The sequence below is a fragment of the Haliotis cracherodii genome, unplaced genomic scaffold (assembly GCF_022045235.1).
Source record: "Haliotis cracherodii isolate W230 unplaced genomic scaffold, xgHalCrac1.p SCAF_17, whole genome shotgun sequence".
Lineage (NCBI taxonomy): Eukaryota > Metazoa > Mollusca > Gastropoda > Lepetellida > Haliotidae > Haliotis > Haliotis cracherodii.
Genome location: NW_027266272.1, coordinates 16,669,575 through 16,739,516, shown reverse-complemented (window position 1 = coordinate 16,739,516; position 69,942 = coordinate 16,669,575). Strand labels below are relative to the sequence as shown.

Genomic DNA, 69,942 nt, shown 5'->3' with positions numbered 1-69,942 from the left:
TGACATCATGAACATCGATCCATGCAATTAGGATACGATGACATGCATCAACCTAGTCAGCGAGCCTGACCACCCGATCCCGTTAGTCACCTCTTACGACAAGCACAGTCGCCTTTTACGTCCAACATTGGTTGCTTATGTCCTATTCTACCCCGGATCTTCCACCTGACAGGCAGACAGATGTACATAGAAAACTATTTACAAAGAGTTTTAAAACATGGATATAAGTAGACAATATAACATACAAAATAACTATAACATATTCTTTAGCCATATCAAATATCACGCCTTAATTTATATATTGGAAATGGAATAACAAGTTTCAATAGTTCACTTCACGATCACAACACAGTGGCAGATCCGTATACGAATGTTGCTCGATATCTCATTGTTTGCATAATTTTTAAAACTAAAAACAAGTTTTTTTCCGTATTTGCCGATACATTGTACCATCTGTGTGTGCAGGGATCGGTCGGACGGTGGTTTACAGTGACAACATGCGTGGGACGTTCGTCCGCCGGGTCCGCCAAGCTCGGAACGGGACGCTGGTAAACCGATGACTTAAAACAAACGATCCATGGTGGCAACAAGCAAATAATCGGGCCCGAAACAGGCGCAGCACACATTCGTCACCCCTCGTTCCTTTCCGTAACCTGCAAGAAGACTCGTCCCCTTATTCATGAATGTTATGTGCGAAAATACGACAAACCAATCAGAATGCGCGTATGACTTCAAGCACTTCGGGGTTCGCCCCAATTATGTTTCTAAGTTTGTCAGCACCATATCCGTGCTCGTGGGTTTCGCCGAAGTGGTAAACGTCTGAGACCTGCATCACTTCGGGCTTTCCTCCCACACTAAGCTGACACGCCGTGATATAACTGGAATAATGTTAAAAGCGGCGTTAAACCCAACTCACTCACTCAAGCACTTCGGTCAAAGAATCCCTCAGGTATGTCTTGCATTTAAAAATATACCCAAGATACAGTTAAATGTGTTCAATCGTACTGAATGATAATGTAAGTCCCGATGTGTTTTCAAAAGCCCCTGGAATATATATGAGTTATAGGGGAAGGTACGGGAATCATTACGCAACGAGTTGACTATTCCTTTAGCGATGCCCGTTTGCTCTTAGACGGAACCAAGTCGCAAAAATGGCCACGAGAGGGACACGAGTCGCTATTCGGCTTGTCCCGGAATAACACGTATGGCGCAGTACAGACTGAAGGCCTAAGCATTGGTCCATGTCTACCATCTGCCAAGACACAGTGTCTATACGACGACGACGACGACGACAACAACTACAACGACAACAACAACAACAACAACAGCAACAACAACAACACAACAGACAGATATTTGGTTTCGTGTCACCGCTGTATACACAATAACTCATGCATGAAATTGGAGTTTATGCATAAAGATTAATAGAGCGTCTCTCCCAAAGTGTTATGAGACACATCGATGGTAAAACTAGGTGACATAAACAGATAAAATACTCATACTACAAATGCTTGTAATATTAAACATCATGTTCGGGTAACGAAAGTTACCTCATGTTTAGGGGCGGTCGGGTAGCCTAGTGGTTAAAGCGTTCACTCGTCACGCCGAAGACCCGGGTTCGATTCCCGACCTGGGTACAATGTGTGAAGCCCATTTCTGGTGTCCCCCACCGTGATATTGCTGGAATATTGCTAAAAGCGGCGTAAAACCGTACTCACTCAGTACCTCATGTTTAAAAAGAAAATACAACGTTTCGTTCTTTGACTGGTTTACGAAGTTGGACTATTTAGCCATTAAATTGTAAAAAAGGCAAATCTAAGATAATCGTTTAATGGCCATTGAGATAAATCATGTTGTTCATCGTCAATATGACCGAAAACATGTCTTCCACATTTAAGTTCTCATATTTCTCTGTTTCGAATCTTAAAGGTGCAATACCAAATCTAAACTGTGGTTTCAAATCTACCTGCCAAGGTCAAGGCCGTCAAGTGTACTTTTCACCCCTTGTGATAAATCACCAAGCTGTAAGTGAAGCTGTACTTAATGTGCCAGTTTGTCGTATTATAAACCATTGTTTCGACAGCTGTGCCAAGCGTTTTTCAAAGCAAAACATGTACCGGGTGACGTTTAAAGTGTCGCGAGACCCGGGAGTGACGTCATAGTCGTCAACGACGACTACAGTCAGGCAGCCCACGCAGTTAGTCTACAGCAACAAGGATGAGGTTGTACGGTGCTCCGATAAAGGCGTTTTGGGCCAGCTGGAAGTGGCAAAGATTAAAACGTTATAATATGACTATGAATGATAAAAAGACATTTCATTCCATACAGTCTTTTTGTATCTGTTTCTTACACGTTTTAAAATCATATATTGATTTTTTACTAAGTACTGCATACAACATTTGGCCGTCTTCTGGATAATGAAAACTACACAAGGCTTCATCTTTCATAGAATTGAGTGAGTGAGTTGGGTTTAACACCGCTTTTAACAGTATTCCAGTTATATCACGGCCGGTCAACTTAATGTGGGAGGAGAGCCCGAAGTGACGCAGGTCTCAGACGTTTACCTCTTCGGTGAAACCTACGAGCACGGATATTGTGCTTACAAACCTAGAAACATAATCGGGGCGAACCGGGATTCGAACCCACAATCATAGGTTTCTGGCGTGCCTAAGGGACGCAATCGCTGCGCCGAGGACGACACCCGTGCCCCCTCTTTCATTTAAGATAATTGTTTTTCGAAGATGTGCCCTGAAATAAGTACACCTGTATAAATAATATATAAAACCACGGAATAATTACCCCAGTGTGAACAGTGTATCCAATATGGATTGTCCCTTTCAAGGCAATATCAAATCTGCCATACAGACCCTGAAACAAATAGATCTATGCCCGTGCAAGTCTATATTATTTAGAAAGTCTAGATTACTGAAGTATATGAAGAGGGTCTCTGGGCTCGTTTTTGATATGTCATAACTATAATTTTACAACTGTTTTTATCCGTAAACTGTGTTCAATTCAGAGACTAGATGTTAGTCTAGGCAATATCTTGAGAGCTGTTGTGGAAAATTCTGCACCGAGCCCAGCGCGTCATTGCGGCCCTTACCGTGGATAGCGAATATATAACAGGTCAACCGTCAACTCCTCAAATAGATTATTTCAGTTGTGGTCATAAAAAAGAAACGTGTCCTTAAGTGGGATTCAACTTGTTATGCAGTGCGAGATTAATGATCAAGATATAAATAACCCTTTTCCTGCTAAAGGCGACTAGCTTTTCCCGCACAAGGATGTGCAGTGGTTTCATGTGGTGTTCATTCAATAAGCTTACTTTAATACATTTCATATGTCCTGCTATGCATAGTGACAAAGCAACACATATATTAACGATACGACCTAAAATGTATAAGACCCAAACACACGATTAAACAAAAGGTACATTTTAGTGTTTTAATCAACCCACAAAAGGTAGTTTCATAGACTATTATATTTACATAAAATCACTGGAATGACACACTTGTTTAAAAAAAATAATAATTTCAGTTTCCGTTAAAAAGAAATTAAAAAAATAACTGGAAGTAGGTTAGTTTATGAGATAAATATGGCTTTAGACTGTAACGCCCGTGCTACTGTAGTTTATATCCTAGTCAAAAGAAGTTAAAGATCACCCGATTCTTTCATATTACAATCGCCAATCTGCTATTACTATAGTTAATCTGTTATGGCATGAAGCCTGTGAAGATCCGGTTTAGAATAGGTCTTCAGCAGCCTAAGAGCGTAAGAGGCGACTATGCTTGTCGTAAGAGGCGACTTACGGGATCGGGTGGTCAGGCTTGCTGACTTGGTTGATGCATGTCATGGATCGCAATTGCGTGGATCGATGTTCATGATGTCAATCACTGGCTTGTCTGGACCAGACTCGATTATTTACAGACCGTCGTCTCACAGTTGGAATATTGCTGAGTGCGGCGACAAACAAACAAACAAACAAACAACTGTTATGGCATGAGAGGTGAACTGGAGTAATATGAAAGAATGGGTTACTACAGAACATGGTTGGGGTCGACGTAGATCATTGAGGAACACACAACGTGCGGTCGACGAAGAAGAGGAAGGAGCTGTATTTTTTAAATGAACGTTGTCAAAGTGTTTATTAGTAAACAAAGATCTGGATAGACGTTGACAGCGCTCCATGTCGCCCTATGGGGGGGTGGGTGGGGGGGGGGGGGGGGGGGGGTTGGTGGTGGGGGGGGGGGGTGTGTCACAGCTTGTGACGAAGCCGTACGAAGAATGGGCGGTGGGTGTGCACCTATTTGAGTGCGCAATATGAGTGAGTGAGTGAGCATGGTTTTACGCCGCTTTTAGCACTATTCCAGCAATATCACGTCGGAGGACACCAGAAATGGGCTTCACACATTGTATCTATGTCGGGAATTGAACCCAGGTCTTCGGTGAGACGAACGAACGCTTTTACCACTTGGCTACCCGACCGCCCCGTGCGCAATATGAAGATGAAAAGAAACCCACAACTATTCAACAAGAAGTGAATGAGTGAGTATGGTTTTATGCCGCTTTTAGCACTATTCCAGCAATATCACGTCGGAGGACACCAGAAATGGGCTTCACACATTGTACCCAGGTCGGGAATCGAACCCGGGTCTTCGGCGTGACGAGCGAACGCTTTTACCACTTGGCTATCTGACCGCCCCTATTCAATATTAAAACACGTCCTGACTGACATCATTCCGTAAGATTATAATGATCTGTACATGTTTTGTTTAAATGTCTTAATAAACTGAGTATCAGTAGGTGTTCTTTTTGTCAATAATTTCATGCACCATTTCTACACATGCAATTATTATTTGAAATATATTGCAGCGATTGTTTTTTTTAATTTTGTGTCCTTATTGTCAAAGCCTGACAGTGAAGTGGTACCAGATGTTTTTCATAATTGGCAGTACGCTCCCTGGTGTTGTCCCCTGAATGGATTATTGAGTTCTGTGTATTTGGTGGAACTTGAAGCGAGTGAGTATGATTTTACGCCGCTTTTAGTACTATTCTAGCAATATAACGGCGGGGGTACCAGAAATGGACTTCACACATATAACCCATGTTGGGAATCGAATCTGGGTCTTCGGCCGTAAAACAGGCATGATAGACATAATTAGTGATTGGTTGGTTGGTTTGTTGTTTAACGCCGCACTCAGCAGTATTCCAGCTATATGACGGCGGTCTGTAAATAATCGAGTCTGGACCAGACAATCCATTGATTAATATCATGAGCATCGATCCACGCAATTGGGATCAATGACATGCATCAACCAAGTCAGCGAGCCTGACCACCCGATCCCGTTAGTCGCCTTTTTACGACAAGCATAGTCGCCTTTTACGGTAAGCATGGGTTGCTGAAGACCTATTCTACCCTGGAATCTTCACGGGTCCATAATAAGTGAGGGCGCTGCATATCAATGTATAGATAACGTGTCTCTCACTTTTATACTTGTACACACTGATACAACAACAAACCACTCCTAATCAGTGTCCAAAATGCGGGTAAAGATGGCTGGTAGGCATCATGTCATCTAAATGATATGTATCCACCCCCCCCCACCCCACCCCCCACCCCCCACCCACTCAACAACAATCCTTACCCCTACCACCACCGCTACCTTACAGTATCAGAATCAGAATAAGAATGTCTCTCAGCATTAAATTTTAGTGGCGGGATATGGTAAGCATAATTTCTAAAAAACGTATTATTTTCGGTGCATCAGAACTGGTTGATGGCAACACATGGCCCATGGCTACCGAAATAATTATATAATATTGGCTTTCACAGGCGTGAAATTGTCAGCGTGTATATTTTTCAAATTTATGTATTATATATTATTTGAGATCTAAACTTATAATTACAACATAACACTGACATGGTCCCAGCTTGCAAAGGTAATAACATATACAAGTTATGCTCTTAGTTTATGGATTAGGCATAACTTTGTGTTTTTATCTGCGGTGAGGTAATGTGAAACGTGAAGTCTCACTTATATAGCGACGTGCCTGCATTGAAACACGTTTAAACATGTTTAGAATTGAAACACGTTTAAACATGATTAGAATTGAAACGCATTGAAACATGATTAGAATTGAAACACATTGAAACATGATTAGAATTGAAACACGTTTAAACATGATTAGAATTGAAACATGTTTAAACATGATTAGAATTGAAACACGTTGAAACATGATTAGAATTGAAACATGTTAAACATGATTAGAATTGAAACACGTTTAAACATGATTAGAATTGAAACATGTTTAAACATGATTAGAATTGAAACACGTTGAAACATGATTAGAATTGAAACATGTTTAAACATGATTAGAATTGAAACACGTTGAAACATGATTAGAATTGAAACACGTTGAAAATTTATTAGAATTGAAACACGTTGAAACATGTTTAGATTTTCAAATTTTCAACATGTTTCAAGTTTGAAGTTTGTTAGAATTTTATACACGTTCTATTGCTTCCACCCCCTCCCTTGACCCCTCCATAATTGATCCAGTTATACTGCCATCCGCCCCCTACACACACACTTCTGCATCCCCATTAAACGCTACAAAACCCACAGAAAACGCCTCATTTCAAATTACCTGCAACGAATTTCAAGGGCATTTTCCCGATGCAAAGGAGTTGACTGACTGTAAAAGTCCAGTTTCCACTCTTATAAATACTGTGAGCTAGCTCCCTTGACTTGGGAAGATGTTCGAGGGGACATACGGGTATTTCTTGCATTTAGACCATAAACATGCAAGCTGTTGAAAACAATTCAAAAGAATGTGTTCAGGTTTGTGTTTGGGATCTAAGCACATTTTTTACAGCGAAGATCCAGATGAAAATACAGATTCTAGATCCACAGATGCAATTTTTCTAAATAGTTTCAATTTTATTGATTTGCTGTCAAAACGCCTGTTGTTTGATACGGTGGATGTGTGTCCCGTGCACCAGATGTACATACTATTAGATAATCCACTAAAGTTATACCTAGATCGGCATGGTGGCCCAGGCTACAAATCAGGTGGAGTAAAGCAACGTCGGTGGCGGAGAGTAGTTGGATGGGTGCCCGCGTTTGGCAGCTTGACGCTTGAGATTTCCCTGTCCCACACTGAAGCACAGGTGGTGTCTCCCATGTCACTTTGTTCCAGCAGTAAAACAGGTGAGGTGGTAATGTGACGGTTAACCTCCTCGCAGCTTAGGTTATATACTCCCCAGGGAGCTGTGAAATCCAGTGCACACGGATCCATTGACGGGGGTAATAATGATAGCACTTTAAGTGAGTGAGTGAGTGAGTGAGTCGGGTTTAACACCGCCTTTAACACTATTTCAGTTATATCACAGCGTGTCAGCTTAATGTGGGGGAAAGCCCCAAGTGATGCAGGTCTTAGACGTTTACCACTTCGGTGAAACCCACGAGCACGGGTATGGTGCTGACAAACCTAGAAACATGATTGGGTTGAACCGGGATTCGAACCCACAATCATAGGTTTCTGGCGTGCCGAAGGGACGCAACTCTGCACAGCGAATCGCGGCGCCTTAGACGACTGGGCCACCCGTGCCCCCGTTAGCACTTTGAGCATGTATTGCACATGAATATAAGAGAAGTACAACAAATGCATTCTTTTTATAATTAAGATCACGATTGCTACACGGACCAGTTTCCACAAAATGTCCCCCATTTCATTTTCATTTTATTCTACCCATTCCTTATAATAGTACACAAAATAAGTGTTGTTTACAATAAGCGGTTGTCTTTAATTTTCAGGGGCGCATTGCAAGCCACGAATCACTTGGAGAAAGCAAATTAATGGCTCATCCGGGGGTCTGCATCAGTTCGAAGCTCTTGCGTACTCTTCCAAAATGGCGGCGCAACTACCGCTTGGTTGCCTTGACGTAATGAAGAACGTAATAGAAGAGGCTCGATGACGAGCTGATGAAATTTATGACTACTTTGAAGATATGGAGCAGACTGAGGATGATGGGGTGTTATCTGCCTTTGCTCATTTCCTCGTTGATCCAGTCAAGAATTTCTTGTTCCGCTGTCAAAGTCAGCCGCCATTTTGGTTTAAGAAGGAAGCGACCTCAGCCAGCGATTGTTTCGCTTGCAAGCGACTGTAGGTTAGCGCACTGTTGTAAGGCGAATCGCTGTACATCGCTTGCAAGCGATTGGCGCTTTGCAACGTTTTAAAGTTTTGTTTCACACTACGTTCCTCGCTGTCGAGTAGATCGTTATCAATGTAATAACTAGTGTGTAGCTAGGAGAAACGGTTAAATGCATGTTTTCTTAGTTTGTTTGTTAGTTTTAACGCTGCACTATATGACGACGGTATGTAAATAATCGAGTCTGGATCTGACAACCCAGTTATTGGCATCATGAGCTTCGATCTACACAGTTGGTATACGATGACATGCATCAACCAAGTCAGTGAGTCTGACCACCCGATCCCATTATTCGCCTCTTACGACAAGCATGGGTTGCTGAAGACCTATTCTAAACCGGATCTTCACGGGTATCATGCCATAACAGATTAACTATAGTAATAACACATTAACTATCTGGTGATCCTTTACTTCTTTTGAGTAGTATATAGCTACACCAGCAGTTTACTGTATCCAGGCATCGTCCTTTGCTAGCGTACCTTCGCATCCCACAAGAATGAGTCATCATGGTAGTTAGTTAACCATATCTGACCCGCTACATCATAATCAGGGAATCAGGTTGTGAAGCCAGGGGACCAATTATTTAATATTCCCCGACCCGCGTCTGTATCTTCCTGCCTCTGCGTGTACTGGGGCTACGCTTAGGTAGGGCATTGTTATCACTCCCAGGAAAGATGTTTTTTCATATAGTCCTCAGCATTGTCTTTAAGTTTCTATAATCTCGGTTTCTGTAAAACACCTCGGCAATTAGACAATGGAGATGGCAATGGCAATGGAGATAAACATACTGTGTTTTGAATGGGGAGCTAGGCTACCTGTAGATTTAACCGCGCTTAATTGAATTTGGAACCGAACGCGTCTCCATTATGACGTCACATCGCTCATTGTGTCACAGCCGTATATAGAAAAACGCCCAAATCCGAGCTCTCTTTTGTCCCCAAAACTTAAACTACATTCTCTTTGTTGATGTCTATCGTGTTTCCTGCACGAAATGTATTGCCGCGCACCTTTTGAATATTAAAGTAACAGCAACTTTGCATTTTGTAACCCGTAGGTGTAGATATGATTATTTAAATATGCCCACCGACAATGAATGAAAACAGTACTATTTTATGAATATTAGCTTCCGCGGTGATGCGGCCGTCAAACCAGCTGTTTCGATCAGTGGTTTAGAGTGTGATTTAATTGACCAGTCAGAATTGACAGAGATGGGGATATGTTGGTCGTTGACTGAGATGGGGACATGTTCGTCGTTGACTGAGAGGGGGACATGTTGGTCGTTGACAGAAATGTGACATGTTGGTAGTTGACTTGGATGTGACATGTTTGTCGTTGACAGAGATGGGGACATGTTGGTCGTTGACTGGGATGGGGACATGTTGGTCGTTGACAGAGATGGGGACATGTTGGTCGTTGACTGAGATGGGGACATGTTGGTCGTTGACTGAGATGGGGACATGTTGGTCGTTGACTGAGATGGGGACATGTTGGTCGTTGACTGAGCTGTGACATGTTGGTCGTTGACAGAGATGTGACATTTTGGTCGTTGACTGAGATGGGGACATGTTGGTCGTTGACTGGGATGGGGACATGTTGGTCGTTGACTTGGATGTGACATGTTGGTAGTTGACTGGGACGGTGACATGTTGGTCGTTGACTGGGATGGCGACATGTTGGTCGTTGACAGAGATGTGACATGTTGGTCGTTGACTGAGATGGGGACATGTTGGTCGTTGACTGAGATGGGGACATGTTGGTCGTTGACTGAGATGGGGACATGTTGGTCGTTGACTGAGATGGTGACATGTTGGTCGTTGACAGAAATGTGACCTGTTGGTCGTTGACAGAGATGTGACATGTTGGTCGTTGACTGAGCTGTGACATGTTGGTCGTTGACAGAGATGTGACATGTTGGTCGTTGACTGACATGGCGACATGTTGGTCGTTGACAGAGATGGCGACATGTTGGTCGTTGACAGGGATGGCGACATGTTGGTCGTTGACTGAGATGGCGACATGTTGGTCGTTGACAGGGATGGCGACATGTTGGTCGTTGACAGAGATGGCGACATGTTGGTCGTTGACTGAGATGTGACAAGTCTGTCGTTGACAGAGATAGCAACATGTTGGTCGTTGACAGAGATGGGGACACGTTGGTCTTTGACAGAGATGTGACAAGTTTGTCGTTGACAGAGATGTGACATGTTGGTCGTTGACAGAGATGGGGACATGTTGGTCGTTGATAGAGATGGGGACATGTTGGTCGTTGATAGAGATGGGGACATGTTGGTCGTTGACTGGAATGGCGACATGTTGGTCGTTGACAGAAATGTGACCTGTTGGTCGTTGACAGAGATGTGACATGTTGGTCGTTGACTGAGCTGTGACATGTTGGTCGTTGACAGAGATGTGACATGTTGGTCGTTGACTGACATGGCGACATGTTGGTCGTTGACAGAGATGGCGACATGTTGGTCGTTGACAGGGATGGCGACATGTTGGTCGTTGACTGAGATGGCGACATGTTGGTCGTTGACAGGGATGGCGACATGTTGGTCGTTGACAGAGATGGCGACATGTTGGTCGTTGACTGAGATGTGACAAGTCTGTCGTTGACAGAGATAGCAACATGTTGGTCGTTGACAGAGATGGGGACACGTTGGTCTTTGACAGAGATGTGACAAGTTTGTCGTTGACAGAGATGTGACATGTTGGTCGTTGACAGAGATGGGGACATGTTGGTCGTTGATAGAGATGGGGACATGTTGGTCGTTGATAGAGATGGGGACATGTTGGTCGTTGACTGGAATGGCGACATGTTGGGGTGGTAGTGGGGTGGGAGTGGGGAAGGGGAGTGTAGGTTCGGGTGCGGATGGCATTGTGTTGGGGTTGAGGAGATGAGGGTGGATTGGTGATAAGGTTAGGGTGCGGATTGGAGTGTAGCTTGGTGTGTGGTGTGGTGGAATGTAGATTGTGAGAATGTATTACATATGAACACTGTATATAGAGCGAGTTGTGATATAGGACGCAGTGAAGGGAGGTGTCGGGTGTCGGGAGGGACACACCTATATAAATCTAGTTGTTTACAAAGGCAACTGGAGCGGGTCAGAGACACAGTCATCCTGGTGTATATGTCCTGGGAAGTATCCAGGTGAAGGTCACACAATCAGCATACTTTCGGTTGGGCATGGGTGGCAATGTACTGTCACAGCCAAGTATGTTTGTGCAATGTTAATTCCGCCCTTTTTACATGGGCTCGTGTAGACTTGCACCAGTCTCTAAGGCAATAATTATTAGTTTTAATCATAATTTCTAGATTTTGTAAATGATAAGAACAAGTTGTCCACATATTTAGACTTGCCTCTCAGGAGGATACAATTACTGCACATCCATGGACTTTTTTTTCAGTACAGCCTTGGAGCAAGACCAGGGCTCGTGGTATAAAACCTAACGCGGGACACGCTCTCTTTTATATAACTAAACCGCAAGTTCTGTTCTCCTTCATCGTACTGTTAATAAAATAAAAGGTTGGTCTCTTAGATACCGTAGATCATGGGATAACCGCGTCATCAAATTATGTGAAAGTTTACAGCTCTTTAATGTAGATTTATTGTAAAGTTATAAAGGTTAAATTAATTACTTTAATTTCTCATTAATTACATGGTTAAGAGGCTAAGAGGAATAATAGGGGGTAAGTTAATGGAACAAACTAGGGCGTTTAGGCAATTAAATCTCCTCTTCAGGCCGAAGACGACGTACCATTTTACATAGAAATCAAAGACGTATTCCAGCTAAGTTAAGGTCAGAATACTCCCTCAAGAAATTGTAATGGTAGACATTCTCAACCAGTTATACCCTTACATAAGCGTATTTGTAAATGTTGTAATGAGTTAAGATAAGATAAATTTTCTTATTAATTGTGACTATTATTTAGGTTTAAGCTCAAGACTTTGGAAATTGGCCTCATTTTAAGGATTATTATTTACAAGTAACACCTAGTGATCATGACCACTTAATTTTTTTATGAGATCTGGATATCAAAAACCTTTGCTGCATCCACTTTTATAATGTATAAAAGAAAACATAATGTGAATTTCGCATTTTAATTTCATGTTATAGACTTTAAATCCAATGGCGTTTAGCTGTCATATATTACAATGTACGTGAGCATTTTTTATTATATATTTTGATTATATGTATAAAGTGGTCATTGGGTGTTACTTGTAAATAATCATCTTTAAAATCTGAGGCCGACTTCCAAAGACTGGATCTTAAATCTGAGAAAATAAGAAAATATAATTCATCTTCTATTCTACATTTTATTTTGATTACAGCATTTACAAATACACTGATATCAGGGTGGGAGTGGCATTTTGTTTACATATTTATATCTATTATTAAGTAAATGAAATGGAAATGATTTATTTATTTATTAATTAATTAATTTATTTATTTATTTATTTATTTCATTTATTTATTTTTCCAATTGTATTTAGCCATTATTATGGCGTACTATAGCCTTGTATTAATGTAATTTCATTAATTATTTTCACTTGGAAATATATACAGTATATTTTTATCATTATGACTATTTGTATGCAATTTGTGTCTCCTAGGCCTGTGCGGCCGGGTGTTATACATCATGTGCCTACCGTTCTGTGATATTTAGTGTACAACACGGGACACTTTAATCAAATCTTACTCGTAGTAAACTGACAATGAATGCATGAAGGCCGGCCATCTGCTATCACACAATTGATATCCCCAGATCAATGTATTATAAAATACGCTGACCCCCTGTTGGTTCGTGCAGCGAGCTCAGCGCCCTGCGCAACATGAGGTGGCTGAAACGTGTGGTTCAAAGTTGTATCATGTCTGGTTATAGGTGCGCATGTAAATTTATGAATTAATGAATCTAGGTAACTATGTCTGCACCTCGTAAGTTTGTTTGGGGTGATACAAATTATAATAAAATGCCTCTGCTAACCTTGATGACAGCAACCTTTCTCCCGCAATTAAAGTCCATGTTCCGTCATTTTTCCCAATGCGATACCGAGGATTCATGACTGCTAAATGTATTCCTATTTTTTAAATTGCGGCCTAAGAAAAATCTCCATTGCTTATATAAACAGGAGTACAGTCTACGAACACACCAATATGCGTGCATAAGGGGCACGAGTTGCTATTCCGATTGTTCAAGATGTTTGTTTTGTTTGTTGTTTAACGCCGCACTCAGCAATATTCCAGCTATATGACGACGCCTGTAAATAATCGAGTCTGGACCAGACAGTCCAGTGATTGATATCATGAGCATCGATCCACACAATTGGGATGCGATGACATGCATGAACCAAGTCAGCGAGCCTGACCACCCGATCCCGTTAGTCGCCTTTTACGACAAGCATAGTCACCTTTTACCTGCAAGCATTGGTTGATGAAGATCAATCCTAACCTGGATCTTCACGGGGCCTATGTGGCTATGAATATGATCGACAGTTGAGCTGTACAGAAAATATACTGCAGGGCGATAAGGGGATAAGAGCTATTTTAGCAGTATACATGGATTAATTTAGGGGTGGTGGGTTATGTTAACTTAAAAAAAGTTGAGGGTCTATATAAGTAGATAAACTAAACTTATTTTGAGTGATGACGGCAGACTGATGGCAGGCTGTAAATAATCGAGTATGGACCAAACAATCAAGTGATTAACATCATGAGCATCGATCCACGCAATTAGGATACGATGACATGCAAAACGTTGAGGGTCTGTGTAAGTAGATAAACACACATTTCTAAACTAATTTTCAGTGATGTTGATGTGAGGATCTGTTCATGAAAGATTTCTATAAAACTATTTTATATCTGTTGAACCCTAGCTGCAGTAGTATGTGCGGGAATAACATTTGAAGAGCAAAAGTTATGAAATTTTCACTCGTCGTGCAGTAAAAAGTTGATTGTATGCATCTTATTAGGTCGGGCATGCTCAGAAATGGTTCTAGAGTCAGCTAAACTGTCCTATGCGTCAAACATGTTATGCCTAAAACTCTTTTAATGAACTATTCTGATAACACACAACCATCTACGACTTAGTCTTGTCTACACCAAAATGACCCCACCGTTAAGTCGCATGGACCGAAGCAGTTACATGTTCATGGATATGAAAAAGGTTATACATGTATTAACTTTAGATTGTATTGGGACACGGTACGCTCGTCACGGCGAAAGCAAGGTTGGCTATCCCACATGAGTGGAGCCCTTGTCTGATGTCCTCGTTGTGATTTTGCTCAAAGCGGCGTAAAACAGTACTCACAAAACAGATTAATATGTCGTCTTTAACACAATATTAAGATACCACTGAAATAAAAGGTGTGAGTTTCCATACATTTTACAGTACTGGCACTGTGAATATAAAAAGAATAATTACCAATTACCAATATAGATCTTGATTATCGATCAGATCGTCTTGACTGGCGCCACCGTTTTGTTTGAAGCAAGTGATACGAGGGACGGAATCTGATTGGTCCATAGGAGAGGCATAGAAGGGACATAACTCAATAGCCACTGGTGGCGCTACGCTCCAGCCTAGTTCGGCAACGGTGGAAACTGGACTTTTAAAGTTAACTCTCTTGCCTCGGGAAGATGGGAGAAATCTTGTTGTTCCCATTGTCAGCTTTATATCTAGGTTTCTAGCTTTATATCTAGGTCGATATCCTCACACCAGCATTGTGTGAATACTCCCAGGGTGGGGGGGGGGGGGGGGGGGGGGGGGGGGGGTGAGTGTGTACTGAATGAAAAATCCATGTGTGTATAGTAATTCTATCCTCTAACAGGCAAGTCTTGGTATGTGGACTAAGCTAGGACACCGGTCTCTTATAGGGAAAACTTTATACAGTTAGGAAATTATGATTTGAACTAATAAGTATTGCTTTAGAGTCTTGTGCAAATGTAGATGGTCCCCAGCCACGCAAAGTTTCAACCGGAATTTACGTGGATCCTGGGACAGGGCGTGTTTAGGTGTTTGGGGGCGCCGCACTGGTACTTTGGAGTAAACCTCTATTCATGCTCCGAGCCATAACATTGGCCTACTTTATACTCACGTAGGAAATCGCACCCGGATATTCGACGTCACATGTACGTCTATACTTAAATCACCTGCACATACACAATGTTACCAGGGTCGGATGACTGACTGACTGACTGACTGAATGAATACCCCGCTTCGAGCAGCATTCCAGCAATACCACGGCAGGGACACCAAGGAGGTTCACAACACACACCCCCCACTCGTTCGTACCCCCACCTACTCAACTCATATATCCCATATGTCCCCTCGAATTCTCAACCTTGCAATCAGCAACCCATTCTTGCCGTAAAAGGCGACTATGCTTGTCGTAAGAGGCGACTAACGACATCGGGGGGTCAGGCTCGCTGACTTGGTTGAAACATGTCATCGTATCCCAATTGCGTAAATCGATGCTCACGATGTCAATCACTGGATTGACTGGTCCAGACTCGATTATTTACAGACCACCGTCATATAACTGAAATATTGCAACAAACAAACAAAACAAATTGCAATCCTAATTCGTTGTGGAGAGTTGTGTACCACAATCAGGGTTCTTGGCATTTCATTATCATCAACCGGGGCACCAAGGCTGTAATTCTGTAACACCTTCAAAATTTGGGCCTACCTCCTACATCAAGCTGACACGTAGGATGGAACTGATGTACCTGCAATAATGTCAGCTACAGTGGCGTTACTTTAAACCCACACCCCTCAGTTCAAAAACTAGACTAACATATTGTCCCCGAAGTAAAGTTATGTGTGGGTTTGATATTACTCGGTCTGCAAAGGAACCACAAGTCGCTTTGAAGGGGAATACGTACAGGCTGCTAGAGAATGAGAATGGAGTGGGATTAATTTATTAAATAAATGCCTTGGAGCCTGTAAGAGAGAATATCCAGAACCGTACATATCTAGTGCGTTCGTGTAAGCTCAGCTGTTCTTAAAAGAGTCCTAAGGGGGCAAATTGATTTAAAACGTTTGTGGACGTTTTGTGGTGAGGTGTGGGTGTGAATATGATTTCGGTTGTGGGTGCGGGTGTGGGTGTGGGTGTGGGTGTGGGTGTGGGTGAGGTGTGGGTCTAGGTGTTGGTTGGGTGTGGGTGTTGGAGAGGTGTGGATGTGGGTGAGGTGTGGGTGTAGGTGTAGGTTGGGTGTGGGTGTTGGAGAGGTGTGGGTGTAGGTGTGGGTTTGGTGTGGGTGTTGGAGAGGTGTGGGTGTGGGTGTGGGTGAGGTGTGGGTGAGGTGTGGGTGTAGGTGTTGGTTGGGTGTGGATGTGGGTGAGGTGTGGGTGTAGGTGTAGGTTGAGTGTGGGTGTTGGAGAGGTGTGGGTGTGGGTGTGGGTGAGGTGTGGGTGTAGGTGTTGGTTGGGTGTGGGTGTTGGAGAGGTGTGGGTGTGGGTGTGGATGTGGGTGAGGTGTGGGTGTAGGTGTAGGTTGAGTGTGGGTGTTGGAGAGGTGTGGGTGTGGGTGTGGGTGAGGTGTGGGTGTAGGTGTTGGTTGGGTGTGGGTGTTGGAGAGGTGTGGGTGTGGATGTGGGTGAGGTGTGGGTGTAGGTGTAGGTTGAGTGTGGGTGTTGGAGAGGTGTGGGTGTGGGTGTGGGTGTGGGTGAGGTGTGGGTGTAGGTGTTGGTTGGGTGTGGGTGTTGGAGAGGTGTGGGTGTAGGTGTAGGTTGGGTGTGGGTGTGGGTGTGGGTGTGGTTTGGGTGTGGTGTGGGTGTGGGTGAGGTGTGGGTGTAGGTGCGGGTTTGGTGTGGGTGTTGGAGAGATGTGGTTGTGGGAGAGGTGTGGGTGTGGGTGTGGGTGAGGTGTGGGTGTAGGTGTAGGTTGGGTGTGGGTGTGGTGTGGGTGTGGGTGTGGGTGAGGTGTGGGTGTAGGTGCGGGTTTGGTGTGGGTGTTGGAGAGATGTGGGTGTGGGAGAGGTGTGGGTGTGGGTGAGGTTGAGGGTTCGGGTGAGGTTCGGGTGAGGTGTTTGATTGGAGTGGGTGTGGGTGAGGTGTTGGATTGGAGTGGGTGTGGGTGTGGTTGCGAGTTGGGGTGGGGTGATGTAAGGGGGCAGTCACACGAGGGTGACAGGGATACTGGTGGGTTAGGCTGGGGGTGGGGCGATTAAAACCACCAATTACGAACCACTCCTGGACCTTTCACTGAGAACTTCACACGACAGATCAATGTTAATGCGGATATGTAATCATGTGTTCAGATTATTTTACAGGTGCTTCGCTGACTATTTATTGGTGATGACGAAGCGCACTGTTCACAGGAGCGTTTAACACCTACAGAAATATAAACAAACACACACTCAATATCTTTACAAATGTCCAGTAAAGAAACACTGTGAAAAAACAACATTCCATAAAATGGAAAATATTTTACCAGAAGCAATATCTTTAGAAGACTGGACAAACTATAATAGCGTGCCATTTAGGTGCGCTGTGGATACAATGGCTCCAATGGCTTTAATACAAAATTCTACACCACTTCCTACCTACAACTAGCAGATTATTCAGAATAGGATATGTAGACAGCAATACATGTAGCCTTTGTGAGGCACACATAGAAACGACTGAACATTTGTTTTGGGGTTGCAGCAAAGTAGAAACAATCTGGACAACACTGGAACTGTGGCTAAATGCCGACACTCAAATCAAAGTAAATATCACCAAACGCCTCGTTTCAAATCTTATATCTATTCTCTGCAAAAACGATATTTTCTCATACAAAGCATATTCCATCGTTCCAGGTCTTTTAGAATTTAGCAGTATTATTTCGTCTCCAAATGTAATGCACTTAGGAGTATAAATTTTGGTCATCATGTCCTTTACATTTTCTTGCCCGTGAAGATTCCGGGGTAGAATAGGTCTTCAGCAACCCATGCTTGCCGTAAAAGGTGACTATGCTTGTCGTAAAAGGCGACTAACGGGATCGGGTGGTCAGGCTCGCTGACTTGGTTGGTGCATGTCATCGATCCCAATTGCGTGGATCGATGCTGATGATATCAATCACTGGATTGTCTGGTCCAGACTCGATTATTTACAAACCGCCGTCACATCCGTTACAGAGTGTGGCGTTAAACAACAAACCAACCAACCATTTACTTTTTCTATAACATGGAAATCATTGTTCTCTGTTTGTAAAGACGATCTGAAATATGATAACCATATGAAAATGGAGCCTTGAACGTTTGCATGTGTCAAGAGTTGTCTTTTAAAGACACGGTGGTACACGGTCACACAGAGGGTACATCACACTCTATACTCAGGGTACACAAAGTGTACATCATACTCTATACTCGGGGTACACGACCACACAGAGGGTACATCACACCCTATACTCAGGGTACACAGCCACACAGAGGGTACATCACACTCTATACTCGGGGTACACGGTCACACAGTGGGTACATCACACTCTATACTCAGGGTACACAAAGTGTACATCATACTCTATACTCGGGGTACACGGTCACACAGTGGGTACATCACACTCTATACTCAGGGTACACAAAGTGTACATCACACTCTATACTCAGGGTACACAAAGTGTACATCACACTCTATACTCGGGGTACACAGCCACACAGAGGGTACATCACACTCTATGCTCAGGGTACACAAAGTGTACATCATACTCTATACTCGGGGTACACGGTCACACAGAGGGTACATCACACTCTATACTCAGGGTACACAAAGTGTACATCATACTCTATACTCGGGGTACACGACCACACAGAGGGTACATCACACTCTATACTCAGGGTACACAGCCACACAGAGGGTACATCACACTCTATACTCAGGGTACACAAAGTGTACATCACACTCTATACTCAGGGTACACAGCCACACAGAGGGTACATCACACTCTATACTCAGGGTACACAAAGTGTACATCACACTCTATACTCAGGGTACACAGCCACACAGAGGGTACATCACACTCTATACTCAGGGTACACAGCCACACAGAGGGTACATCACACTCTTTACTCGGGATACACGGTCACACAGAGGGTACATCATACTCTATACTCGGGGTACACAGCCACACAGAGGGTACATCACACTCTTTACTCGGGATACACGGTCACACAGAGGGTACATCACACTCTTTACTCGGGATACACGGTCACACAGAGGGTACATCACACTCTATACTCAGGGTACACAGCCACACAGAGGGTACATCATACTCTTTACTCGGGGTACACGGTCACACAGAGGGTACATCATACTCTATACTCGGGGTACACGGTCACACAGAGGGTACATCACACTCTTTACTCGGGGTACACGGTCACACAGGGGGTACATCATATTCTATACTCGGGGTACACGGTCACACAGTGGGTACATCACACTCTATACTCAGGGTACACAAAGTGTACATCATACTCTATACTCGGGGTACACGGTCACACAGAGGGTACATCACACTCTATACTCAGGGTACACAGCCACACAGAAGGTACATCACACTCTTTACTCGGGATACACGGTCACACAGAGGGTACATCACACTCTATACTCAGGGTACACAGCCACACAGAGGGTACATCACACTCTTTACTCGGGATACACGGTCACACAGAGGGTACATCACACTCTATACTCAGGGTACACAGCCACACAGAGGGTACATCATACTCTTTACTCGGGGTACACGGTCACACAGAGGGTACGTCATACTCTATACTCGGGGTACACAGAGGGTACATCACACTCTATACTCAGGGTACACAGCCACACAGAGGGGTACATCATACTCTTTACTCGGGGTACACGGTCACACAGAGGGTACATCATACTCTTTACTCGGGGTACACGGTCACACAGAGGGTACATCATACTCTTCACTCGGGGTACACAGAGGGTACATCACACTCTATACTCAGGGTACACAGCCACACAGAAGGTACATCATACTCTTTACTCGGGGTACACGGTCACACAAAGGGTACATCATACTCTATACTCGGGGTACACGGTCACACAGAGGGTACATCACACTCTTTACTCGGGGTACACGGTCACACAGAGGGTACATCATATTCTATACTCGGGGTACACGGTCACACAGTGGGTACATACTCTATACTCAGGGTACACCAAAGTGTACATCATACTCTATACTCGGGGTACACGGTCACACAGAGGGTACATCACACTCTATACTCAGGGTACACAAAGTGTACATCACACTCTATACTCAGGGTACACAGCCACACAGAGGGTACATCACACTCTATACTCAGGGTACACAAAGTGTACATCACACTCTATACTCAGGGTACACAGCCACACAGAGGGTACATCACACTCTATACTCAGGGTACACAGCCACACAGAGGGTACATCACACTCTTTACTCGGGGTACACGGTCACACAGAGGGTACATCACACTCTATACTCGGGGTACACGGTCACACAGTGGGTACATCACACTCTATACTCAGGGTACACAAAGTGTACATCATACTCTATACTCGGGGTACACGGTCACACAGAGGGTACATCACACTCTATACTCAGGGTACACAAAGTGTACATCATACTCTATACTCGGGGTACACGGTCACACAGAGGGTACATCACACTCTATACTCAGGGTACACAAAGTGTACATCATACTCTATACTCGGGGTACACGGTCACACAGAGGGTACATCATACTCTATACTCAGGGTACACAGCCACACAGAGGGTACATCACACTCTATACTCAGGGTACACAAAGTGTACATCATACTCTATACTCAGGGTACACAGCCACACAGAGGGTACATCACACTCTATACTCAGGGTACACAAAGTGTACATCACACTCTATACTCAGGGTACACAGCCACACAGAGGGTACATCACACTCTATACTCAGGGTACACAGCCACACAGAGGGTACATCACACTCTTTACTCGGGATACACGGTCACACAGAGGGTACATCATACTCTATACTCGGGGGTACACAGCCACACAGAGGGTACATCACACTCTTTACTCGGGGGTACACGGTCACACAGAGGGTACATCATACTCTATACTCGGGGTACACGGTCACACAGAGGGTACATCACACTCTTTACTCGGGGTACACGGTCACACAGAGGGTACATCATATTCTATACTCGGGGTACACGGTCACACAGTGGGTACATCACACTCTATACTCAGGGTACACAAAGTGTACATCATACTCTATACTCGGGGTACACGGTCACACAGAGGGTACATCACACTCTATACTCAGGGTACACAGCCACACAGAAGGTACATCACACTCTTTACTCGGGATACACGGTCACACAGAGGGTACATCACACTCTATACTCAGGGTACACAGCCACACAGAGGGTACATCACACTCTTTACTCGGGATACACGGTCACACAGAGGGTACATCACACTCTATACTCAGGGTACACAGCCACACAGAGGGTACATCATACTCTTTACTCGGGGTACACGGTCACACAGAGGGTACGTCATACTCTATACTCGGGGTACACAGAGGGTACATCACACTCTATACTCAGGGTACACAGCCACACAGAGGGTACATCATACTCTTTACTCGGGGTACACGGTCACACAGAGGGTACATCATACTCTTTACTCGGGGTACACGGTCACACAGAGGGTACATCATACTCTTCACTCGGGGTACACAGAGGGTACATCACACTCTATACTCAGGGTACACAGCCACACAGAAGGTACATCATACTCTTTACTCGGGGTACACGGTCACACAAAGGGTACATCATACTCTATACTCGGGGTACACGGTCACACAGAGGGTACATCACACTCTTTACTCGGGGTACACGGTCACACAGAGGGTACATCATATTCTATACTCGGGGTACACGGTCACACAGTGGGTACATCACACTCTATACTCAGGGTACACAAAGTGTACATCATACTCTATACTCGGGGTACACGGTCACACAGAGGGTACATCACACTCTATACTCAGGGTACACAAAGTGTACATCACACTCTATACTCAGGGTACACAGCCACACAGAGGGTACATCACACTCTATACTCAGGGTACACAAAGTGTACATCACACTCTATACTCAGGGTACACAGCCACACAGAGGGTACATCACACTCTATACTCAGGGTACACAGCCACACAGAGGGTACATCACACTCTTTACTCGGGGTACACGGTCACACAGAGGGTACATCACACTCTATACTCGGGGTACACGGTCACACAGTGGGTACATCACACTCTATACTCAGGGTACACAAAGTGTACATCATACTCTATACTCGGGGTACACGGTCACACAGAGGGTACATCAAACTCTATACTCAGGGTACACAAAGTGTACATCATACTCTATACTCGGGGTACACGGTCACACAGAGGGTACATCACACTCTATACTCTGGGTACACAAAGTGTACATCATACTCTATACTCGGGGTACACGGTCACACAGAGGGTACATCATACTCTATACTCAGGGTACACAGCCACACAGAGGGTACATCACACTCTATACTCAGGGTACACAAAGTGTACATCATACTCTATACTCGGGGTACACAGCCACACAGAGGGTACATCACACTCTATACTCAGGGTACACAAAGTGTACATCATACTCTATACTCGGGGTACACGGTCACACAGAGGGTACATCACACTCTATACTCAGGGTACACAAAGTGTACATCATACTCTATACTCGGGGTACACGGTCACACAGAGGGTACATCATACTCTATACTCAGGGTACACAGCCACACAGAGGGTACATCACACTCTATACTCAGGGTACACAAAGTGTACATCATACTCTATACTCGGGGTACACAGCCACACAGAGGGTACATCACACTCTATACTCAGGGTACACAAAGTGTACATCATACTCTATACTCAGGGTACACAGCCACACAGAGGGTACATCACACTCTATACTCAGGGTACACAGCCACACAGAGGGTACATCACACTCTATACTCAGGGTACACAAAGTGTACATCATACTCTATACTCGGGGTACACGGTCACACAGAGGGTACATCATACTCTATACTCAGGGTACACAAAGTGTACATCATACTCTATACTCGGGGTACACGGTCACACAGAGGGTACATCATACTCTATACTCAGGGTACACAGCCACACAGAGGGTACATCACACTCTATACTCAGGGTACACAAAGTGTACATCACACTCTATACTCGGGGTACACGGTCACACAAAGTGTACATCACACTCTATACTCAGGGTACACAAAGTGTACATCACACTCTATACTCGGAGTACACAGCCACACAGAGGGTACATCACACTCTATACTCAGGGTACACGGCCACACAGAGGGTACACCATACTATATACTCGGGGAACACGGTCACAGAGAGGGTACATCATACTCTATACTCAGGGTACACAGCCACACAGAGGGTACATCACACTCTATACTCAGGGTACACAAAGTGTACATCATACTCTATACTCGGGGTACACAGCCACACAGAGGGTACATCACACTCTATACTCAGGGTACACAAAGTGTACATCATACTCTATACTCGGGGTACACGGTCACACAGAGGGTACATCACACTCTATACTCAGGGTACACAAAGTGTACATCATACTCTATACTCGGGGTACACGGTCACACAGAGGGTACATCATACTCTATACTCAGGGTACACAGCCACACAGAGGGTACATCACACTCTATACTCAGGGTACACAAAGTGTACATCATACTCTATACTCGGGGTACACAGCCACACAGAGGGTACATCACACTCTATACTCAGGGTACACAAAGTGTACATCATACTCTATACTCAGGGTACACAGCCACACAGAGGGTACATCACACTCTATACTCAGGGTACACAGCCACACAGAGGGTACATCACACTCTATACTCAGGGTACACAAAGTGTACATCATACTCTATACTCGGGGTACACGGTCACACAGAGGGTACATCATACTCTATACTCAGGGTACACAAAGTGTACATCATACTCTATACTCGGGGTACACGGTCACACAGAGGGTACATCATACTCTATACTCAGGGTACACAGCCACACAGAGGGTACATCACACTCTATACTCAGGGTACACAAAGTGTACATCACACTCTATACTCGGGGTACACGGTCACACAAAGTGTACATCACACTCTATACTCAGGGTACACAAAGTGTACATCACACTCTATACTCGGAGTACACAGCCACACAGAGGGTACATCACACTCTATACTCAGGGTACACGGCCACACAGAGGGTACACCATACTATATACTCGGGGAACACGGTCACACAGAGGGTACATCATACTCTATACTCGGGGTACACGGTCACACAGAGGGTACATCACACTCTATACTCGGGGTACACGGTCACACAGAGGGTACATCACACTCTTTACTCGGGGTACACGGTCACACAGAGGGTACATCATACTCTATACTCGGGGGACACGGTCACACAGAGGGTACATCATACTCTATACTCAGGGTACACAAAGTGTACATCATACTCTATACTCGGGGTACACGGTCACACAGTGGGTACATCACACTCTATACTCAGGGTACACAAAGTGTACATCATACTCTATACTCGGGGTACACGGTCACACAGAGGGTACATCACACTCTATACTCAGGGTACACAAAGTGTACATCATACTCTATACTCGGGGTACACGGTCACACAGAGGGTACATCACACTCTATACTCAGGGTACACAAAGTGTACATCATACTCTATACTCGGGGTACACGGTCACACAGAGGGTACATCACACTCTATACTCAGGGTACACAAAGTGTACATCATACTCTATACTCGGGGTACACGGTCACACAGAGGGTACATCATATTCTATACTCGGGGTACACGGTCACACAAAGTGTACATCACACTCTATACTCAGGGTACACAAATTGTACATCACACTCTATACTCGGGGTACACGGTCACACAGAGGGTACATCACACTCTATACTCGGGGTACACGGTCACACAGAGGGTACATCACACTCTATACTCAGGGTACACAAAGTGTACATCACACTCTATACTCGGGGTACACGGCCACACAGAAGGTACATCATACTCTATTCTCGGGGTACACGGCCACACAGAAGGTACATCATACTCTATACTCGGGGTACACGGCCACACAGAAGGTACATCATACTATATACTCGGGGTACACAGCCACACAGAAGGTACATCATACTCTATTCTCGGGGTACACGGCCACACAGAAGGTACATCATACTCTATACTCGGGGAACACGGCCACACAGAGGGTACACCATACTATATACTCGGGATACACGGTCACACAGAGGGTACATCATACTCTATACTCGGGGTACACGACCACACAGAGGGTACATCATACTCTATACTCGGGGTACACGGTCACACAAAGTGTACATCACACTCTTTACTCGGGGGACACGGTCACACAGAGGGTACATCACACTCTATACTCAGGGTACACAAAGAGTACATCACACTCTATACTCGGGGTACACGGTCACACAGAGGGTACATCATAAGCTATACTCGGGGTACACGGCCACACAGAGGGTACATCACACTCTATACTCGGGGAACACGGCCACACAGAGGGTACATCACTCGGGTACGACGCGGGGTACACGGTCACACAGAGGGTACATCATACTCTATACTCGGGATACACGGCCACACAGAAGGTACATCATACTCTATACTCGGGGTACACGGCCACACAGAGTGTACATCATAAGCTATACTCGGGGTACACGGCCACACAGTGGGTACATCATACTCTATACTCGGGGTACACGGCCACACAGAGGGTACATCATACTCTATACTCGGGATACACGGTCACACAGAAGGTACATCATACTCTATTCTCGGGGTACACGGCCACACAGAAGGTACATCATACTCTATACTCGGGGAACACGGCCACACAGAGGGTACACCATACTATATACTCGGGATACACGGTCACACAGAGGGTACATCATACTCTATACTCGGGGTACACGACCACACAGAGGGTACATCATACTCTATACTCGGGGTACACAGCCACACAGAGGGTACATCACACCGTATGCTCGGGGAACACGGTCACACAGAAGGTACATCACACTCTATACTCGGGGAACACGGTCACACAGAGGGTACATCACACTCTATACTCGGGGAACACGGTCACACAGAGGGTACATCACACTCTATACTCGGGGTACACGGCCACACAGAGGGTACATCATACTCTATACTCGGGGTACACGGCCACACAGAGGGTACATCACACCGTATGCTCGGGGAACACGGTCACACAGAAGGTACATCACACTCTATACTCGGGGAACACGGTCACACAGAGGGTACATCACACTCTATACTCGGGGAACACGGTCACACAGAGGGTACATCACACTCTATACTCGGGGTACACGGCCACACAGAGGGTACATCATACTCTATACTCGGGGTACACGGCCACACAGAGGGTACATCACACCGTATGCTCGGGGAACACGACCACACAGCCAGTACCCCTTTGTTATATGCCTACAAGTCATAGTATGGTTAAATAGCCGAATTGAGTCCTATTGTAACATTGCTTAAAAATAAATTAATGTTTTTCGTTTAGTCTCTTAATTGAGGATTAGTTTTATATACTTATGGGATTGATAATCCCTTACAAATGCAAAAAACATTTTTTGTTGAATTAAGCAAACTTAAGAATGGTTGATGGGAAATATGCAGTCGTGACCAACTCGTCTCAAATGAAGCCCTGTTGTAGGCTAGCGAAACATGCGAGTGGTGACGAGTGGGGAAATATGCAGGTTAATGAGAAAGGAAAATGCTGTTTAAAAGATTTATCTTTTCAGTAAACGGTCAAAGTTGCTGTTTATATTCCGGGCTAACACCTCGTTTCACAAAGCGATCGTACCATTACGACTGTCGTCTATGTGAAACTAGGGAAGTTAGGACAGTCGTAGCGTGACGATCGCTTTGTGAAACGGGGCCCAGACGAGGAAGTTCTGAAACCTGGAGCTTCTCATGTGACGGATTTGCTATTTATAGCAAAAGTCACGTGACAGGGAATTCCCCCGTTCAACGCGGAAGTGTTTCCCTCCGATTCGGAGAACATCCAACAATTTACCCTGCTGCAGTCAGGAAATTACGCTTACAACGCCACTCGAGGAGCCGACATGTTGAAAATACGGTAAGATACAATAGAAGCTTACGTTTAAGTCCTTCCTGCAATGTCTTTTAAACAACACGTGTTGACATGACGCCCGAGCGTGTGGTAACGGTATTCCCGCATACGCTTATCTATCGTTTGTCATCAGTTTTTTATGGGGGACCCCTTTTCTATGACAAAATGTGTTCTGTATGTGATTAAGGAAGAGAGGGTTAGAGGTTTCATGAAATATGTAGACGACTTGTGGCAGACTTACATGTCGATTTGTAGGCCACAGTAGCACAGGAACTCGTTATTGGTCAGTAAATAAAAAATATATACCCCCTATATGTAAGTAGAGAGCATATAGGGGGGTATATATTTTTATTTACTGACCAATAACGAGTTCCTGTGCACAGTAGTGGCATATCTGCAACAGCTGATGTCGAAGTGTTTGTTTTGTTTGTTGTTTAACGCCGCACTCAGCAATATCACAACTATATGACGGCGGTCTGTAAATAATCGAGTCTGGACCAGACAATCCAGTGATCCACACAATTGGGATACGATGACATACATCAACCAAGTCAGCGAGCCTGACCTGCCGATCCCGTTAGTCGCCTCTTACGACAAGCATAGTCACCTTTGATGGTAAGCATGGGTTGTTGAAGACAGCATGGGTTGATCCTACCACGGATCTTCACGGGTCTAATGTCGAAGTGATGATAAACGATGAATGGATAAATGATGCGGTAACCATAGCTACACATTAGTTGTTGCAGATGTTACTCGGTGTCTTAAAATATCGACTGACCTTCCATGGTGATGCTTGACAAAACTTGACACCTCTGATTCAACATTTATTTTGCAAGGTCGTACGATTATTCCGTCACGTGATATCGTGTTGTTTGCAACTGATATTTACAACTAAGTGTCAATCATTATGTTCTACAGCATTATGACATTTATACGCGTCAAGAACTATTTTTTTTTAGGAATATCGAATATTGTACCATTTACAGTGCTGTAACATCCATGCAATGTTTGTCCAAAACTTACGTGTGATTATGCTCCCTTTTCACACAACTGAGACCGCCTCCGTGGTCTAGTGGTAGAGCGTCCTCCCGGAGAGCGAAAGGTCCGGGGTTCGATACCCGGCCGCTTCATGCCAAAAGACGTTAAAAGATGGTACTTGTTGTTACCCTGTCTGGCGCTCGGCATTAAGGGGCTAAAACAAGGGCTGGTCGGCTCGGAGTCAGTATACTGTGTCAGATATTTATGTTTAACTGCTAGCACTATAAATCGGCACCAGTCCGGACTAGTACAAGCAGCCACACCCACACGTGCATGCACGTCTCTATAATAGTGCAGTAATCTTGGACGCGACGTTAAACCCAATTTCACCTCACATTTCACACAACTGAAAGAAATTATGTTCACAGTGAAAAGTTTGTGCCCGAGTGTGGATAACATTGCACTTTCGTTTAGGGACAGGTAATTTATTATAAAGGGGGTGGTGATCGGTGAAACAATTTTACATAAAATAGAAGGGAGGGCGTGGGCGGTGTCAGCAAAATATGTCAGTCCTAAGACTAATCTCACCGCCACCGCCGACCCCTCCCCAATAATATATGACCAATCCCTTACTGTAAGGTATTTTCTTTACAGAGACCGTGGTGATGGGAACTGGAGCGGCGTATGGTTGTCAGCATGTATTGTAGCATGCTCCATTGCTACCGGTATGATTTATGAATCGTTTGATATGCATTTCATAGATGTTGACGGGTGACAAAGTGGACACAATTTATGTAAAGCAACTTCTTTATTTAGTTTCAAGGCGACGTTTCGGTATAGATCCTTATGCCGTTGTCAAGCAAGGTATAAGGCTTGCAACGGTATAAGGATCTATACTGAATATGTAGTTAATAAAACCATGAATATGTAGTTAATTAAACCATGAATATGTAGTTAATAAAACCATGAATATGTAGTTAATAAAATCATGAATATGTCATTAATATATTACTGAATATGTAGTTATTAAAACCATGAATATGTAGTTGATAAAATCATGAATATGTCATTAATATATTACTGAATATGTAGTTAATAAAATCATGAATATTTCATTAATATATTACTGAATATGTAGTTAATAAAATCACGAATATGTCATTAATATATTACTTAATATGTAGTTAATATAATAATGAATATGTAGTTAATATAATAATACATACGTAGTTATTATATTAATGAATATGTTGTTCATATAGTGAGTGAGTGAGTTTGGTTTTACGCCGCTTTTAGCAATATTCCAGCAATATCACGGCGGGGGACACCAGAAATGGGCTTCACACATTGTACCCATGTCGGGAATCGAACCCGGGTCTTCGGCGTGACGATGTTGTTCATATAATAATGAATATGTAATTAATATAATCTTGAATATGTTGTTAATAAAATAATGAATGTGTGGTTAATATATTAATGAATATGTAGTTAATATAATTTTGAATATGATATTGAATAATGAATATGATTGGTTGATTATTAATGAATGTGTGGCTGGACCGCATCATTTGATGATGGGGTATCTGAAACAAATCATGTGTCTGTCCTGCCTCGATCACGTGATTCTCATACTGTTGAAATGTTGCATGTATTCTGCGTCTTCAGTCAACCAACATATTAAAATGACTGTCTGCAGCTACGAGCGGCAAGACGTTTGTCTGCTACTACCAGCCGAGTGCACGTGTACCGATCTCCAAAATCCCCGCAAACCTCTGCACGCATGTTGTGTACGCATTCGCTGAAGCCTCGAAGACTGGCATTACTCCAGCACGCAGTTCCGACCTCGCAAGGTACGCCGAGATGGTTGCTCTGAAGCGTCTCAACCCAAGCCTGAAGGTGCTTGTATCTCTACAAAATGGATTCCCTGCCATAGTGGACGGAGGAGTCACTGCCATGCAAACGTGAGTCTAGTCGGTGAGGTGAGGTGAGGTGAGGTGAGGTGAGGTGGTGAGGTGAAGTTGGGTTCAACGTCGCGTCCATGATTATTGCACTTATAAACCAACGTGGGTGTGTGTGACTGTGTGTGTGACTACGTGTGTGGCCGTGTGTGTGGCTGTGTGTGTGACTGTGTCTGTGTGTGTGACTACGTGTGTGACTGTGTGTGTGACTACGTGTGTGGCCGTGTTTGTGGCTGTGTGTGTGACTGTGTGTGTGACTGTGTGTGTGGCTGTGTGTGTGGCTGTGTGTTTGGCTGTGGCTGCTTGGATTAGTCCGGAGTGAGGTGAGGTGAGGTGAGGTGAGGTGAGGTGAGGTGAGGTGTTATTTTCCGATTGCATGTTGCTGCATCATGGCTGCTTGTCCGGTTTGATCGAACCTGGTACAGGGAAACCAGGGTTGACAGTGCAAGAAATTTGTTTTCGCCGACAGAGCTCGAGGGCACACATGATCAAGCAAAAGCAGCCACTGGTCTATCCCACATTAGTGTACACGTATAATCACTAGTCTTGTTTGAAAAAAACCAACTAACAATGGTAAAATATATTTTTTCATTAATATAATTATTTTGAAAAACGGGGTGATGTAGTGATTAGCATGTCCGTGGTGAACTGGTGCCTTTTGATGATTTGGATTTTTATGTGTTTATTTTGTTATGTTGTCATGACGACAAGATGGACTATACAGTAAATGAGGGGAATGCTTGTTTCCGGGACAGAACTCCCAACCGCTGAATATTTCAATAGGACAATATCTATACACATCAGTCCAGTGGAGACCTGAGGCCTTTTGATAATTTAATTTTTTTTTTATTAAATTGTTTTGGTTTTTGACGACAAATTGGTTTTATACTGAAAATGAGGGTAGTGCTCGTTTCCAGGGCAGAACTGCAGAACTCAAGAATATTTCTTGTTGAAACGTGCAATACAGATCAGTCTGGTGCTGAACTGGTGCCTTTTGATCATTTGGGATTTTGAAAGATGCTGAACATCATTTTTTATAGTACCAAAAGTGGGGTATAAGTAGCCAACATATTTCCGAATTGCACCAGGTCGGAGGATATGTCATCTGTCTTGTTTTCTTCGAAATGATTCCCCCAAAGTTCGCCCTGTTTTAATCCACGATTTTTACATTCATCAAAGGCACGTCCCGTCTGGCTGAAAAGGTCATTTGGTTTTCCATTTAATCCCGCGTCAGTTTCTTTTGTATCGTTCCGTCCACGTAACTCTTAACAGGTTCCATTAAGCTAGGTACATACGATTTTTCATTCTCGATTATCGAGTGTGGTATGTATCCATTCTCGTATGATACTACCCTGGAATTCTTCGCTACCACAACTTGGCAACATGGCGCTAAACATACCCGTCCAATCAAATTATCAGGGGGCGGTCGGGTAGCCTAGTGGTTAAAGCGTTCGCTCGTCAGGCCGAAGACCCGAGCTCGATTCCCGACATGGGTACAATGTGTGAAGCCTATTTCTGATGTCCCCCGCCGTGATATTGCTGGAATATTGCTTAAAGCGGCGTAGGACCATACTCACTCACTCACCCAATCAATTTACACTAATGTGCGAGAGAAAATCTGAGGCAAATATCGTCAGTACCTCAAAGGTTTGTATACACAACGTTCCTCCATTAATCGGGGGCACGGGTGGCCCAGTCGTTTAAGGCGCCGCGATTTGCTGTGCAGAGTTGCGTCCCTTCGGCACGCCTGAAACCTATGATTGTGGGTTCGAATCCCGGTTCGCCCCGATTATGTTTCTAGGTTTTTCAGCACCTTACCCGTTCTCGTGGGTTTCACCGAAGTGGTAAACGTCTGAGACCTGCATCACTTAGGGCTTTCCTCCCACATTAAGCTGACACTCCGCGATATAACTGGAATACTGTTAAAAGCGGCGTTAAACCCATCTCACTAACTCCTTCATTATTCGTGAATTAATACGAAGCAATGATAACGAATAGGTCCAGAGTATTCATCATGAGATAAAATACACTGGATAATCGGGCATGGTATTTCCACGAGAATCTATATATTATTCTTTGACTATCATTTTTGCCTTGATTTTGCTACATCCATGTTTTGTTGGAAATTATTAGTACATAATTTATTAAAACAGTATTTTTCTTTCAGATTCGCAAATGGAGCCGTCTCATTTCTTCGGAAATTGCAACTTGACGGCGTTGATTTTGACTGGGAATTCCCGAGCAGAACACAAAAAGATGGCTATATGAAACTTATATCGGTAAACAATCGTTGGTTCACTCTTTAAAAATAATGCGTAGGTATCGAATGTTACGTTATATTTTGTCCGATTTTCCAATCAATCCTAATGAGTTCGCAATTTCACAAACATCTTATAGTCTTTACTGACATCAAAATATCCAGAAGTGGAGTGTTGGTCGCCATGACGGTTAATAACAAAAGTGCAACTACGAAATAGAAAATAACACCAACACATCTGACCCGGAACCGAATTTGGCATGCACAGTTACATAAAAAATAGCCGCGATGTTTTTTTGTATTTTTAGTTTAACGCCGCACTCAGCAATATTCCAGCTATATGAGGGCGGTCTGTAAATAATCGAGTCTGGGCCAGACAATCCAGTGATTGACATCATGACCATCGATCCACACAACTGGTATACGATGACATGCATCAACCAAGTCAGCGAGCCTGACCACCCGATCCCGTTAGTCGTCTCTTACGACAAGCATAGTCGCCTTTTACGGCAAGCATGGGTTGCTGAAGACCTATTCTACCCCGGATCTTGGGCAGGCGCCGCTTTTAGTTAAACAATGAACCAATGAGTACATGAATGACTATGAATTCGCGTGAAGGTCAATATCATTCAGACATTTCATCGTGATTTTGTTTCAGATCTTCAGAAAGACTGCCAATGTTGAGACGGCACTGAACGGGACATCACCATTGCTGTTAACCATGGCCCTGACTAACAACAACTATATTGCCGCGTGGGCTTACGATATGTCCGTCCTCACTCAGTAAGTGTTCACGAAGTTAGTGTGTCGGAGTAATCTAGTCCTTGTCCACAAACTGCAGCTTCTTATGAAGTCGCTGGAGCTGTCGGGTAGCCTAGTGGTTAAAGCGTTCTCTCGTCACATCGAAGATCCGGGTTCGAAACCCGACATGGGTGCAATGTGGGAAGCCCATTTCTGGTGTCCCCCGTCGTGATATTGCTGGAATATTGCTAAAAGCGGCGTAAAACCAAACTCACTCTCTCACTATGAAGTCCCTGGAGAAGAAGAGATAGAGTTGCTTCCCTTTAACTGCTAGAATCCCAATGGGGATTCCGGGTAAGAATGCTCCCACCAACCTGTGGTTGCCGTGCGAGGCGACCAAATTGATCGGGCGGTCAGGCTCTGTGACTTGGTTGATTTGACGTCCTCGTACTCCCATGGCGCGGGTCGGGTAGCCTAGTGGTTGAAGCGTTCGCTCGTCACGCCGAGGACCCGGGTTCGATTCCCGATATGGGTATAATGTGTGAAGACCATTTCTGGTGTCTTCCGCCATGATATTGCTGGAATATTGTTAAAAGCGGCGTAAAACCATACTCACTCACTCGTTGCTCACAATATCGATTGAATATTCCAGACTCAATTAATTACATGCTGGCGTCGTAAAGCTGCAATATTGCGGAGTGCGGTGTTAAAAAAACCCCACACGTACCTGCTAGGAACTCCTAGTCCTATAATGCCAGTTTCACCCAGATAATCATTACTGATTAGTGAGAACCATACCCGGTCTCATATCCAGGTTATATCTGGTGTTCGAACTTCCTTCACAGGATCCTGACACGGATAAGGGCTGCAATTTGACAATGCCTTGCTGCGCCGTAGACGACGAGGTCACAATTTATAGCTTTCGACAAGAAACGTATTTGGCAGCCTGTGGGGACAAGGCTCCGACAATCTTGCAATCCTTGCAAATAAATTTCCAAATTATACGCAATTTGTAGAGTGTTGCAAAATATCCTAGTTACCCCCCTTAAGAAGCTGATTACCTTCCATTATAACAAAATGCTATTTAAAAAATCTCCTAAAAGATGCGGTTGTATAATTACTGTATACGATGAAAAGCATAAGCCGATAAACAATAAGCTATTTAAAATCAAAATTAAATATTTTCCTCTTTTGTCTGTAAAATATGGATAATTTCCCTCTGTAGAAGATGTGATTTTTAAAAACCATTTTCCTGATGAATATATCTCATTTATTATTGTATAATATAACGTGGCAAGTCGACAAAATACATAATGAAATATTTTATTATTTTCATTTTTTAAAATTATGTCTAAGTATGTGCCGTGACTAATTGTATATAACAATAGGAAATATACTTTCTTTTGCCTGACAGTAGTTCTTTGTTGGTTGGGTTGCCGTGCGTATTACAAAACGTATGTACATGTTTAATGCCCATGATAGTATTTACAAGAATAAAGATTAAAACAATTTACTTCTTTTGACAAATACCCTTCGATTTCTCCAGAAATATCGACTTCGCTACTGTGATGACGTATGACTTCCACGTCTACAACGCCAAGAGAGACAACGTCACCGGTTACAACAGTCCGCTTGTGGCCCCCAAGGGAGAAAGTACCTACCTGTCAACTGTACGTGTTTAATAACATCGATATCGTCACGGAAAATATTAGTAATATGAATGTCATAAGGTTAAACAGTCCACTAGACCACGCACAGGTTTTAAGTCACAATATTCCAGTGGGAATAACGAATCCCACCCGAGTCTTTTTATATCCAATATATTAACACTCTTCGATTAAAGTTTATAACTCCGAGACAAGTTTGTAATTATCATCCAAAACTTTTCTTCCATTCTTTTTAAACTTGTAAACAGTAATAACCAGTGTCTTGATAAGAAGTACGGCTAACCAGCTTCTGTGGCAGAGACTTGTGATGTCATTTGATTGTGACGTCATGATAACCATTCCAATCCTCACCCGCATCTCATCTCTACCAGCCGACGCTCTTACCACTCTCAGCTCTGAGGGGGCACGGGTGGCCCAGTCGTCCAAGGCGCCGCGATTCGCTGTGCACGCCAGAAACCTATTATTGTAAACGTCTGAGACCTGCATCACTTCGGGCTTTCCTCCCACATTAAGCTGACCCGCCGTGATATAGCTGGAATACTGGTTAAAAGCGGCGTTAAACCCAACTCACTCACTCACTCTCAGCTCTGAAATTTAGACTTGAGGAAAGTACTGGAAAGTATTATTGTTAGAATTATCGATTAGTAAACCCAAACCAATGTGTATCGTCAGAAACGAATATACGATACGATTTAATAATGATCAAATTGTTAACAATAATAAAGTACATATTAAATATGAATAATGCATAACAAAGGATGTTTGTCGCTTTGAAATATGTGTGTATTTCCGAACTGAACAGAAACTTGATCCAAAGTTGAATTGTAGCGAAGATAGGACAGGTCAGTGGTAAAGGTGGGATGAGGTGAAATTGGGTTTTAAGGTCGCGTTCAAGATTATTGCACATATGTAGCGACGTGCATGCACCTGTTTGTGGCTGTTTTCCGGACTAATGGACATTTTATAGTATTACCACACTGAGTTACCATGCCGCAGTTTGATATGAATACTCCACTCAGACACAGTATGCCGACTCCGAGCCGACCAGTCCTTGGTTTAGCCCCTTAATGCCGAGCGCCAGACAGGTAACAACAAATACCATCTTATAACGGCTTGTGGTATAACGCGGCCGGGGATCGAACCCAGGACCTTCCGCTCACCAGGCGGACTCTCTCACTAGGCCATGGAGCAGTGGTAAAGTAAATGCTTGATATGATAGGACCACTTTGTCAAAAACATGTCGTATTAAGTGAATACCTGCATTTTCTTGTACAAGTATTTGGTACCGAATTCGACCAGGACGTCGTTATGGTGTGTTTCAGACCGGCATGCTGAACTTCTATATGAAGGCAGGTCTACAAAGGTCCAAGATCTTGATGGGGGTGCCGACATATGGGCGATCCTACACCCTGGCTGACGCTTCCAAGCACGGACTGCACGCACCTGCTTCCGCACGGGGTGCCCCCGGACCAGCAATACACGTGCACGGTGTCTACATATATCAGGGCGTACGTATAACAGGGGGACTCACACCAAAATACCAGACAATGCCAAAGCGTATGAAGCGTCATAAAATCCCCCTGTCCCGTCAATGCAGGAATAGGTGAGGAGTGATTGAGCTAGTTTTAACGCCATAATATCATAAGGAAGAGAATGTATGGATGTCAACTTCTTTATTATGAGGAACACAACGTTTCGGAGTATATGCTTACTCCTTCATCAGGTGAATGAATGCCATGAGGCAGAGAGCATGTATATGTACAGGTAAGGACAACAAAATTAATAAGACAACAAAATTAATAAGATAGCAAAAGCTGGAAACTAAGAAAGGGTACAAGCTAACAAAGGAAGCCAACAGATGTTTGGCGCTGATAAGGTGATTAGCAATAGACAATGGAAGCCAACACGTAAGTAATTAGAGCTAAGTAATTGGTAATGGACACTGGGCAAATGGGGGTGGGGTGGGGTGGGGTGGGGTGGGGTGGGGGTGTGATAGCACTGATAGGTGTAATAATGGACATAGCAAGGGACAAACGCATGCAACGGCAAGTCAAGTGTCCACTTGAACAAGCACGGAAGCATAATATAATAGTACGCGTCAGAATAACGAAATTGCATCTAAATGTCATATTAAGTGATCCGAGAGCTGGAATATTGCTGAGTGTTTCGTTCAACAACAAACAAACAAATAAACAAATATTAAGTGATCCGCCATCTTGTTTTGCCAGATCTGCATGGCGCTGAAGTCTGGGGCTACCAGGATTTGGGATGCTGCCTCCGGTGTTCCATACTTGTACCACAACACGGCATGGGTGTCATACGACGACGAGCAGAGCATCATGGGAAAGGTAGGACAGTGCTACCGAATTGTTTCCGTGAATAAAAATCTTGAAAATCCACCACAAAAACTAACGTGACGTGTTCCGTGTCAGAATATGCCCCCTGTGCCGCATGAATGTCTTAAGATTGAACTACATTGGCATCAGGTGGTCAGGCTCTGTGACTTCATCTGTCAACCAACCCTTCAGCGTTACGTCTGTCGTGATATCAACCACTGGTTTGTCTGGTCCAGATTCCATTATGTACCGACCGTCGTGATGTATACAACGCAAAAGAAGTAAAGGAACACCTGATTCTTTCTTCTCACTATATTTGATCATACCGTGACAAATTAACCATGGTAATATGAATGAATCGAGTGTTCTTTAACTTCCTTTGATTAGTATAGCTGGAATATAGCATTACCTATTTATTCTTTCTTTAACTTCTTTTGAGTAAAATCGCTGGACATAAAATCCACCAACAACATAGGTGAGGTGAGGTGAGGTGAGGTGAGGTGAGGTGAGGTGAAATGAGTTTGACGTTGCATCCAAGATTCTTGTACTTATATGGCAACGTGTGTGTGTGTGTGTGTGTGTGTGTGTGTGTGTGTGTGTGTGTGTGTGTGTGGCTTCTTGTACTAGTTCGGACTGATGCCGATTTATAGTGCTAAAGTACTGTCGGAAATGCTAGAAAACTGCTTTTCTGGCTTCATTTAATAAATACGACTCATAGGACTATAAAAAGAGCATATATCAAAATAACGCAAATTGACCTAATCTAGCCTGTCCTGACTGAGACTGTGATTACCCTTAAAATGTACTTTTACAGGTAAAATGATGATCAACTTAGACAATATTCGTGTGTTGTCATGCATGTATGAAATGGCCGATAACCTGGGGTAATTATCCTACACCTGTCCCGAAGGTGATGATCTCACACCGTCCCGTGCATTCTCACAGGTGAAAATGTCACCGAGTTGGGGGTGGTCTCAAAATATTGCTGTTAGTGTACTTAATTGACATGTGCGTTGATGGGGTAGCAATTAAGGATATGTACTGCATTATATTTGCTTAGAAACATGATGGAATAGAAATGGGTTATGAAACGGGATGAGTATTGGAAGGTTGCGGTTTTGGAATCCAGAAGTATTTGTTGTTCTACAGATGATTTCTTGAGGTAGCATTTATCTCCGCTGATGACGTGTATGAATCTGTACTTTTGAATGTAGTGTTATGTCTTGCCACGAACCCTTTACACTTAGCCTAGATGGGCACAACAGGGTTGAGCTCACAGTGTCTGACTGGCGTACATAAGACACGTGACCGAGTCGTGCCGCCAGCACATATGTCCTGTACTTTACAGGGTTCTTATTCCATGAGTCGAACTTTCGTTTCATATGGTCTGAAGTCGACAAAGTCATATATACCTGTATGGTCGTCTTCAGACTACTCATGGTTTGGGCGACAGTATCTGATTTCGGAAAGTTATATTAACTGGCGTTATCTATGACAATGACACTGACGTTGTTTAAAATGGGCAATAGCTGAAGTTCCAAACAGTCTATGAACACATCACCTCCTATAATTTCCTTATTAAAATCACCAGTTTTCTTTTTCGCCTCGAAAACGAGCACACATCCATCAATAAGCACCATATCATTGCAGCGTGCAAAACAATGACACGATTACCTTCACCTGATGGTCTATGGGTCCTTTTTGTCCATCTGCCGATAGCCACATGTAGTCAGTGGAATGATTCATCAAGGTAAATTATCTGGACGCCCGGACTGTGATAGTTATGAATGGTTCGGAGATAATGATAGACAGGATGGAATATTTTCCCCTGAAAAGTGCTCGGTCATCGCCACGCGCAGTGTATCGATATCCCATCTCTTGGAGAGCAATAGTTAACATTAATTGTATCTTTAATTCCCCCCTAATTCAACTACCAGTCAGTGTTACCTGCTGCTCGTGAAGCGTGTACACTATACGCCTAATCACCCTGTATCAAAGCTGTGTAATATCCTTTTACGTCCCGATTTTGTTTTTGAGACCACCCCTATACCTGTTTTGTTTTATTTATCATACCGTAGACCTGATTGTATGAATTGAAAGCCATATAGCTTGGGCAGTTCGGTAATTCACCCTAAATCAATAAATGGTTTCCCTCTATCTCTCTAAAGTGTAAAGAACTTGTATACATTTCCCAATAGAGACTCCATATCTTGTACCATGGTTATGGCTATGCACGTGTAATGTAACATACATCATGGGAGCAATGTTAACAAAACAAACGCAGCGTCACTTTGTCATTTTAGAAGATGCACATCTAGAATTATCTCAAAATGATTTTTGTGTGTTGATTAGGTGTTTTATGAAGACTACATTATTATCATTATAACGGAATCACGTGCGCATATTTCTATAGTTCGTTTCAGACTGCCATCATTGGACTTAAAATGAATGTGAATTTCCTGTTTTCGGTCGAATTTGTCTCCTGTAGACTTGTCGATAGGACTCCTTGTGACTGAAATACTTCAAACCACAGGTAAATCGATCGGTAGTTACTCGATATTTCAATAACAACAGTCTGCGAAAAGTTCTATCCTTTTTTAACAGGCAAACAGCAGTTTTCTAGCCTTTCCGACAGTACTTTAGCCCACTGAGATACCATGCTGCAGTTTAACATGAATACACCGCTCAGACACAGATACAGTGTACTGACTCCGAGCCGACCAGACGTTCCTTTAGCCCCTTAATGTCGAGCGCCAGACAGGGTAACAACAAGTACCACCTTTTAACGTCTTTTGATATGGCGCGGCCGGGCGGACGCTCTACCATTAGACCACGGGGGCGGTCCACCAACAGCATAACATTCTTAAATCAAGGTTATTAATGACCTTACATCGTATATATCTGCATGACTGAATTAGCTTTGGCGCCGCTTTCTAATGACTTGTTAATTCCATTATGGTTTCAGTGCAAATGGGCTGTGTCGTCGAACCTGGGTGGTGTCGGGGTGTGGTCCCTCACCCTAGACGACATCTCGGGCACCTGTCCTGGGGGTCCCTTTCCGCTCCTGCGCACCATCAAATCCTGCCTGGGTTAACTCTTCCAGAACATATCGGTTCTGTGGTGTTGAAGAATAATTAACCGAAAAACACTTATAATTTACACTATAATATAAATATTTAAACATTCCAACATGTTGTACTGAAATTCAGCCTGTTTATACTAGTATTCAGGGTTACCGTAGCATTTGTTTAGTGAATGTTGGTTTTCACCGGATTCTTCAAGGTTGGAAAAGCAAAGAAAAAACAATACTCTTGCATAGGTTCCTTTTAACATGTTTGTACTATTCTTGTGGCTTATTGTCATTTCCTAAGATCTGATGCATTATAATTTTACACACCCTAACATTTTACTTATTTGTTCTACGTTTGTTTGGCGCTCTATGAATTAAATGTGATCCTGAATAATCAGTTTACACTTTCATCATTTCCATTCGACTTTCAGGTTTCAAGTTCTTTCACTTTAAATACATTGAACAGAAGGAAGAAATCAGGGCCCCGTTCCACAAAGCGATCTTAGCGCATTGTCGTCAGTGTTAAAGAATGGGAGTTACGATCGACTTAGCGCTTAGATCACTTTGTGGAACGGGGCCCTGTCGTCTCCAGCATTCTATTATTGGAGTGAGAGGCGCATTATTGAATGGATTGTCAGGTTGGGTGGCTTGCTTTGATTGCGTGTCATCGTACCCCGACGGCGTTGATAGTTGCCCATGATATCAGTCTCCCAAGTTTGTCTGTCTCCATTCTTTCAAGGTCTTAATATTACTGCGTTAAAATCTTAAAGATGTATTACTGAGAGCTGTGTCAAACACAAGCAAGCAGCACCGAGTCATGTTGACTACATGAACACCCCTTTCATCAGCCTGACGTTCGCCCTTTCTGGTTTATTTGTTTGTTTGTTGTTTAACGCCGCTTTCAGCAATATTCGAGCTATATAAAGGCGGTCTGTAAATAATCGAGTTTGGACCAGACAACCCAGTGATTGACATCATGAGCATCAATCCACGCAATTGGGATACGATAACATCAACCAAGTCAGCGAACCTGACCATCCGATCCCGTTAGTCGCCTCTCACGACAAGCATAATGACCCTTTACGGCAAGCATGGGTTGCTGAAGACCTGGTCTACCCCGGATTCTTTCTGGTTATGGTGCAGTCGGGTAGCCTAGTGGTTAAAGCGTTCGCTCGTCACGCCGAAGACCCGGGTTCGATTCCCGACATGGGTACAATGTGTGAAGCCCATTTCTGGCGTTCTCCGCCGTGATATTGCTGGAATATTGCTAAAAGCGGCGTAATACCATACTCACTCACTTTCTGGTTATGTTCGTAAAATCAATTGGGACAATGAGAACAGAAGTATATAAGCGCAGTTAAGCACAGCTTTTCAGTCATATAACTGTGATATAACGTGCTGTGGGAAGAGAGTACACTTTTGTGAAATCCATTTGGATGGATGGGACCAGGAGTCTCTTAAGCATTGGTTCCTGAAAGTACAAGGGACCAAATTCCCTACAGCGAAATACAGCATCGGAGACCAAGGGTGTACCATGGAAAATTCGAGTACATAGGAAGCACAAAATCATATAAAAAGGGCGAGATGAGGAAACGCGGAATATGTTTCATCTATTGGTTAATTTTGACACTTTTTGCTTGTTTTTGGAAGGGCGACAATGCGACAACGTGACAATGCGACAACGCGTCAACGCAACAACGCGACAAATGGCCAAAATGTCGCGTTGTCGCAATGTCGCGCTTTGGTTCATTTTGACACTTTTTGCTTGTTTTTGGAAGGGCGATAATGCGACAACGAAACAACGCGACAGCCATGACCCTTGTAGTCATCGATGTCTATAGGCGCACTAGGGCTGTCGTTTAAGCGTTCGCTCGTCACGCCGAAGACCCGGGTTCGATTCCCGACATGCGTACAACGTGTGAAGCCCATTTCAGGTGTCCCCCGCCGTGATATTGCTGGAATATTGCTAAAAGCGGCGTAAAACCATACTCACTCACTCACTATAGGCGCACTCGTCAACGATAGTTCATAATTAGTTCATATTTGGAAACAAAATCATTAGTTCATATTTGGAAACAAAATATAATTGCCATGAGCAAATAATGTTCTGTTTATTTTGTCCTGTTATAATTTGAAATATTTGCTCCTGAACTAACCATGCAACGGTGTTATATGCTACAGGGGGAAATAGTACGCCGAATGTTTATATACAACCCCAGATGTGTTGACAACTCAAAGAGATAAACAGTTATAAACAGAATTTTAATTTACAATAGATTCTTCGTCTCAGAATAAGTAAACACGTTCGTAGTATTATCCCCGTTCAAGACTTTAAGCCAGCCCTTTAATCACACGTGTAAGCAAATATTTCCGAGGATTTATATTGATATTTTCATGTCATCTCAACATGGGCACTACAAACACAGAAATCGTTGTGCGGGTCATTAGTGCTTTCAGTATGGTTTTGTCATTTACAAAATGGATGGAGAGTTTCCAAATGACAACGCTGGATGCTACAGAAGTTGCTGACGAGTGAGTGAGTGAGTGAGTGTCCCAATTGATTTTACGAACATAACCAGAAAGTGAGTGAGTATGGTTTTACGCCGCTTTTAGCAATATTCCAGCAATATCACGACGGGGGACACCATAAATGGGCTTCACACATTGTACCCATGTCGGGAATCGAACTCGGGTCTGTGGCGTGACGAGCGAACGCTTTATCCACTAGGCTACCCGACCGCCCCTGCTGACTTTGTGGTGAAAGAGGTCTGCAGAATGTACGGAGCTCCAAGAACTTTAGTCACAGGCAGAGGAAGACAATTCGCTTCCAAGTTTGTCAATGCCATCTGTCAGTTGTATGAGATGAAACATACAATAGTACCTGCCTCATGTGTACAGCCAAGTTATCTATTAACATGTGGACTTGGAGGTGAAACGCGTGATGTCACAATAGGACATCTCTGTTGAAAAGGCACGTCTTCAGAGATAACCCTATGATGAACTCAGTTTCCTTTTCGTACACAATCGTTTGCTTGTATATATTCGCTGTACAGAGTTGCGTCCCTTGGGCACGCCAGAAACCTATGATTGTAGGTTCGAATCCCGGTTCGCCCCGATTATGTTTCTAGGTTTGTCAGCACCATACCCCTGCCTGTAGGTTTCGTCGAAGTGGTAAACGTCTGAGACCTGCATCACTTTGGGCTTTCCTCCCACATTAAGCTGACACGCCATGATATAACTGGAATACTGTTAAAAGCGGCGTGAAACCCAACTCACTCACTCACTCGCTTGTATATATTATTGACATCTGCCGTAATAAGCACCACTCATATTCCTCAACAGCAGGGAAAAAGAAAGTATACCCTTGAAAATTGGATTTTACGAAAACATTACAAACGTTATCAAGACGTTACTAGGCTGAGACATCGGCTAAACAAGGCAAACTTAAGGTCCAAACCACAACTGTGATACCCGTATCAAATACATTACCCTCGAATAACCATTTTCGTTTGTTTCAATTTTAGCCACCATCAAACATGGGTGTTACTTTTTTTTGCCCGGTACTGTACATTGTTCTGACTAACAATTCAGCAGGTGTCAGTGGTATCGAAGGCATTTCTAAAAATGTTTGTTTATTTGTTGTTTAACGCCGCACTCAGCAATATTTCAGCTATATGACGGCGGTCTGTAAATAATCTGGACCAGTGATTGATATTGTGAGCATCGATCCCAGAATTGGGATACGATGACATGCATCAACCAAGTCAGCGAGCCTGACCACCCAAACCCGCTTGTCGCCTCTTACTACAAGCATAATCGCCTTCTAAAAATGAGACCAAGGTATACGTAAAATCTATTTCCCCTAAATATACAGAAGTGTGGCTATGTAGAACCAAAGATAGAGTGTTGTTTAACCCTTTTCTAGGTGTATCAAGATTCGCGCCGATTAACAATATGTTTCTAGGTTTGTCAGCACCATACCCGCGCGCGTATGTTTCAGTAGATAACGTCCAAGACCTGCGTCACTAAGGACCTTCCTCATATATTGAGCTGACAGTCGTGCTCTAACATATTTTGCTCAAAGCGGCGTAAAACAAAATTCAGTCATTTACAGATAACGAAGCCAACACAAGAGACTTTGCAATATCTGGTAATCAGGAATGACGTTGTAATGATGCAGTGTTTCGTGTGAAAATATGTGCGATTCGTGACCTCTCGTGTAATTCCGGAGCAAGTCGAGTGGTGTTCTCAGAGGTTATGGAAAGAAGGCGTGGTGGTAAAATATTTTAGAATGAACAAGGTATAACATGCTCACGCAGTTTTCGTATTTATTTACATATTTGTGCAGTACAAAATCCCACAATATACGTCTTTGATACAATGCTATAATGTTTGCTACGACGCTGATACAAACATGGAAAATAATCGTCGTCAATCACATGATTCACTATATTTACCATTAAAATAGACATGTATACCCCTTCGTCCTTCAATCTGATCGAAGATTGCCGGAAACTACCGAGCGCCGATTTTAATGAGTTCGTAGACAAAAAAATGATGTCCACTGTTTTTGAGATAATAGCTCCTGCCGAAACTGATGAGGCTGCTGCTAATGCTCTGGGATGGCTGAAATCAAGCGGGAAGTCATTTGATGATACAGGATTTAAACCGTGGTCCTGAAAATTCCCTGGAATAGCACTGGGGCGGTGGTTCTGGCCCATTTCACGTGTTTAGGGTGGGGTAGCTTTGTGGTAAATGGGTTCGGTCGTCACGCCGATGACCCGGGTTCGAGTCCCCACATGCGTACAATGTGTAAAGTTCATTAGTCCCCTACCGTGAGGTTACTAGAATACTGGAATTTGGAGTTAAACCACCCTCACTCACTCACTCAAAAAAAGGGGGCACGGGTTGCCCAGTCGTCTAAGGCGCCGCGATTCGTTGTGCAGGGTTGCGTCCCTTGGGCACGCCAGAAACCTATGGTTGTGGGTTCGAATCCCGGTTCACCCCAATTATGTTTCTAGGATTGTCAGCACCATACCCGTGCTCGTGGGTTTCACCGAAGTAGTAAACGTCTGAGACCCGCATCACTTCGGGCTTTCCTCCCACATTAAGCTGACACGCCGCGATATAACTGGAATACTGTTAAAAGCGGCGTTAAACCCAACTCACTCACTCACTCAAAAAATAATCTTGAAAAAAGAAAAATGCTTGAAATATATGTCTTATATGTCATATATATGCTTTTGACTTGATAAAGAAAAAGTCAATGTCGGCCACAAGTCTAAAAATTAAAGGTTTTTTTGCTTTTTTTAAACTTAGGGACATAATTTAAAATAAAAAATAACTGGTTTTGCAGATATAGCTGAAGGAACATCTAATCTCTATAAATAATCCCAGACACTGTTTCAGTTAAACAAATTACATATATAGTCAGAAGAACGGCGCGTGGCCTCTTTAAAGGCAACGAAAGACCGCGTTCCGTCTATACATGATTACTGCTTAATGTCCCTACCTTCACTTCAGATTCCTCTTCGTCTACATTTGTAGCTGGGTCTGACCGGTAGTCCGACATCATCACACCAATATCCATCAACAACATCCGACTCTTGCCTTCTGAGTCTCTAGTCTCCCCATATCGAACACCAACTTCCTGCATGCATTTCGCAAACTGCAGACCAGACTGTATTAAAAACCTGTTACATTCGGGCGGTGACGACCCTTGTGTCCCCAAAAGGTGAAGCCCTTTTCGGCTCAAGATCACCCCTGCGCACCTGTCTGCATAAACCAGTCCAGGAACATCCGTAACCGACTTCATTCGGTGACCATAATATATGGGCTCATCCGGGTCTTTGTCAGACAGGAAGTGACGTAAGTTTTCCATAATGACGAATGGGATTTGCTCGGCTGAAAAGAACCAATCAGCGTCGTTGTAGTGGTGTTTATGAACATAACGGTAAGCCGATATCATCGGCGAGTCGCTCAGTGGAACCGACTTTGCCACCATGTCGAGTCCTATTGCGGGAAGAGAGTCGTTGTGGTTGTTTATGAAGAAGAGGAACTTTGTGCATTTGTTGCCCCAGCTGTTCATGGTGATGTTGCGTCTCTTCTCGAATTCTTGAGTGCGCCGCAGGTATATCCAGCACAGGACCCGGATCCTCCCCTCTAAATTACGTGCCACCGTATCATTGGCTGCAAGGAAACATAGTATAAGTAAAGCGAAGCCATTAATCCAGACGGTACCGCGTCAGTAGTTATTTTGTGTGTTCTACCTTTATTGAACAACACATAATGCCTATTATGAGTGAGTGAGTTGGGCTGAACGCCACTTTTAACAATATTCCAGTTGTAGGAAAGCTCGAAGTGATGCAGGTCTCAGACGTGTAACACATTGGGCATGGTGATACCCAAACTAGAAACATAATTGGGGTGAAACGGGATTTGAACCCACAATCATAGCTTTCTGGCGTGATCAAGGGACGCAAGTCTCCACAGCGACAGCAAAATTAAGTCGGCAAAATTATGTTGTGTATCATATCTCCTTTCAATTTTGATAAATACCCTAGACCCATTAAGTATTCGAATAGCACGACGCTAAAAACAGCCGTGGAGCAATGGAGGTGGTGACGTCACTTCCGCTAGGAAGCCATGTATCGAATATGTCCGGGGTGTTTTAACTATTCTTCACAATGGAATGGATATTTAACGACAGCGATTGAGGATGCCACGAGAATTTGCGAGGGGTAAGTGTGTGTATATGGTTTTACTCCGCTTTTAGCACTATTCGAGCAATATCAGGGCAGGGGACACCAGGAATGGGCTTCACACATTGTACCCATGTGGGGAACCCAACCCGTGTCATCGGCGTGACGGGCGAATGTTTGAACCACTGGGCGACCTCACTTGGCAATTTGTCTATAAGTATGTAACCCGCATCTCTCGTCTATATGACGCCTTGATTCTTTGACAGATAAACACAGATTATAGTGTTTCCAGTTGCATCCGTTTAAGGCGGAAGATGATGAAATGTTCCACAGACCTTTCCAAGTCTAGCAGGTCCTTACTACATTGATACCTTGACTGAGTTTGCTATGACTGACCACCCGTGAAGAATAGGGGTAGAATAGGTCCCGAAAAAGCCATGCTTGCCATAAAAGGCGACTATGCTTGCCATAAAAGGCGACTATGCATGTCTTAAGAGGCGACTAACGGGATCGGTTGTCAGGCTCGCTGACTTGGTTGATGCATGCCATGGTATCCCTATTGCGTGGATCGATGTTCATGATGTCATTCACTGGATTTCGGGTCCAGACACGATTATGTACAGACCGCTGTCATATAGCTGGAATATTGCTGAGTGCGGCGTCAAACAACAAACAAACAATCAATCATTTTGCGGACGAAAATCAGAGGCTGATCAAAGGGGTGTTTATGTAGTCAACATGACCCGGCATTGCTTGTTTGTGTTTAACACAGCTCTCAGTAATACAAATTTTATAATTTAACGTAGTAATATTAAGACCTTGAAAGACCTCGAGTGCGGCTTTACACAACAAACAAACAAACAAACAAATAAACAAACTATGACTGACTCCCTGCTCGAGCCTAGCGCCATGGCTGACTGACACCAACAGCTGACTGGCGCTGTTCAATACGCTAATGATATTACAGTCATGTTTACCCATAGCATGTCACCAAATACAATTCAGCTTTAATAGTGCATATTTGGTGACAGCTGTGTGCAAATATATCTTCCATCGTGTGGCAAATATAAAGGCGATAGTGAGCTTAGTTTAACACTTCTTTCAAAATAATCTTAGTCTTCAGTGTAAGCACTGTGTTTAGGTGTGACACGCGTGCCTGATATGTTTATTCATAAACGCGTTTAGAAATGTGTTTAAAATCCTAAACGGAATGAAAGTTTAATCTGAACGTGTTTAGGAATTAACAAGTGAGTGAGTATGACTTTACGTCGCTTTTAGCACTATTCCAGCAATATCACGGCGGGGGATAACAGAAATGGGTTTCAAACATTGTACCCATGTCGGGAATCGAACCCGGGTCTTCGGCGTGACGAGCGAACGCTTTAACCACTAGGCTACCCGACCGCCCCTTTGGTATATGTAACAGTGAGTGAGTGAATATGGTTTTACGCCGCTTTTAGCAATATTCCAGCAATATCACGGCGGGGGACACCAGAAATGGGCTTCACTCATTGTACCCACGTGGGGAATCGATCTCGGGGTTTGGGCATGACGAGCGAACACTTTGATCACTAGGCTACCCCATGGCCATTAAACACGTGAAAGGGGCCAGTATACCCGACTAACACAAAACCCAGAGTATCTAAACATGAATACATTTCAAACAAATTGACGGTAAATTAATTAGGTATTGAGTTAACTTGTATACGGGCAATGAAATTGATAATGTTTTAGAATATATTAGTATGCTCTAAGATGACCGGTATGAACATCGTCAAGATATGTTAATTAATGGGATGAGCTCACGTAGTTTTATGCTGTCCATGTTGCCACAGTTCAGCTGTTATATTTTAGCGACCGAGTCAGTAACTTTGCGTGAGGCCTTGTTATGCACCACTCGCCCCTCTGGTTACATCCCATTAGTAAGACATCCCATTAGTGAGACATCCCATTAGTAAGACATCCCATTAGTGAGACACCCATTGTAAGACAGTGGAGTAGGTGGGAATAATTAATCAAACACAGCCAGTCTACCCACGTAACAATGGTCACAGCCCATGATTAGCAGATTAATTAATATGAGTAGGCCAGTAATTCTGTTTGAATATTCTTAGGAAATAAATGAGTTTATCATGGCAGGTCTGCAGCAGGTTGAGTTCATTACCAGTCAAAGAGGTACTCTCCAGGTCCCCTTTCAGGGATATCTCCACTACAAGAACAAAGTAAGACAAACTGGTACTCACCGGCGATGTACTGTTAAGACCTACATTGGCAAATGTACAACAGTTGGAAATTTTGTCAGAAATTTCACTGTACACAACCACCCACCAGCTTGGCAGCTTAAGGAAGAGAGCAAGAGAAGAACCAACCACTCCTATGCCAGCCCTCTACAACGACGAGATCTTGAGACATGATCCGGAGGCTGCAGCTATATTTCCCTCCTTCAGCTCAGTCGGCAGCGCCATGTACAGACACCGCACACACCATCCCGAAACTCCCTAAAACCAGAGCTGAAGTCGACATTGCAGCACCCTGGAGAGAGACCCATGATGGTGAGCGGTTTCTGCTTTTTGCCGACGGTGAAGAAGACAAGATGCTGGTATTTGCAACTGATGATCAGCTTAGAGTCCTCCAGTCTGCTTCCATTGTCTACACGGATGGTACTTTCTCCGCCTGCCAGGATCTTTGGAATCAGCTTTACATACTACATGCACGGAAAGGAAGCATTACCTATCCCCTAGTCTACGCATTGATGCCTGATCGTCGGACTACAACTTACCAACGCCTCTTTGCTCAGTTGAAGGTCCACATCCAACAACTACTGAACCAACCATTCAACCCAGAGACATTCCAGGTGGACTTTGAAGTTGCTGCCATTAGAGCCCTCCGTTTCAAGGTTCAGACATCAAGGGGTGTTTCTTCCACTTTACCCAGGCGATTTGGCGGAAAACACAGGAGCTTGGTCTTGCTGTTGGATACAGAGATAACCCCCTTGTGGAACAGTGGATCTGACGAGCTGCTGCCTTGCCTCTGCTGCCTCTTCAACAGGTTCAGGATGCATGGATTGACTCCATGAACCAGTCTCCCGATGTACCGAATGCTGACGAATTCAACGACTACATAGTCACAAACTGGCTGGATTATGAAGCCAGATTCCCTCTTTCACTGTGGAACCATCACCAGACATTCGGCCCAAGTACCAACAACAACCTGGAGGGTTTCCACAGTCGCCTCAATGCATCACTGAATCATCGTCATCCTAATCTCTACAGGTTCATCGAGATCATCAAGAAGCTTGAGAAATCTGAGAAGACCAAGCTATCTCAGATAGACCTAGGTGCAGCTCCACCAGCAGGAAAGCGTGTGTACAAGGAGATTGACAATTGACTTTCCAGACTGAAGGATCAGCTATCCCAGGGTGTCAAGACACCACTCCAGTTCTTGGATGCTGTTGGCAAACTTCTGAAGATGGATTAAGGTTGTGTCAGTGTGACAACCTCGATGTGAACTGTGATGTGAACTGTGAAATTAACTTTAACTGAACTCTAAGTGGCGTATATTTTAAAACAATGGATTTAAGGGACGGATGAATTAAAATGTTGAATGAAATAAAGTAAAAGAGGGTATCAAGCATCTTGAGTCATTTCTTTTGTCTATAATAAGACAAGTCCATTTTCATGATAGGGGTTAATTACCTGATTAACATGTGCAACCAGGTATGACATTGTTGTTTTAAGGTGTCTCACAACTGGGCTGTCTTACTAATGGGAGGAGACCGCCCCTATCGATAAATGTTACGTGCGAAAAAACGACAAACCAATCAAAATGAGCGTGTGACATCAAGTACTTCCACCAAAGAATCCCACATGAATACTGTTTGATTTTAGACATCTCTTGCATCTAAACATACACCCAAGATACAGTTAAATGTGTTCAATGATACTGTATAATACCTTAAGTCCAGATGTGTCTTAAATAGCATCTGGACTATATATGACATATGGGGAATAAACGTGAATCATTACGCAACGAGTTGACAATTCTTTCAGTTATGCCCGTTTGCGCTTAGACGGAACCCAGTCGCAAAAAAATGGCCACGAGAGGGGCACGAGTCGCTATTCGGCTTGTCCCGGAATAACACGAGTTGGTCGCGAATGGTTATGCACTTGGCATGTCGAGATTCCAGATGTAAGCACAATTTCTCAGTCTAAAATGTCTCAAATACCGTTAAAGTTGCCATAACCATGGTGCACCAGGAATACACATACCATTTGTTTTAGAAAACGCCCAAAGTAAGATAAATAAAAGCGTCAAAACCCTTTCCATGCCTCTTCCGACTATTTCGTGCGCGTGTGTCCAGGAATCAGTATAAAAAGCGTATGTTTAATGATATCAGAACGTATGGATATGACTTAGTATGAATTTAAGAATCAGAAACTTCAGCTGTGGTTCCAGTAAATGAGAAATTTGTTGATGATTCAAAGGATTTTAGATAAGACTATATATACTGCCAGACTAAAGAAAGTGTACACCCATAATAAATGGTGGCTAAAAATAAAACAGACAAGAATTATTCGACGGTGATGTATTTGATACGGGTATCATGGTTGTGTTTTGGACCTAAGTTTGCAGTGTTTCAGCGACTGTTGTCAGCCTATTAACGTTTGATAAACTTTGTAAAGTCAAATCCATATTTCAAGGGTATACTTTCTTTTGCCCGGTAGTTTAGACAACAGGGGAGGCTTCGTGACTATTACACGCCATGAAGGTAATAGCAATCCTGAACCCGTTTGAACTTAATTGACTGTGAATTCAAAATAATTGTTCTCTAAAGTCGTGAAAACTGTACTATTAATATATTGGGGGATGAGGGGTGATTACAATCGACATTATATAAGGGTTAACGGTAAACATTTTGTGTGTTTGTTTGTTATTTAACGTCGCACTCAGCAATATTGCAGCTATATGACGGCGGTTTGAAAAATAATCGAGTCTGGACCAGACAATCCAGTGATTGACATCATGCGCATCGATCCACGCAATTGGGATACGATGACATCCATCAACCAAGTCAGCGAGCCTGGCCACCCGATCCTGTTAGTTGACTCTTACGACAAGCATAGTCGCCTTTAATGGCAAGCATGGGTTCACTGAAGACCTATTCTACCACGGATCTTCCCGGGTCACTGTAAAAGCGCCAGGGTGACGACTGGATGGTTATTGCTCACCTTTAGCAAACTCTGGACCTCTGTTCAACAGGTTCCGACCTCGGACAAGATGCTCATTCCTTAGACCCTCATCTCGGGGCGCCATGACGTCAACTGGAAGCATAACAGACGCCACAGAAGACGTGTCCTCCATTTCCACCAAGCACACCCCAACAAGCCCTAGACTGACCCCAGCAATCATCCCACAAAGAAAATGCATCACACTCCTCCGGCGAAAAGCACGCATCTTTACTTATACTAATTTTAATCCCGTGGAAATTCACTCTCACTCCAAATACATCGTGTAATCCCGAGCATATGTCATGCAGTAGAACCGATTGTACTACATGTTACCTCGGAGGAACTAGATGCACGGCCATGGATCATGGACACTTACATGAAATACTCGAACGGACTCGTTCAGAATGTCCCACACCAGTTCGATTAAGGCTTCCATCGATGTAGCCCCGGATGATACACTCTGTGTGTGGTGCATGTGTTGCGCGTGCTGGTTCAGGGCCTGTTATCGAATGTTGGTGGCCCTCACTCGGGCTATAAAGGTATAAACCCAGATGTGACATATTAACAATAGTATTAATGTTGCTCACTGAAGTGGTATGCATGAGCATTGCAAGGTTAGTGATATTTGATATGGCGTTATGGTACATTATATACTTGGACAAAGAATGCTAGGGATCATAAATATTTTGGGAGATATCTTCTTACAGTGAGTGAGTGAGTGAAATGAGTTTAACGCTGTTTTTGACAGTATTCCAGTAATATCACGGCGTGTCAGCTTAATGTGGGAGGAAAGCCCGAAGTGATGCAGGTCTTAGACGTTTACCACTTCGGCGAAACCTACAGGCAGGGGTATGGTGCTGACAAACCTAAAAAATAATCGGGGCGAACCGGGATTCAAACCCACAATCATAGGTTTCTGGCATGCCAAAGGGACGTAACTCTGCACAGCGAATCGCGGCGCCTTGGACTGACAGCGGATGGCCCGAGGTTCGATCCCCGGCCGCGTCATACAAAAGACGTTAAAAGATGGTACTTGTTGTTACCCTATCTGACATTAAAGGACTGGTTGGATCGGAGTCCGTGCATTTTGTTTGAGTGGGTATTTTTTGTTAAACTGCGGCATGGTATCTCAGCGGACAAGCTCTTTAAAATCGGCATTAGTCCGGACTAGAGCAAGCAGCCACACACACACGTGCATGCACGTCGCTATACATGTGCAATAATCTAATTAATAACGTAAAACCACATTTCACCTTACCCACCAATAGTTTATGTCATACCGTTTTGTTATCCTATTTCGCCGTTGCTGAGGTTGGCGATTACACGTCATCAAAACGGTTTAGAGCTCCCTGGAGGCAAATATTTTCGAACAAAATGTTAAAATCATTCACTTGAGTGTCAAACTAAAAACTAATGCCGTTAATATTAATGTTAATGTGGGTTCAAGGTATTTTGGGTAATTGAGAAACCATCAGAAACTAAATTCGACTGATTTCTTAGTCTTAAAATGAGTGAGTGAATGACAAGGTCTTACGACGCTTTTAGCAATATTCCAGCAATATGAGCAATATCAGGGAACGCCAGAAATGGGCTTACACATTGCACCCCTGTCGGGAATCGAACCCAGACGTCGGCGTGACGTCAGACCTAAAAACCTTGTTATGGTATAAGTATGTTATTGATAATCCGACATACTCGTTAATCCGACACAATCATATGCAACCAACAATGTCGGATTAACGAGACTTGACTGTACAATTTCTCTGTTATTTTGAATAATGACCTACATCATCAGTTTACTTGTTTGAAATGCCCGTTCAGAATGGCCGGTGAATTTCTGGCTCAGAGCCAACTGCAAGAACAATTGCGTGATATCCTCATCATAATTTTAAAATGGATAATTGACAACCACCTGTACCTTCGTTAAAGAATAATGGTTCCTTTAAAAGGAGGCGTGACTTCATAGGTATGTTTCAAATTGGAATTGACACCGTAAAAGACAATGACACAGGTCTGTAGAGTTGCATACTGCGTCGCTGTACAGGTACAAGGAATACCTCGAACTAATCTTACCAGAAACGGTTTACGACCGTTTTATTTTCTCTCCCAACAAATGTCAACCTCTGTATAAAAACAAACAGAATTAATACTTCGTGAGGGGAATGGGGGCACGCATGGCCCAGTCGTCTAAGGCGCCGCGATTTGCTGTGCAGAGTTGCGTCCCTTGGGCACGCCAGAAAGTTATGATTGTGGGTTCGAATCCCGGTTCGCCCCGATTATGTTTCTAGGTTTGTCAGCACCATACCCTGGCTCGTGGGTTTCACCGAAGTGGTAAACGTGTAAGACCTGCATCACTTCCGGCTTTCCTCCCACATTAAGCTGACACGCTGTGATATAACTGAAATAATGTTAAAAGCGGCGTAAAACCCAACTCACTCACTCAGGGGAATTGCCTGCTGCAGTCTAATTCTCTCTCTAATATTTTTTTGAGTTGGCATATTTTTTAATTTTAAACAAATATCATGGTATTGTGGATTACTACTTGTTGAATTCTTGATTTTTCTGACAACATTACACAACAACACAGCTGTCCTAATACTTAGAGATCTATAGCGAACATATGACATGCACATTATTGAACAAGCCTTGGTGACATTTTGCTTCAACCGTGAGTCTCGGCATGCTTTGCGGGCGAATGCCCCTAAAGGCGAGTTCTAGTGCATAGTGTTGACTTTGCATATTGACAGCTTATAAAATAATTTAAATATAAATGCGAATTTGATTTGCGGACATATTCACTCGAGAGACTAGAACATTGTTATAACACCAGTAGTTGGATTGACAGGAAAGTGTGTCGAAAGAGAACGCGGAATTTTCATATCAATGAGTAAACAGGGGTCGACATAGGAGTGAAAACTGAATAAAAGGCGTCATGTTTAACACGAGGAAGTAAAGATAAGTAAAAGGCGTCATGTTTGACACGAGGAAGTAAAGATAAGTAAAAGGCGTCATGTTTGACACGAGGAAGTAAAGATAAGTAAAAGGCGTCATGTTTGACACAAGGTGAAAAGATAAGTAAAAGGCGTCATGTTTAACTCGAGGAAGTAAAGATATGTAAAAGGCGTCATGTTTGACACGAGGAAGTAAAGATAAGAAAAAGGCGTCATGTTTGACACGAGGAAGTAAAGTTATGTAAAAGGCGTCATGTTTGACACGAGGAAGTAAAGGTAAGTAAAAGGCGTCATGTTTGACTGTGGAAGTATAGCGACGCAAAGGCGTCATGTTTGACATGAAATACAGCGACTGTGATTCCTTGGAGGACAGAGAATCCTGATATACAGCGACTGTGACTCCTTGGAGGACACAGAATCCTGATATACAGCGACTGTGATTCCTTGGAGGACACAGAATCCTGATATACAGTGACTGTGATTCCTTGGAGGACACAGAATCCTGATATACAGCGACTGGGATTCCTTGGAGGACACAGAATCCTGATATACAGTGACTGTGATTCCTTGGAGGACACAGAATCCTGATATACAGCGACTGGGATTCCTTGGAGGACACAGAATCCTGATATACAGCGACTGTGATTCCTTGGAGGACACAGAATCCTGATATACAGCGACTGGGATTCCTTGGAGGACACAGAATCCTGATATACAGCGACTGGGATTCCTTGGAGGACACAGAATCCTGATATACAGCGACTGTGATTCCTTGGAGGACACAGAATCCTGATATACAGCGACTGTGATTCCTTGGAGGACACAGAATCCTGATATACAGCGACTGGGATTATTCACTAGGTTTTAAGGTTTCGCTTAAGGCCCTGAAATTTCTATGATCGCTCTTCTCGTGTTCTGTGTTTTGCAGAATGCCAGAAAAACTCACAGCGAAAAGAAATATTTGATTTCCTCTCTTAATTCAATGATCCTCACCAACTGACCCATGTCGGATTTCGTTCTTACCATTGATTGAGTCCTTCATTGACACTTTGATGGTTTTGTCCCTTAACTATAAGAACTTAACAATGATGCTAAGATTGACTAGTAAATCAATGAAACCAGCGTTGGAGTAGCATATGTGTTGATGCTGTCGTAAACAAAGCTATAAACACAGCTGTCACTTCTGATTACAAAAACATGATTAACTCAAATACAGGTACCAGGCGCCGGACCTCGTCGTGAAGAGTTGCGTCCCTTGGTTATAACAGGCTCCTATCAGTGTACGTTGTTATAAGATGGCTTCAGTGAAACACTGTTTATTCGGACGGTACCATTCCAAAATTATAGGATATTACACAAGCTTCAATTTACTATTACCGACCTGTGGTATAGTGTCTAGTGGTAGAGCGTCTGCCCGGAGAGCGGAAGGTAATTGTAACACACACACACACACACACACACACACACACACACACACACACACACACACACACACACACACACACACACACACACACACACACACACACACACACACACACACACACACACACACACACACACACACACACGTGCATGCACGTCGCTATATAAGTGCGATAATCTTGGACGCGACGTTAAACCCAATTTCACCTCACCACACATCAGCGGCGACAGTATGGCAGTATCACAAACAATGATGTCAAATTGCACGTGTTGCTCTTTAGTGCTCTTCAGTTTAGGGGAAAAATGGTTTCCAACTTTGCAGTTTTGTGATTTGTAATTTGTATTATGTCCTTTGAGGGGAAACGGTTTTACTGTGTAGCGTCATCCCAAACTCCTGAAACATGAACTGGGATGTTCACTCAGCGAAATAGATAATCAGCTGCTGATGCAAATGATTATGATTTTTTTCTGCAAAGCATTTGATAATAAAATTAAAAATTAAAATTACTCTGTTTTCCTTTGTTTATTTGCAATGAGCATAAACAATTATGGTGTTTTATGTTTTACCTCTAGGTAATAATACATTTTACGTAGTTTATCTTTGAATGAATGTAGACATTCCTGACGGTATTTGTCCTGTGAACGAGGTGTCCAAGTTAAAGGGGTTTCATTGTACACAGGGACAGGATGTACCAGGAACACATCTTGTATCCCAGTGCAGTATGTACCAAAGAAGCGGAAAAAGAAAAATATTAGGGAGACAAGGAAACTGAACACGATTTATAAATTTATATGATGACAAAGAACACTGCACCTTGAATTGCAAATGCCTTTGAATTGTTATACAATTCACTAAAACGTGGTTTTACATTCTTGCCACTACGTCTCACTCGCAAACATCGACCCTTTCACACACACATGACTGCAACATATCCATAACGACGTTGTACTGTATACAAGTTTCAGCTCTTTACTAAAAAAACACTTGACGAAATTGTGACTTTGTTCCCAGGCGTGACTATTGACGTTGCTCTAGGTCTGATTTGATATCCAATGATTGCAACAGAGGAGTGTGTTGGAGTATGTTCGTTAATCAATGTCGGAGCACTGTGACAGTTTGTATATTGTGTCAATTCGATTGGCATTAAGAGTGGAGGAGCTTGTAAACTACAGCTGTCAGACCATTGATCACTGACAACTCGCATTGTAAAGCTTGCAATGTTGTCATTGGGACTTTAGGATCAGCTTGTCCACTGTTCGACAAATGAATATTAGCATTGCACACATTTTGTTTGCACACATGATTTGCAAACAGAACATATTTGTACTGGGGATATATTCTCATTGCAGTACTTATGTCTGTTTAATCTAAATTAATCTGATAATTTCAGTAGATTATTCTTCGGTTGTATCTCATTCGTTACGCATCCCATGTGGTACAAGTCTCATGTGTTTTCATTCCTAATAAACCACATTTGTTGCACACACTATTTGATACACGACCCATTCCTAATAGACCAAGATATGGCTGAAATATTGCCGATGTGACGTAAAGCATAAACTCACTCACTAATAGACCACATTTGTTGCACACACTATTTGATACACGACCCATTCCTAATAGACCAAGATATGGCTGAAATATTGCCGATGTGACGTAAAGCATAAACTCACTCACTAATAGACCACATTTGTTGCACACACTATTTGATACACGACCCATTCATAATAAACCACATTTGTTGCACACACCATTTGATACACGACCCATTCATAATAAACCACATTTGTTGCACACACTATTTGATACACGACCCATTCATAATAAACACATTTGTTGCACACACTATTTGATAAGCGGCCCATTCATAATAAACCACAATTGTTGCATACAAATAACAATATTTGATACACACCCCACATGTTACACACCTTGTATGTGAATTAAAAATCCCATTAGTTACACGCCTTATTTCTGAATTATACACTCCATTAGTTCAATGCTTCATTTGTGATGTACACGCTCCATTAGTTACACGCCTTATTTCTGAATTACACACTCCATTAGTTCAATGCTTTATTTGTTAATTACAGTCTCCATTAGTTACACGCTTTATTTGTGAATCACACACTCCGTAAGCTCCACGCCTAATTTCTGAATTACACACTCCTTTAGTTCAATGCTTTATTTGCGATTTACACGCTCCATCAGTTACACGCCTTATTTGTTTATTACAAGCCCCATTAGTTACACGCTTTATTTGTTTATTACACACCCAATTAGTTCCATGCCATATTTGTTAATTACACGCTCCATTAGTTACACGCTTTATTTGTTAATTACACATTCCATTAGTTCCATGCCTTATTTGTGAATTACAAATTCCATTAGTTCCATGCCTTATTTGTTAATTACACACTCCATTAGTTACACGCTTTATTTATTAATTCACATCCCATTAGTTCCACGCCTATTTTGTGAATTACACACTCTAATAGATACACGCTTTATTTCTGATTTACACACCCCTTTAGTTCCACGCCTTATTTGTGAATTACACACCCCTTTAGTTCCATGCTTTTTTGTTAATTACACACTCCATTAGTTACACGCTTTATTTGTTAATTACACATCCCTTTAGTTCCATGCTGTATTTCTGAATTACACACCCCTTTAGTTCCACGCTTTATTTGTTAATTACACACTCCATTAGTTCCACGCCTTATTTCTGAATTACACGCTCCATTAGTTCCACGCCTTATTTGTGAATTACACACTCCTTTAGTTCCACGCTTTATTTGTTAATTACACACTCCATTTGTTCCACGCCTTATTTGTGAATTACACGCTCCATTAATTCCACGCTTTATTTGTGAATTACACGCTCCATTAGTTCCACGCCTTATTTCTGAATTACACACTCCTTTAGTTCCACGCCTAATTTGGGAATTACACGCTCCATTAGTTCCACGCCTTTTTTGTGAATTACACGCTCCATTAGTTCCACGCCTTATTTCTGAATTACACTCTCCATTAGTTGCACGCCTTATTTGTGAATTACACGCTCCATTAGTTCCATGCTTTATTTCTGAATTACACACTCCTTTAGTTCCACGCCTTATTTGTGAATTACACGTTCCATTAGTTCCACGCCTTATTTGTGAATTACACGTTCCATTAGTTCCACGCTTTATTTGTGAATTACACGCTCCATTAGTTCCACGCCTTATTTGTGAATAACACACTCCATTAGTTCCATGCCTTATTTGTGAATTACACACTTCATTAGTTCCACGCCTTTTTTGTGAATCACACACTCCATTAGTTACACGCCTTATTTGTTAATTACACACTACATTAGTTACATGTTTGATTTGTGAATTACGTTCTCTATTAGTTCCACGCCTTATTTGTGGATCACACACTCCATTAGTTACACGCTTTATTTATGAATCACATACTCCATTAGTTAAACGCCTTATTTGCTAATTACACACCACATACATTATTTGTGAATTACACGCTTCATTAATTACATGCTTTATTTAATTGCACATCCAGTTAATTTCACGCCTTATTTGTTAATAACTCCCATCATTAGTTACTCGGCTTATTTGTTGTTTACACGCTCCATTATTTACACGCCTTATTTGTTAGTTACACACCACATCAGTACTGCATGTTCAATGAATACAGGAAATCAACATTTTCATTACATGCTTGCGTGTCTTTTTTTGAAGAATGTATAAATCGGCTTTCAACAGTTATCTATTTTCAATAAATATGGAGCAGAAAATATGACTCCGTATGTTTGCCGAGCACATTAATATCTTTGATAATCTCAGTTGGCCCAGCCCGAAACAAGAACAAAGGATTGAGTATGTTGAACCCATTTATTGCTGACACAGATATCAGCAGGGCAGACGCACGACAAGCTCTTCACAAGATTGTGTTGTTTTTGCTGCCGTTGCTGCTGCCGTTGCTGCTGCCGTTGCTGCTGTCATTGCTGCTGTCGTTGCTGCTGCCGTTGCTGCTGTCGTTGCTGCTGTCGTTGCTGCTGCTTGTATTGCATGTCTTGCTTGTCATGTAAGGGATGACAATTAGCGCCTTCCTGGAGGGAAACCGCCATTGTTGCAACAAGTTCTCCCATCTGAAATAAAATAAATAAATAAATAAATTCAATTTCTTTTTTAGAAATTAATCAGTTACACACTGTTGTTGTTGAATTGTGTTTAACGCAGCTGTAGCGACAATGTTCCAGCCATGGGGAGCCGGGGACAACAGATCTAGAAAGTAGCCCTCGTCACTACTCTATTGTAGTATACACAACGTTCCTCCATCTGTCAAAAAGATAAACCCATGAAGTACTGGTGATGGCAAGAAACCTGGTGTTACGGGTGACAACAGCGTTATTTCTGTATTACAAGATTCTAAAATCAGATGACTGCAGATTTATTTTTCCTTATGACTAGGAGTTATTTCGATCCAGTCAACAGCGAGGCCAATCATTCGTCACCACTTGCCCCTTTCCGTAACCTAGAAGAAACTCGTCACCCTATTGTTGAATGTTATGTGCGAAAATACGACAAACCAATCAGAATGCGCGTATGACTTCAAGTACCTCAGTCAAAGAATCCCTCAGGAATATGTTTTGTTTCTTGCATGTTTGATTTCACATATGTCTTGCATCTAAAAACATACCCTAGAAACAGTTAAATATGTTCAACCATACTGTATAAATACCGTAAGTCCCGATGTGTTTAAATAGCGTCTGGAATACATATGACATGGCGGAAATATATGTGAATGATTACGCAGCGAGTCGACAATTCTTTCAAAATACCCGTTTGCGTTAAGGCGGAACCCAGTCGCAAAAATGGCCACGAGAGGGGCACAAGTCGGTATTCGGCTTGTCCCACATCACGTGTTGGTCACGAATGAGCGGCCAATATGTAAAGGAAGGTTACTCTGCTATCGCGGTATACACACAATTTGTACAACAAATGACGATCGCAAGACGTGACGGTGTCGCGTCTCTGCACCGCGAATTGACGCGTGACTGACCCCTTGTACACTTTGATTTAGTTCAATAAATATCTTTGATCATTCTTGTTGATTGACACTTTGGTCCTAGATTTATATATTTAATATATTTGTTTACTGTGTACATACAGAAGAGCCATGATTGTATGCATTGCCCTCACAAACTCACGTGACCAGTAGGTAATGAGCACGAAAAGGATATGTAAGAGAACAAAGAAAGAAGGGTGTGTGAGTGAGCGAGTTGGGTTTAACACCGCTTTTAACAGTATTCCATTTATATCACAGCGTGTGTCAGCTTAATGTGGGAGGAAAGCCCAAAGTGATGCAGGTCTCAGACGTTTACCACTTCGGTGAAACCCACGAGCACGGGTATGGTGCTGACAAACCTAGAAACATAATCGGGGCGAACCGGGATTCGAACCCACAATCATAAGTTTCTGGCGTTCTCAAGGGACGCAACTCTGCACAGCGAAAGAATACAAAGAATAAAGTTAAGCACACTCCTATTTCTGAACCATGCCAAATGGCAAAAATCATGGCATGTCATGACTGACCACAGGAGTTGGGCGATACCAATGTCATCGGATAGAGCAAAAAATTGACAACAAATGAGGAAGATATTGGTGAGTTGTGATTGAAAATTACTGACAAAAACATCATGGTAACACGGGTACTGTTTTTGACCTCAGACAATCCCTAAAACAAGTATGGAGCTGCATGATTTAGTAAACCAGAGACCATATAATATGTGCGCCATTTTGTTCTCTCGGACAAAGACAAAGCGTGACCACAGTCATCAAATACAGTGACAACGACATGCTTTAGGGCACCAACAAATCTCAGTTATTATGTTAACATTGTTAAGAAAAACTTGAATGTAAATATGTATTGTGAAATATATCTTTTGCATGGGAAAAAAAAGGCGACAACGATGACTGCAGTGAACGTGTTTCTGCTCGCTGCGCAGTACAAGCCGTAGCACTGATGGTTTCGCGCATAGGCTAGAGGCTAGGATCTCAGAGTAAACGAGCTACGTTTGATGTTTCATGTGAAAATGTTCCTTAAAGTCTCTATTTAACATGACATGACTTAACATGATCAGTAGCGGGTATAACCGCCACCTACCCGGTTGACGCATTCCACCCTACGTCTCATGCCTCCAGTCAGACGTTGGATCTGTTGATGGAGGGTTGATGACAACCACTCCTGATGCAATGCTGCTTTCAATTGGAGTAAATCGTGTACAGGAGGATCTCATGCCTGTATGCGCCGCCCCAGAATATCCCAAACATGTTCAAGGGGGTTCAAATCTTGGCTTATTGCTGGCCAGGGTAGAGTCGATATTGCCTTGGCCCTCATGTAATCCACGACTGCATGCGAACGATGAGGCCTGGCATTGTCATCCATGTACTGAGGTCGAGTAGCAAGAGGTTGGATGTCAAAATGAGTAACAACGCAATGCACCATGCTAAACGAACAGCTTTGTGGTGATCTCTCAAAAAGGGATGCTTTATGACTCGTCTAGCCCTCAGTTCGCTGTTCCTGACGGTTCTGGTGCTGAAACGACGATTGGACAACCACAGCTGTTGCAGACGAGTACTTGTTTAAAAGAAGGTCCCTGTCATCGCGATGTGTCGTCACAGGAGGTCTTCCGGATCTGGGACGGTCCTGTACATCACCGGTCTGAGCATGCTTCTCGACTAAACGGCTTACGACAGTGTGATGATACCCCAAATTCAGACCAATGGCATTAGAAGACATTCCTGCGTTATGCATGCCGATTATTTACCATCTTGTGGTGTTTGATAATCGCCTTCGTGCCATGGTCACACAGTGTCATTGAATAACTGTTTAAAACCGAGCTTAAGAAAACAATGTTAACGTTTGGATATTCTGCTTTTAGGGATACTCGAGGGTGGCAGGGGCATGCCATGCCTGACTCGTGAGCTTTCGTCACGCGTGACTGATTACATCATCTCGATTCTTCCCGTAAGTATATCATTCATGACTTACAAATATTGGGACCAAACAATAATGAAATATATTAGGGTGTGCGTAACTTTTTTCTTTGTGTATGTGAACACGCACACATATATACACATATTAATACATATTTATAAAATTGCAACACACACACACACACACACACACACACACACACACACACACACACACACACACAGTCAGCGGACACAGAGCAGTCACCACAATACTCAAATCTTGTTTTTGTTTAGTTTTGCTTTTGCGATACAGTCACCTGGAACATTCCTAGTGCACTTCAATCAACTGATTCATTTGTTGTCAGATAACCCGCGATGTCGATGGTCCGTGGTCTAGCGGTAGAGCGTCTGCCTGGAGAGCGGAAGGTCCGGGGTTCGATCCCCGGCCGCGTCATACCAAAAGACGTTAATAGATGGTACTTGTTGTTACCCTGTCTGGCGCTCGACATTAAGGGGCTAAAACAAGGACTGGTCGGCTCGGAGTCAGTATACTGTGTCTGAGTGGGGTATTCATGTTAAACTGCAGCATGGTATCTCAGTGAGCTAGCACTATAAATCGGCATCAGCCCGGACTAGTACAAGCAGCCACACAAACACACACACGTACATGCACGTCGCTATATAAGTGAAATAATTCTGGACGCGACGTTAAACCCCATTTCACCTCACCTACAGTGCGTTTGACTCCAAATGAGAACGATGAATTGCAAAATAGCTCGAAATCCAGAAAAGTGTATGAAACATCAATACGGTACTTGACCATGAATACCCTGTACCCAAAAAAATCTTCTTTTTTTTAATTTTAAGACCCATGACGGATGGCGTTCTTTAAGAAACTATCATGTAATTTTGTATAGAAATGTGTACATGACACGTAGGGGGACAAGCCGTGTAAGGAACAGCGCAAGCACGGTCTGCACGTGCTACACAGTGACCGTGTTCATTCAGTGACAAGATGCGCTACTCAGCAGATGTTAAACAGTTGATGTTGAATGTGTATGATTTCGTTTGAGGTGAAGCAGAAAGAGCAAAGCCTTTTTATGCAATTAATAAATTCTTGAAACGAGCTTCAAAAGCTCTTGGTATGTCCCCTCATAAACTTAAAAATGTTGTTAGTCGACGATATACAAATAGTCAGGCCAAGGAGGTAGGGAACATGTCAAAACCACGCAAGGTTGATAAATTAGACAGTTTTCAGAGGGATCAAGTCAGACGTGCAATTGTTAAACTGCACTCAGAAAATAAGTACCCGTCCCTAAGAATTTTGAAGAAACATCTTGAAACTGACCATGATTTACGTGTTACAAGGTACAAACTATGGCAGCTGTTGTATACATTTGGTTACAAATACAAAAAGATAACTGGAGAAAACAGGGCTGTGTTGTGTGAACGGTCTGACATTGTTCGTCTCCGAAATCATTACCTTCGTACCATCAAGAAGAAACGTGAAGTAGGATATGAGCCCGTCTTCTTAGATGAGACACACAGCCAGCAGTCAGTGGGTACTCAGTGGTGACTGTAAGGAGCCTGGTAGAAAGTTACCAATGGGAAAGGGTGAAAGACTCATAGTTTTCCATGCTGGTTCTGCTAGTCAGGGTTTTCTCCCAGACTGTGACCTCGTCTTTAGAGCCAAGGCCAAAGACAACAGGGACTACCACACAGAAATGAACGGCAATGTATTTCTGGAGTGGAGGAAAGATAAATTAGTCCCTGCTTTGCCTACAAAGTCTCTCATTATCATGGACAATGCACCGTATCATAGTGTGCAGGATCCAGAAAACAAGACTCCAACCTCTAATAACCGTAAAGGAGACATGGTTACTTGGCTGCAACGGAGGAACATTACCTTTCCTTCTCGAGTGACGAAACCACAGCTCTATGAAATCAAAACTATGAAACCTGACCCCGTGTATAAAGTTGACAGTTACATCAAGGGTCAGGGTCACGCTGTCTTACGACTGCCACCTTATCACTGCGACCAGAATCCAATCGAGTTGGTATGGGGCATCGTCAAGGGTGACGTTGGACGATCGAACACAACGTTCAAATTACGAGACGTTGAACAACTCGTAAAGAAATCTCTTGGTCGGGTAACAGTAGAAACATGGAGGCGTTGTGTGGCCACAGTCGTTGACGAGATAGAGTCACGTTATTGGTCACGAGATGGACTACGGCCAGCAACAGTCCAACTTATAATAGTGGCAGTCGGTTCAGGCACCAGCAGTTCCGACGACGAGATCTATGGCATGAGCGAGTCAGAATGCGACTGAAATTATCATGAGACGGCCCCTCTAACGCTCTGTCATTTCCCCTACCACAGAACGTGCAGTGCATGCGTGCTTGCGCTGTGCCTTCCACGACCCCCCCCCCCCCCCCCCCCACACACACACACACGTTCCATGTTCACATTTCTATACAAAATTACATGATAGTTTCTTAAAGAACTTCATCCGTCATGGGTCTTAAAATAAAAAAATATAAATTCATCGTTCTCATTTGGAGTCAAACGTGTATATTGGTACAATGTGTGAAACCTGTCATTTTCCTACCTGCTTGACACACTCCCCTGACGCATTCCTCTCCTGCATCACATGGTGGTGAACATTGCTCTTCAGCTGGAAAGGACAAAGTGATAGAACTCAAACAGAAAGCGGCGGATAATTGTTTTAGAAAGGTGTACTACAGGAACTACTACTAGTAGAAGAAGCGCGAGTAGTAATAGCAGCAGCAGTAGAAGTACTATCAGTAGTGAGTGAGTTGGGATTAACCCCTTGTGCATTGATGCAGGCCTGACAGGTTCGCCTCAATGTGACCACCAAACGTTGAAGAAGACGGGAGTAATGACATTCTATATCTGAGGAAGGATAAACCAGGGTTCCCCTGACGTCATTGGAGGACGTCGCAAACGTCGTTCAATTTCACCCCAGACACATCCCACTGGTGACAGATCATGGGGTCGTGTAGGCCAGGGTAACACATTACCATTGATCTGAGTCAGACACCGCTGCACAACTCCAGCAACACATGTCATCGTGATGCAATGGGTGAGTTGGGTTTAACGCAGCTTTTAACAGTATTCCAGTTATATCACGGCGTGTCAGCTTAATGTGGGAGGAAAGCCCGTAGTGATGCAGGTCTCAGACGTTTACCACTTCGGTGAAACCCACGAGCACGGGTATGATGCTGACAAACCTAGAAACATGATCGGGGCGAACCGGGATTCGAACCCACGATCATAGGTTTCTGGCGTTCCCAAGGGACGCAACTCTGCACAGCGAATCTCGGCGCCTTAGACGACTGGGCCACCCGTGCCCCCACTATCAGTAGTATTAGTAAAATTAGTAGTATTAAGTGGTACTTACAGTAGTAACAGCAGTAGTAGTAGTGGTAGTCGTAGTATTTGTTCGGTGTTTAGCCCGCACTCATCAATACATCTAGCTGTATGGGATTGTTTATCAGAACTTTTATTACAGCCCCGATCATAACGCAACCACCTCCAAAGTGATCGGATGGGCGGCCACAACTCCGTCGAGGTGGTTCTGCTCATGACGTCGCCGTGCGTGGCATATGGTGTCAAGGTGGACGCTAACTTGACGTGCGACGTCACGCTGTGGAGAACAGGGTAGCGCTCCATCTGTCATTTTAGCTCTCATGTGAAATCTCATCAAAAGATCCAAATAGGTGACTTTCTCAACTCTGCGCTTCAGAAGTGAGTGAGTGAGTGAGTGAATATCACGGCGGGGGACACCAGAAATGGGCTTCACACATTGTACCCATGTCGGGAATCGAACCCGGGTCTTCGGCGTGACGAGCGAACGCTTTAACCACTAGGCTACCCGACCGCCCCCGCTTCAGAAGATTGTTTAGAGTGGCACAGGTATGGAATTATTTATCTGGACTTTTATAGAGAACGTTTGCAGCAATTCCTCCTGAATATTCCTCAATTCTTGAAAAAAAGCACGACAGCGACATTTGATGGGTTGTGTTTCTTCGTGCTTTTTCGTAAACACTTTCCCAGATTCAAATAAAGTATTTCATGTTAAGCCTTTGTTAGTAACTTTTGTCTTTGAGTATACATGTATTACCTGTAACTTGATTTCAAGATACTCTATCACGTCAACAATACTAGTACTATTACTAAACTGAGGGGCAAAAGAAAGTGTTTGTTTGTTATGTAAAGGAATGAAGTGTTATCACATTTGATAATGGCTATTTAACCATCCCTCATTCCTTCGACAGGTTCTGAAATGTAATCTATGGCTGGGTAATTTTGATTTTCAAACATAAGACGTTTAAGATACCCATCAACAGTTGTGAGTTTTTCGAAAATGTTTTTTGAAAACTTTCAAACGCTTTAACTCAAATTATGTTTTAATAAATAAAACCACGTGGAAGTATTGCTCCAGGGTTTTTTTTGGATAAGGGGCGGTCGTGTAGCCTAGTGGTTAAAGCGTTCGCTCGTCACGCCGAAGACTCGGGATCGATTTCCGATATGGGTACAATATGTGAAGCCCGTTTCTGGTGTCCCCCGCCGTGATATTGCTGGAATATTGCTAAAAACGCCGTAAACCATACTCACTCACTCACTGTTTGGATATAATATTGCTAACTTAAGATATTTTTATCTGAACATCAAACATATATATGATAGAATCAACTGTGTGATAAAGTTTCTTTTGAGTCTTAGGTTACTTTTTCTTCTACTGCTACTGCTACTGCTGAAACTACTACTACTACTACTACTACTACTACTACTACTACTTCTTATTTCTACTACTACTACTACTACTACTACTACTACTACTACTACTACTACTACTACTACTTCTGCCACTACTAGCACTATTGCTGCTAAGACTACTACTAGTAAAAGTCGACTATGCTTGTCGTAAAAGGCGACTAACGGGGTGGGGTGGTCAGGCTCGCTGACTTGGTTACTGCATGTCATTGATCCCAATTGCGTGGATCGATGTTCATGATGGCAATCACTGGATTGTCTAGTCCAGACTCGATTATTTGCAGACCGCCGTCATATAGCTGAAATATAGCTGAGTGCAGCGTTAAACAACAAACAAAAACAAACAAAACTGACTGTATGAACTCTCGTGTGACATGGCATGGAGAGAATTAATTTCTCAGCGGGGGAATACCCCGCCACGAGCAAGTCAGGCTGCACGGGGATTTTTGAGAGGCAGAATAAATCCCCTATACGCCGCATCAAAGCAAAATGCCGCACGCTTGTTTCCGAGTCAGTGGAAGTCACGTGACATAGTGCAAGCTAACCTCAGCTCAAACGAACAGCTGCTTTCTATCAACTTTGAATTTGTTTGAATTCTTTTACAATGCACTAATAAAACATGTCAGTCAGAAAAAATTGTTGTTGCCTAAACTACCGCGGGAAGCATAAAACCCAATGTACCCCTCGCGATCCTGCTACAACTTATACTGGAACATTTCAGAACCGCTCTTCTAATGAACTGGTGCTCGGTACCTTCAGACATTCTATGGTGCGGTGAGTTAGCCTAGTGTTGAAAGCGTTCGCCCGTCACGCTGAAGACCCGGGTTTGATTCCCCATCATGGGTACAATGCATGAAGCCCATTTCTGGTGTCCCCCGCCGTGACATTGCCTGAATATTGCTAAATGCGGCGTAAAACCATACTCACTCACTCACTAAAAATTCTATCCACCGTTGTAAATCATTTGCATCGATTCTCTTTGTTTTGTAATGACACAATGACTTTGGTTTGTAAATATGGAACCGTGTGAGCCTGTCTGTCCTTCTTCTCAGTACGTATCATATAAAACACTTACCGCTTTCAGACAAAGATGCAGACCATGCCACTGATGTAACCAACAGCACCACTACCACCACCACCGACACATCCTTCATCGTCAATCGGTATCTGCAACGGTCAAAGAAATCCATTATCCGTGACAAAGACTCCAGAGAAACCAAGTTGATAACTGTACATGCAGGTTTAGGAGTCGACTGGTCATCGTCCTGGATTGATGCCCTTGAGGATATGCTGTGTGATGCAGTTGGTGATGT

At 43.2% G+C, this 69,942-nt stretch overlaps 3 protein-coding genes and 1 long non-coding RNA gene across 4 annotated transcripts in view; 1 reads left to right on the top strand and 3 right to left on the bottom strand.

The window, feature by feature from the left end:
• Positions 1–9,405: 9,405 nt before the first annotated feature.
• Positions 9,406–11,091, bottom strand: LOC139464651 (coagulation factor V-like). The gene has a single exon (XM_071246174.1). The coding sequence runs from the start codon at positions 11,089–11,091 to the stop codon at positions 9,406–9,408; it is 1,686 nt and encodes a 561-aa protein (XP_071102275.1).
• Positions 11,092–27,439: 16,348 nt separating this feature from the next.
• Positions 27,440–40,930, top strand: LOC139464451 (acidic mammalian chitinase-like). The gene is made up of 9 exons (XM_071245979.1): positions 27,440–27,541; positions 29,168–29,238; positions 30,210–30,474; positions 32,639–32,750; positions 33,387–33,511; positions 35,016–35,139; positions 36,459–36,644; positions 37,365–37,484; positions 40,438–40,930. The coding sequence occupies exons 1-9, from the start codon at positions 27,528–27,530 to the stop codon at positions 40,564–40,566; spliced, it is 1,146 nt and encodes a 381-aa protein (XP_071102080.1). The 5' UTR covers positions 27,440–27,527; the 3' UTR covers positions 40,567–40,930.
• A 3,933-nt stretch (positions 40,931–44,863) lies between these two features.
• Positions 44,864–52,856, bottom strand: LOC139464450 (glycoprotein-N-acetylgalactosamine 3-beta-galactosyltransferase 1-like). Its single transcript, XM_071245978.1, has 3 exons — positions 52,472–52,856; positions 46,055–46,731; positions 44,864–45,168 (listed from the first exon to the last, which is right to left on the bottom strand). Exons 1-3 carry the CDS (start codon positions 52,695–52,697, stop codon positions 45,058–45,060), a joined length of 1,014 nt encoding a protein of 337 aa, XP_071102079.1. The 5' UTR covers positions 52,698–52,856; the 3' UTR covers positions 44,864–45,057.
• A 7,882-nt stretch (positions 52,857–60,738) lies between these two features.
• Positions 60,739–69,942, bottom strand: part of LOC139464449 (uncharacterized) — a 13,070-nt gene continuing 3,866 nt past the window's right edge. Inside the window, exons 3-5 of the long non-coding RNA XR_011653110.1 lie at positions 69,705–69,796; positions 66,441–66,506; positions 60,739–60,998 (exon numbers count right to left, since the gene is read on the bottom strand). This is a non-coding gene — a long non-coding RNA (uncharacterized lncRNA). The remainder of the gene's footprint in view (positions 60,999–66,440; positions 66,507–69,704; positions 69,797–69,942) is intronic.

Coding starts and splice junctions, on each gene's coding strand:
- LOC139464651 (XM_071246174.1), bottom strand. CDS start 11,091: ATGCCATCCGCACCCGAACCTACACTCCCCTTCCCCACTCCCACCCCA.
- LOC139464451 (XM_071245979.1), top strand. Junction 33,512..35,015: donor GATATGTCCGTCCTCACTCA/GTAAGTGTTCAC, acceptor CGATTTCTCCAG/AAATATCGACTTCGCTACTG. Junction 37,485..40,437: donor AGCAGAGCATCATGGGAAAG/GTAGGACAGTGC, acceptor TTATGGTTTCAG/TGCAAATGGGCTGTGTCGTC.
- LOC139464450 (XM_071245978.1), bottom strand. CDS start 52,697: ATGCGTGCTTTTCGCCGGAGGAGTGTGATGCATTTTCTTTGTGGGATG. Junction 46,732..52,471: donor AGGTCCAGAGTTTGCTAAAG/GTGAGCAATAAC, acceptor GTTTCCTTGCAG/CCAATGATACGGTGGCACGT. Junction 45,169..46,054: donor AAGAGGAATCTGAAGTGAAG/GTAGGGACATTA, acceptor GCTTGATTTCAG/CCATCCCAGAGCATTAGCAG.